The sequence below is a fragment of the Opisthocomus hoazin genome, chromosome 2 (genome assembly GCF_030867145.1).
Source record: "Opisthocomus hoazin isolate bOpiHoa1 chromosome 2, bOpiHoa1.hap1, whole genome shotgun sequence".
NCBI classification, from domain to species: domain Eukaryota; kingdom Metazoa; phylum Chordata; class Aves; order Opisthocomiformes; family Opisthocomidae; genus Opisthocomus; species Opisthocomus hoazin.
The window spans coordinates 6,276,692-6,335,767 of record NC_134415.1 but is presented as its reverse complement, the minus strand read 5'-3'; the positions used below and the strand labels follow the sequence as shown (position 1 = coordinate 6,335,767).

General features: G+C 46.7%; 1 protein-coding gene and 1 long non-coding RNA gene across 5 annotated transcripts; one reads left to right on the top strand and one right to left on the bottom strand.

Moving 5' to 3' along the window:
* Positions 1–19,245: 19,245 nt before the first annotated feature.
* On the bottom strand, positions 19,246–45,714 carry TSNAX (translin associated factor X). Of its 3 annotated transcripts, none has more exons than XM_075412174.1 (6): positions 45,675–45,714; positions 43,826–43,933; positions 39,912–40,026; positions 38,299–38,429; positions 22,955–23,082; positions 19,246–21,322 (listed from the first exon to the last, which is right to left on the bottom strand). In XM_075412174.1, exons 1-6 carry the CDS (start codon positions 45,688–45,690, stop codon positions 20,948–20,950), a joined length of 873 nt encoding a protein of 290 aa, XP_075268289.1. In that variant the 5' UTR covers positions 45,691–45,714; the 3' UTR covers positions 19,246–20,947. The 3 variants fall into 3 exon arrangements, with proteins under 3 accessions (XP_075268289.1, XP_075268290.1, XP_075268291.1); XM_075412175.1 differs by lacking the exon at positions 45,675–45,714 and adding an exon at positions 45,279–45,657; XM_075412176.1 differs by lacking the exon at positions 45,675–45,714 and adding an exon at positions 45,426–45,657.
* Positions 45,715–46,010: 296 nt separating this feature from the next.
* Positions 46,011–47,092, top strand: LOC142359752 (uncharacterized). Of its 2 annotated transcripts, none has more exons than XR_012762599.1 (2): positions 46,011–46,342; positions 46,570–47,092. It is a non-coding gene; the product is annotated as an uncharacterized LOC142359752 (long non-coding RNA). The 2 variants fall into 2 exon arrangements; XR_012762597.1 differs by having other exon boundaries at positions 46,011–46,431.
* Positions 47,093–59,076: the final 11,984 nt, after the last annotated feature.

Here is a 59,076-nt window from a genome sequence, read left to right as displayed (position 1 = left end):
CTCTGGACCAGGGATGACGATAACCTTGGCTGGCCAGGAAGGCTGGGAGATGGCAGCTCAGCTCCGTGGTTTGCTGCGGCCACCGGCTCCTGCTCCCCACATTGCTGCCCTCTGCACAAGCCAGAAGCTGCCTGATACTTTTCCATTGCCTGGTCCTGCTGAAGCCACAACCTCTGAGCTGCTTCCTTCTCCCCTGCATGCCCTCGTGGCCCAGCTCCCCACCTTTTCCTTCCTCTCAGTAACAACTTTTGCAGGAAAAACTTTTTTCCACTTTTACTTCATTTTCACTTTAAATGTCCAAAACCAGAAGAACTCATTTCACTTTCAGTGGCGAAGTTCATCCCCAAAGGACTGTTTTCCATTAGAAAACAGTAAAAGTAAGGGCATTTTGGATTAATCCACAAAAAGCTTTTAAGTATATGGATTTTTAGCTTATCCATTGAACTGAAGGAAATTCTTTTTGCACAGCTTTAATCAGTGCTTAATTTAGATACACGATCATGCCCTATCCAGAATGAGATGTTCTAAATTTTATTGTGCTTTAGTTAACTCCGTGGGTGCTTACAACAACTCTGGAACATGCTTTGTGATGTGATTAGCATAAAGGTGATCTTCGTAATAGTTAAGTAAAAAAAAGAAATCGGAGCGATTAATGCAAAAGGTAAAAGTGCCTGTCCCAGTTATTCAACCGCAGAATTCCTACAGACTTCAGCTAAGCCAGGATTTTTTTAAAAAATTTAAACAACTTTTTAAAACAAACTCATGTAAATCCGAGAGAAACTGATGAGACACTAATGGGATTGTTATGAAGTGAATACATTTCCCTTTCCAGGATCATGTTTGTCGTTGTTCATCCACAGCTGTAACGGAGCAGCTGGTTGACTTTACTGGCATCGTTTTCTGGTCTGGTTCCACAGACAGTGACTCAACAAGTGTCAGGGTAGACTTCAAAACAAGAGTAAAGCTGATAGCTCATTACCATTCTGTTCGAAATATTTATGGGATTAAGAATCATACATTACAGATAATTCAAAAATATTTGAAGTCCTAATCCAGTGGATATACAAATCGAAAGAGTTAAGCCTTTGGATGCTTATTTTGACTGAATGCCTTCCTATAAACTTAAATTAGTCCAAGAAAGGAATTCGTTTCCCTAGAGACACCTGATCACTAGCAAACAAGCTGAGGATCCATATTGCTGTTCTCCAGGCTTTAAAAAAGGATTTTAGGGACCTTTACTTATAGCAGTGTCGACCAGCCGTAGTTCTACATCAGTAGATCAACTAAGAACAAAACAGGGAGAAATGAAAGCAGGAGCAGTGGTGGTTTAAAAAGCAGAATAAGCATATTTTTCTCAGCAACTATCCTTTCTATCGTACGAAACCCTCCAAATCGCAAATTGCCCCAAATTTAGTTATCTCAGTCTTCAGTATCTAGTGCTTGTCAGAAACTGGGATTTCAACATTACAGTACAGCCACTAAGGAAGCCAGCACTCCTGCGTTCAGCTTTTTACATCTGGCTATGGAATGGTTTTCTGTTCAGCTGTCATCATGATGTTGTTTCTCACAGCGTGTGTGTGTTTGGATTTGAATTTATTGTTTGGCTGTAGCATTCACGTTAATAGACCTTACCCCTTCAGCTTGTCATCTTGCCCACAGGACGATCGTTGTGTACATCCACCGTACACATCCATTTTCCCGTGTGGATTGAGATGGGCAAGCCTGGGGTCTGGGCAGTCACGGCGCCTCTGGCATGGTGTCCCTCACGGATACCTCACACCTCACGGAGCTGCGGCAACAGCCTGTCCCATCCTGCAGCACTGGGACACAGCGGCTCTTGCTGGCTTTCTCACACATCAGCTTGTCCTTGGCGTTCACAACAGGAGCTGCAGGTTATCCCCTGATTGCACGTCATACAGAATCACAGAATCACAGAATCACAGAATGGTCGGGGTTGGAAGGGACCTCTGTGGGTCATCTAGTCCAACCCTCCTGCTGAAGCAGGGTCATCTACAGCAGGCTGCACAGCACCACGTCCAGGTGGGTCTTGGATATCTCCAGAGAAGGAGACTCCACAACCTCCCTGGGCAGCCTGTTCCAGGGCTCCGTCACCCTCAGAGGGAAGAAGTTCTTTCTCATTTTCAGATGGAACTTCCTCTGCTTCAGTTTGTGCCCGTTGCCCCTTGTCCTGTCACTGGGCACCACTGAAAAGAGATTGGCCCCATCCTCCTGACACCCATCCTTCAGATATTTGTAAGTATATATTAGGTCCCCTCTCAGCCTTCTCTTCTTCAGGCTGAACAAGCCCAGCTCCCTCAGCCTCTCCTCATAGGAGAGATGTTCCAGTCCCCTCATCATCCTTGTAGCCCTCCGCTGGACTCTCTCCAGTAGCTCCTCATCTTTCTTGAACTGGGGAGCCCAGAACTGGACAGAGTACTCCAGATGAGGCCTCTCTAGGGCAGAGTAGAGGGGAAGGAGAACCTCCCTCGACCTACCTGCCACGTGACTATCTTGTTTGCTAGTGAAGTCATTGCAGGGATTTTTGCTGCCCTGTTAAAACAACTCTTCTGTTACCTGCAGAGCTTGCAGAGCAGCGGGAGAACTCACTGACCTGGGAAAACCAAAGGGCTTAGCGCAGGGAGTGCACACCGTGCCCGACTGAGCTTGTGGCATGTCCAGCAGGCTCCGGACACAGGATTGAGCAGCGCCTTGGGAGTTTATCTCACCCTTCCCTCTGCCCAAAGGAGGAGTCACACGTCTGGCATCTAATGTGCTGTAGGTGACCGTGGTTAGGGGATTGAATCCCGCTCTTGGGTTTTACCCCAGTCTAAGTGTTTCTACCCTAGGTGATGAAGGCCGATATCTTCTTCCTTTGAATAAACTAAAGAAAGTAAACTCTACGGCAGCTGATGAAACACCTCTTTTTCCAGTTCTGGAATTATTTCTGTGACTCTGTGATGTGCCAGCAGAAAATTCTTCAGTGCTCTTTTTCAGTGGGAACGCTCCGGCGGGATACATATTCTAGCAACAGTTTCATGTGGGGCTTTTGATAGCTACCTACTTCTCACCAATTGTGTATCCAAAGACAGTCAACACCTCTTCTCCCATCACACTGGGAGCTCCTACTGAATTGCTTCTCTGTTCTGACCTCTCCAGAGTATTTCAGAGTCACTACTTACCCTCTGAAACTCACCTCCCGTATTACAGCCTCTGTTCCTGCTTTTTCGATATCTAGTTTAGCTAGATATCTTAGGGCTGTACTAAGACATCACTTGCCTGGATGGGCTCTCTACTGAGAAATCCTGGCCACTCTAGATGGCTCTTCGTTTCATCATTATTTGCCACCTGACCAGTGTTTGCACTATCCAATTTCTTAGCAGAAATGTTATGTTTTCTTTCAGATCTTGATAATGACGTTGAACAGCAGTAAGTCTTATACTGCTCCGTGCAGACTTCACTACAGTAACTCCCATTCCTCGACTGTTCTCCTTGGACAGCTGTACCTTTTCAACCCACCAGGTCTCATACCATTGAATATTTTGATCTTCCATAGTTCTACCTTTTCTTTTTTTAAAAAATCAGGCTGTTGTGTCATATTTGTTCAAATAACTGACAGACAACTCTTACATTTATGACGGTCCATACCCACCAACTTGTGCTCCCATCAGCACCGAACACAGGGCCTTAGGCCTGGTAAGGATTGTTTTCGTCAATGCCTTCTGCACTGACTACATCATCTTCTTCAGTTCACAACTGATTGGGTGCTTTACCAGTAACTAACTTATTTTTAGTGGCTTTTCCAAGGGCAGAGGTTAACCCAACCAGCCTACATTTCCCTGCGGCTGGTCTCCCTTACTGATCACAGCCTGACCTTCTGGGCTTGTGCCAGGACCCAATAGTCACCTCACCCAAACGCTGGCAGAGGCTTCCTTGGCCAAGACCCATGACTGAGGAGGGAGCAGGCAGCTCAGGTGAACCCATTTCTTAATATCCATGACATCCTCCCAAGTTACCAAAGGACTGGAAAGCACCAGAGATATCTTCGTAAGTCCTGAGTACAATCCTCCTGCTTTCTCATTCTGTGTTGTCACCGGCAGATGGAACAGCTGTGTTGAGTAGTGAGCCTCACCCATCACTAAGATTTGTCTCTGCTTAAGATTTCTAAAACAAACCCATATTAGTCTTCCTAACTGTTGACTTCACATCCTCACTGCTGTTGTGCTTGCCTGAGAATGTGCGGATGGGCAATGTAGCAGGCATCCAGGCATTTCTGAGGCAACAGGAAAAAACATACCCTCTTCTGTGACCTTCAGGCGCCTTGCTTGTTCGCAGGTATTTTTCTGACTGTGCTAAGCCAAGAGCCAGTCCTGCTAAGGTACTGTTGTTTCTGCCTGATTAGAATCATAGAGGAAATATTTCTCTGGTCGGTGATACAAACCACACGTAACAATTCTGGGAAACCTATTTGTTCAAAAACAGATTTACTTTTTAAGAAATAAACTATATGAATTAAAAATCCTTCTCATTTTATTCTCCAATTCAGGAAATGCCATGAGATGACACAAAGATTTTCATTTGTTAACGCCTGGAAAGAGGAAAGCTGGTTCCATTTCAGACACCATCAGATAATACCTTTGCCAGAGGATGTTATTACAGTTTTAGGCTAAATACATAATATAAATAACCTGTCTTCTGCTGTACAGAAAATGTCTACTGGCTGGAAGCAATTATTGTGAGATAATACATGGCAGTTTGCCAGCTGGGCTTGTTAGGTTTTCTAACTCTACATTTATAATTTACATTAGTACACAGCACTGTCTCCTAGCACAGCCAAGGCTCTATTGCTCTATTTATGAACCTACTTCACGTATCAGCCATACAATTATAGGGCTGAAGTAAACCATGCAGTGAAGTAATCAAAACCAAATCCTCAGAAGAGATTCATTTCCATTCAGGAAATAAGTGCCACCTTTAAATGGACCACATTCAATATGAGTGAATTATTATTCCAATTATTTGGCCAGCTTTACAACTTGCCAGTGGCTCAATGCCAGCATTTTACTTAACAGGCTAATAAAAATATGATTATCAAAGCCACCAGGTCAGCTGCAAACAGGATGGCGGTCAGGGGGCAGAGAACGAGCTGTAGCAGCCACCACCACAGCAACCACCATGGTCAGACAGCAGGCCAAGGAATTACATTTCTCTGTTATGTCATGTCCTGCCGTCAGTAATAAAAATTAACCAAAAATACTCCCAAGAGCTGTCTGGGCCAAAGAACATGTGGACAGGGACCCAGTTTTCCCTCCAAGAGGAAGGGTGAACTGTGGGAAAGAGCGTCCCGGTGAGCCTGCCCTGGGGACAAGGGACCTTCATGGGGAGAGTGGGCGTCCCTCCTGTGCCCACAAGTGTTTCAAAGGGAAGGGAGGGAGCAAGCGACTTCGACAAATTTTCTCATTCCTGAATCAGCAAGCAAGAAAAGCCGTGATCCAGGCTGGAGGTGAAATTCTAGGAAAGCCACTGGCAAAATCTCACAGGCGGATCTTACGACCAGATTTCTACATAGAAAATAGACCTTTACCACGTAACATCTTGCCAGCAACCTCAGCATATGCTCGAGCATGCCTACGGAGAAACTCTGGGAGGGTCGTTACAATGCCACCCGTATCTTCTTGGTCTGGTCACAGAGAACTGGAAAAATCTCTTTGGGAACAAATGTCTGGACGGAGGTAAGACTGCGTTTGCAGTTCATGCAGTCCTCTGTGATTTGCTGTTGAAAAGGCGAAATATGGCTGCATTCAAAATGTTGAAGTTAGCCCCGGGGAGACATTCTCCCGGCGACACAAAAGCCGTGGAAACTGTGTGGAGATCTGCTTTTAGATGGCTGGGTGAGAATGAAAGTTTTGTTTCCCTTTTCACTTTTATTTCCTTATTCCTTACATTACATTTATTTTTAGAACAAAAAAGGAACAGGAATGAAAATGCTCACTTGGCTTGTTGAAGTAGGACCAAACGCTTTGTCTGTGGCTTCTTTGAGGAAGAACTTCTTCACTCTGAGGTGTCGGAGCCCTGGAACAGGCTGCCCAGGAAGGCTGGGGAGTCTCCTTCTCTGGAGATATTCAAGACCCGCCTGGACAAGGTCCTGTGCAGCCTGCTCTGGGTGACCCTGCTTCGGCAGGAGGGTTGGACTAGATGACCCACAGAGGTCCCTTCCAACCCTGAACATTCTGTGATTCTGTGATTCTGTGGCAGGGAGATGGGACTTTGGGATGGGGGAAAGCTGTTGCAAGGCCCTGCCAGCAAGTCTGCTGCTGTGCTGCTGACGCGACTTGTGCTGACTGCCAGGGTGTGGGCAGAAGTCTAATGCTGGTCAGAGGGACGATGCTCTGATTTGTGGCCCCCCAGTTCAAAGCTCCTAAGTTAGGACATTCATCTGTCTTACGGACAGACCATGGCAGGAGATCAGTCTTCAGGAAGTCCTTCACCGAGTCACCTTCTGGAGGCTCCCGTTGCTCGCCGGTGACTACAGAGGGAGCAGATGAAGGTCACCTTCCTCAGCTGAGTCCGCAAGCCATGGGAGATGACTCCAGGCCGTACAAACGGCCACACAAACACAGCTGCTGGGACCCAGCCCATGGGAAAATGATCGGAAAGGGAGAAGGTGGTGTGCACGGTTCGGCAGCAAGCAAGAGGGAAAAGCAAGAGAAACAGAGAAGCTAAAAGAGGAAAAGGGGAAGAAAATGAAAGAAATGAAGATGAGTGGTAGGAGGGAAAGCAACCACCAAGGGGAACTAGCAGAGAGATTCAGGGGAAAAAAAAAGGATCTGGGAGAAGAGGTCGAGCAGAGGGAATTCAAAAGCAGGCAAGCGAGAAGCCTGAGCATCCCGTGGGGAAGCCCTCGCCCCCAAACCCCGATCGGAAGGAGCCCTGCGGGCCGGACACTGTGGCTGCCTCCGGCCGGGATGCTCCTGCGATCGCCCCTTCTGCGGAAATTCAGCGCTCAGGGGTCAGCAGCCAGGGAGTGGAATAGTCATTTCATCCTGACAAGCATACAGCGCTGCTTAATGGACACAGGGCAGGGTTTCCAGTGCGTGGTACCAGCAGGAGGAATTTTTCAGTTTTCTGTCTTCATTCTCTTTTAGATGTGAAAAAGCTGGCAAATTATTCAGGGCTTTTTTTCCTTGTTCTGCTGCTAAAATTATCACAGCATGACCAAGGCAAGGTAAGCACAGAGAAGCCTCCAAATGTATTCTGTGGGTGCTGGGAATCTCTGGAAACACTTTTGGTTTAATCATTAAATGTCTTCTGTACCAACCACATACCTGGAAAGTTACACAAATGTGTATGTGATGCAAATCCAGTGATTAAAAATCACTCACTAGTTCCTAACAGTAAATATACTGCTGACTGGCAAAGTTAAATATGGTTAATAGAAAAGAATGTGGGAGACATCAGCCAGCGTAATCGCTTTAATAGAGTCTATTATCTTTAATGGAGTCTTTACAAATACGCACACATATGTACACACACAGAAGAAGACACTAAATTAGAAACAAAACTCTAGCAGCGCCAAGCCACAACTTCACTATTAATACCAGCGATAAAAGGACTGCGCTTGCAGCTGGATTATGAACCACTGTAAAACGTAGTGAGATGCAGTTTCTCCTTGAGAAACCTCCCTGATCACAGTTTAATACTGTGAGGGAGCGTTGCCTGAGGGGCAAGGCAGCACATCTGGGATGCGAGCATCCAGACCGCGCTGCGGCGTATCGTGCCGCAGAGCTACAGCGGCAGGCTGCGGGAGGGAGAGAGGAAATTCTCACAATCGCCTCTTTCCCCGCACCGCGTTGAGCGACCGAGCGATCACAGGCCATGGCTGAATTACAGCAGTGAGTCACGGAGTTCAAAACAAGAGCATCCACTAATTGTTCCATGGAAGAGGCTTGGGGAAGTCTGAAGAAGGATTTTGTGGGATATTCTTTTACTCATTGTGAGCTTTGTAGCCCTTTGTAGCAAAGCCAGCTGTTCCGATTTGAGAGTTCATTTTACACCCATAGCCCAGGGAGGGCCGTGTTCAAGAGCATCCCTCTTGGGCAGCTTTCTGCTGTGAGCCTGGAATAGCTTTGAAGCTGTCCAGAAGGAGATCTCAGGCACCACCTGATGGCAAATGGGATGAGGGGATAAATGGCCTTGCTCCCAGTCCAGCTATCCCATCAGCTCTGTCTTTTGGTCAGCTTGGTTAAGATTCATTCACCCACATTTCAGGTGTTCAAGGCAAGCAGAACACAGAATCACAGAATCCCAGCACAGCAGGGGTCGGAAGGGAGCTCTGGGGATCACCCAGTCCAACCCCTCTGCCAAAGCAGGGTCACCCAGAGCAGGCTGCACAGGACCTTGTCCAGGTGGGTCTTGAATATCTCCAGAGAAGGAGACTCCACAGCCCCTCTGGGCAGCATGTTCCAGTGCTCCGTCACCCTCAGAGGGAAGAAGTTCTTCCTCCTGTTCAGCTGGAACTTCCTCTGCTTCAGTTTGTCCCCGTTGCCCCTTGTCCTGTCGCTGGGCACCACTGGAAAGAGTCTGGCCCCATCCTCCTGACACCCACCCTTCAGATATTTATCAGCATTTCTAAGGTCCCCTCGCAGCCTTCTCTTCTCCAGGCTGAACAAGCTCAGCTGCCTCAGCCTTTCCTCATAGGAGAGGTGCTCCAGTCCCCTCGTCATCTTTGTAGCAGATGATATTGTAATTATTATTTGACAAATATCTCTGCCCCCAAGCCCCTGGACTCTGTGGCCTGTGGACAAGAAGTCTCAACAAGATGGGGAAGATCTCCTGGCTTCTGTCAGAGTTTTACTTTATGGGTGCTGGGTGTTACATCCCGGGTCGTGAGTGGGAATGAGCAGAGGTCTGGGAGGCGCGTGGATCCACAGCCTTGCTTTGCCACGGTGTTCCTGTATCCTCATCCTAAGGGTGTAGTGGAGCACCAGGTCCCTCTCCCTTGGACAAGGACAACGTGCCAGTGGTGCTGTGATGCTGACACACCCTGGGCATGGACGCCGGGGATGCATGCGAAAGGGACAACTGCAGCTGCAGACCCAGGGGTTGCACGAGCAGCGGAGGACAGGCTCACAGAAGGGGCGAAGGGGCATTCGTCCACCGGCAACTCGCCCTGGCAAGGGGGTCAGTGAAGGTGGGGGTGGCTTCCACAGGGCTTATTGCCAAAGGGTTACAAACAGACTGCAAGTTTGTGGTCGTGGGACTGTGTTTCCCTACTCCTTACCAACCACTGCCCCAGGGAGCTGCTGCATTTGGGTCACATGCAACCCTCTCGCTTTTATGGTCCTGATTTCCTTGATCTCTTTGGCCTGTGTTTTGGTTTATGTTACTCCTTTATGAGTATGGTTATGAGTTTGTTACTCCTTCTGGGTAACCCGGCTCCTCCAGAAATGCTCTAACCCCTGATTTGCGTCTTGCCCCTCTGCCACAGCTTCACATCTACGTGTGCTCCAGGTTATTGGTATCCAATTTCCAGGATCCAGGAATGCAGAAAGCTGTCCAGCATCCAACACACACTAGTGGTATAGAAACCTCTTTGCCAAAAATTTGTCTTAGCGCACACTGAGTTACCATCTATTCATTTCTCTAGGTAATTCAGGTTCTTGGTCTCCAGTCGCTGTCCTGTTGACAGTCCTGAGCTTCTCCTTCCTCCTCTCTGTCCTCTGAGGCATGAAGTCTCCTCCAACTTTCTTCTTCTGGTTCCGTAAACCTGCCCAGGACAGGAACAGATCATGGCTTACCTGCTGGACTGCTGTTTCCTGAGCTAAGGCTTGTTCAGGATCTCAGGAGGCATCCTTGCAAATTGAAGATAACGGAGGATTAGTGACTCACTGATTTCTTCAAATTTCAGTCGCAACTTGGAGACAAAAACATCAACAGAGAAATCTGGTGAATCAAAATTGGATTTGCAGTTTGGTAGAGAAAAGGCCTGTGAAGGCAGATTCACTTGGAAGAAGATCAGTCAGCTGGTTCAGAGGCAGGCTTCATGAAGATACAGTGGTTTCTTCCCATCGAGATGATGAGGGCAAGAAAGATTTAATGACGAAGGCCTAATCTCACTCATCCTGGCACTTTCATGAATGAAGAAATTAAACAGTGGCTGCTTCTGGACCTGTCCTCCTCTCAGGTCTCACTTGTGAGGAAAGGTCCCTGCTGTTGGCAGGAGCTGGGCTCATTTGAGTGTTTTCTTCTATCTGAATTTTTACAAAAAATGAAGACAAACTGTTTTTCCATTGCCAAAAATGTGGAAAATTTAGCAGGCTGGGAAGGTGAACAAAAATTAGAAAATCTTCCCCCAAAATTGGAATTTTTCCATGTTTTACACTTGGGTTTAATCCAAAATTCATTTGGAGTAAAAGTATTTGCCAAATAATTATCAAAAAAGCAAGAGTTAGTGAAGAGATCTGCCAGGATTCAGAAGGAGCCCAGAAGGAGTGGAAAATTATCATGTTCGGGGACCATCTACTAGAATAGTAACGCTTATGGTCTTACATTTAAAACAACAGCTTGGTCTCAGCCGTCCGAAAAACCTCATTGCATTACTGCCAAGTCATTAGCTTACAAAGCTCCAGGCCCTGTCCACACACAGGCCTGCCACCCATTTAACTAAAATCACTATTTAATCCATTTAGAGCAATCAGCGCAACCTTTTTTTTTGATTAACCAAATTAACCTAAGTCAATACACGCCTGCTACACACAGAGACAAACAACTTAAGGACATCGACACCAAAACCTGCGTTAGCTCACGCCGTGAGAGTTTTGCGGTGAGGCGAGAGCTCGGGCCAAGCCTGGGGGATGCTGTGATGGCCCTGTCTGAAGCATGTCCAGTGGTAGCTTGGTGTGGAGGGGCTCCGGAGGTCTCTCCTGCTCGTTGCTACGTGCGTAGTCTGGATGCCCACCCCTTCTCGGGGCCGTGCCCTGCTCTGTTTGGGAGCTGTGGCTTCAGCTTCTGGCCCACGAAGGACCCACAGGCGAGGGGTCCCCAGGTCTTCCCTGCTGCTCGAGGCACCAGCTCCTGGTGCTTGCTCTGCACCTGGCTACAGCCAGCTGCAGTTGACGGCCTCTAATTCTTCTCTTGGCAGAGGCTGTGAACGGTTGCTCCATACCCACCTGCTTCATGGCACACATAACTCTGTAGACCTCTGTCATAACACCATTTTGTCCAGGCTGAAGGATTCCAGCCCACTGGACTTCCACAGTTTCCTTTCAGACAGAAACCCTTCCCCACCTTTGGCCATCCTTTCTGCCCTTCTCTGGACCTTTTCCAGTTCTGCTATATCCTTTTTGAGATGAGGGATGAGACTCAGACTGAAAAGCAGGTAACCCAGGGACCCACATAGTGACATTTGTACAGCATAACCTCATCTTTTTCTTCTAGTCCTTTCCTAACACTTCTAAACATTTAACTGGCTTTTTTTGCTTGCTGACAAGAGTTGATATTTTCATGGAAGAAACCCCAACATTCTGCTCTTGAAGAGGGGACACAGAGATTGTTTTTGCCTATGTGTATCCCTCCACATCCACCTACGCTCAGTCTGTTTCCCCGTCCTGTCACTCTGCAGTCTTGTAATGCTCCTCTGCATTTTTTCAGTCAGAAGTTGTCTTCACTACGTGGATATCTCATCGTCAGCAAACTCTCTCAGCTCACCTCCTCCACATCTTCACGGGTATGCTCCCTGTGTGTGCACAGTGTGCGCGGGAAATAAGGCAGAAATACAAGTATATACCCATGTACCAGTTACTCAGTTTTCAGGTGCTGCACCAGCAAACCCTCATGGTAACACCCTACGGCAGAATGCCATTCCCCAACGCAAAGGAGACCAGAACCAGAAGAGAAGCAGGGCCACAGACGGGCCAGGGAAAGGCTGCCGAGGTACAGAGATCCCTACGTAGCTGCCCCTCTCCGTTTTTATCTCCTGCCCAGGGGAGCACGGAGCTCAGCTCAGAGCTCCTGATGGCTTCGGGGAGAGCTTTGACCTGAGGCTGAGCTGCGGGATGCGGCTGCTGAGTTTTGGCAGGTGGGGGATGGCACTAACTGCCCCACCAGAGCTGGGGATTTCAAAGTGGTTTTACCGAACACATCACCTGGAACTTCCCCTGGGTTTATCCAAGAGACTGAGAGGACCCAACTCTCCCCTTCCTTTATACACAGTGCCGGTTGGGTCTACGCAGTGGAAGTTGGGTCCTATACACTCAGAGGTTCATATGAAATCTCAGTCTTTGTTAAGCTGTGGCTGAAAAAACATCCCTCCAAAACCTGGGATCTTCCCCAGGCAAAGGAACTGCTCTAAAACAAACCAGCATCTCCTTCCACCGGTGGCTCAAATCCAGAAAGCAGTTTAGACGAATGGGGCCACCCCCAGCGAAGCCAAAGATGCTCAGGTGTGACCGTGACAATTTAACGTAAAACAGGGTCGATTTGGTATTGCAGAGGCCCTGGGTAGCAACAGATGTCTGCAGCCGCGTGCCCAGACCCACCAGCCTTGCCCAGTAGTTTCCAGTGTGCCAGTCCACCACCCCGGAGATGGGTGTAGGACAAGCAGGAGCTGTGGGTGTAAGACCAGGAGATTTGTGTGCTCTTCAGTGGCTTTCAGCCGCAGGGCGGGTATCCTGGGGAAGGTACTCAATAATCATAGAATCACAGTCATTTAGGCTGGAAAAGACCTCTAAGATCATCAAGTCCAACTGTCACCCCAACACCACCATCGTAATGAATGGGTCCTGCAGGAAAAAAGCCCTTAAACAACCCTTGAATGACCTCTGGAAGAATAAACGAGTCTCCAGGGTGACAGTGCCGCCATTTCTGAGTCTATTGATGCAATTTTATAAGCGAATGCTAGCGGAGCCTTCCCGCTGGGGCAATCCAGGCTGCAGCTCAGGCTGTGTTATCCCCTTCAAAAGCCCGTTGCGGTGTTCCATCACCCCTCGGCTCTGGTGCACAGGATGAGGAGAGGGCCCCACTCACCTTTAGCATCAACCGGGCAATGTCCCAAGGCCCAAGCACCAACCCCAGCCCCATTCTGTGCACAGAGCGCAGCAGGGCTGCCGCTTTTCTGCCACAGACACAAAGTCTCGTGGGTCAGAAGCCACTTGGCCTTACTACCTGAGGGTTTTCTGTGGCAACCACAGTCACAGCAGGGAACCACAGAATCACAGAACGTTTGGGGTTGGAAGGGACCTCTGGGGATCACCCAGTCCAACCCCCCTGCCAAAGCAGGGTCATCTACAGCAGGCTGCACAGGACCTTGTCCAGGCGGGTCTTGAATATCTCCAGAGAAGGAGACTCCACAACCTCCCTGGGAAGCCTGGGCCAGGGCTCCGTCACCCTCAGAGGGAAGAAGTTCTTCCTCATGTTCAGCTGGAACTTCCTCTGCTTCAGTTTGTGCCCGTTGCCCCTTGTCCTGTCGCTGGGCACCACTGAAAAGAGTCTGGCCCCACCCTCCTGACACCCACCCTTAAGATATTTGTAGGTATTTATAAGGTCCCCTCTCAGCCTTCTCTTCTCCAGGCTGAACAAGCCCAGCTCCCTCAGCCTCTCCTCGTAGGAGAGATGCTCCAGTCGCCTCACCATCCTCGTAGCCCTCCGCTGGACTCTCTCCAGTAGCTCCTCATCTCTTGAACTGGGGAGCCCAGAACTGGACACAGTACTCCAGATGGGGCCTCACCACAGCAGGGCAGAGGGGGAGGAGAACCTCACACAGGTACATTCACACACCCAGAAGCATTTGATTTTACACCAGAAGTTCAACAGCTAAAAAAAGCCTTTCATCTTCTTGTATGGATAGCTTGATTGTAATATAAATTAAGGAATCTAGGACTCAAGTCTACAAATCCTTACTAGCATTAGTACTCCTTAAATGTATTAGCCCAGTAAGAGTATTCGTACAATTCCCTAGTCTGTAAGAACACATCTAGTCGAAGTTTCTCATGGCTTTTTATCTATTTCTCCTCAAAACACCATACACACATATGATGAGCTGTGAAATAAACTCAACGCTATTCCTTGCTATTCCCCAAAGTTCCCAAACAGTAGAAGGTGCTGAGCATAATTTACAACTACCAGAGGCCTACCTCGGTCTACAAATGAAGCTTACACCGCACCGCTAATTGTGTTTATACGAACTGAAAGAGAAAACGACAAATCGCTTTTAACTCAGAAACCTCAAAAAGCTTGTTTTGCGTATTTCTAGAGCTGGACACAAGGTGGCAGAACAAATACAGGTTCTCTAATAATTAAGGAATACGCATCCTTTTAGTGAGAAGGCAGGCCCAGAGAATCACAGAATCACAGAATCACAGAATGTTCGGGGTTGGAAGGGACCTCTGTGGGTCACCCAGTCCAACCCCCTGCCGAAGCAGGGTCACCTACAGCAGGCTGCACAGGACCTTGTCCAGGTGGGTCTTGAATATCTCCAGAGAAGGAGACTCCACAGCCTCCCTGGGCAGCCTGGGCCAGGGCTCCATCACCCTCAGAGGGAAGAAGTTCTTCCTCATGTTCAGCTGGAACTTCCTCTGCTTCAGTTTGTGCCCATTGCCCCTTGTCCTGTCACTGGGCACCACTGAAAAGAGCTTGGCCCCATCCTCCTGACACCCACCCTGCAGATATTTGTAAGTATATATTGGGTCCCCTCTCAGCCTTCTCTTCTCCAGGCTGAACAAGCCCAGCTCCCTCAGCCTCTCCTCGTAGGAGAGATGCTCCAGTCCCCCCGTGTATCTGTTTGTTGGGGTGACAGTTGGACTTGATGATCTTTGAGGTCTTTTCCAACCTTAGTGATTCTGCGATTCTGTGATTCTATAAAATAAATGGAAAGCTTGTAGCTGCCCTGCTGTTCCCGACCAGTTCCTGTGGAGCACGGGCCCTGCAAGGAGGTTTAGACTGGAGATAAGGAGGAAGTTTTACCGTGAGGGTGGTGAAACCCTGGCCCAGGCTGCCCAGAGAGGCGGTCCATGCCCCATCCCTGGAAACATTCCAGGCCAGGCTGGACGGGGCTCTGAGCAGCCTGACCCAGGTGAAGATGTCCCTGCTCACCGCAGGGGTTGGGCTGGGTGGCCTCTGAAGGTCCCTCCCAACCCGGCGCCCTCCACGTTCCTCTCAAGCGAACCCTCCCGCTCACCGCGGCCGCGCTGCCCTGAGGCGACGGCCGGCCCCGCCCCCTACCGCGCGCCAACGGCCGGCCCGCGGCAGCCGGGCGGAGCGCCGGGGGCGGCCAGCGGGAGGCGCCCTGCGCCGCGAGCCGGCGCGCCCCGCCCCCCCCGCCCACCTTCTCCGCGCGCGGCCGGCGGTGAAGGGAGCGCGCGCGCCGCGCCTGCGCGCTGCAGCCCCCGCGGAGGAGGGCTCGGAGCGGTGGCAGGGCCCGGCGGCGGGGCCCGGCGGAGGGACTGGCCCCGGGATCCCGGACCGGAGGAGCTGGGCCTAACCCCGGGCTGCCGGAGGAGCTGGGCCTAAAACCGGGCCTAACCCCCAAGCTGCCGGAGGAGCCGGGCCTGACCCCTAGTTCCCGGAGGAACCAGGCCTAAACCTTGGATCCCAGACCAGAGGAGCTGGGCCTAACCCCTGGCTCAGCCCCAGGCTCCCAGAGGAGCTGAGAGTATCCCCAGGTCTCCCAGAGGAGTGAACCTAGGCCTGGGCTGCTGGAGGAGCCGGCCCTAACCCCGGGCCTAACACCAGGCTCCTGGAGAAGCCAGGCCTAACCCCGGGATCTCAGAGGAGCTGGGCCTAACCACACGCTGCTGGAGGAGCTGAGCCTAAGCCCAGGCTCAACCCCCAAGCCTAACTCTGGGGCTCCCGGAGGAGCCAAGCCTAGCCCCGGGCTCCCCAAGCGCTTCACTGCATGACACTGCACCGCTTTGTCTTGCTCGTTTCCCCTCACCCATCACCTTCCCCTTCGGGCGTGAGGTACTCAAAGCAGAATGTACCTACCAACAGTCCTTGCTGCAAGGAGAGAAGCAACCCCTCTCCCTCCTAAAATGAGGCTGCCAGCACTGAGTGGTGTCCCTATGGCATTGAAATGCCCAGGACCGTCTATTCAAGCGCGTCCTTCACCTGTCTGGTTCCTGTCCCCAAGCGCGCAAAAGCTCACTTTAACAAAACCTGGGCAGTTTCCAGCTCCACTGATTCACAGTCAATTCTGTCAGCTGTTCTCGCTGGTGCCATCAGAGCAGAGGGCCTTGAGGAAGGGTTAAAGGAAACCCTTCTGGGCTGAAAGGGACCTGCAAGCCTGCAGGAAAGCACAGAGCGGTGGGAGAAGTGCCTGAAGATGGATGATGTCCCATGAAACGTGCACTGCACCAGTAGCTGCGAAACCCAAGAAGTCATCTGATCTTTTGAAGCAGTGAAGGAGCAGAGCCTACACAACAGCCTCTTTCTTTGGGAGGAGCAAACATCTGCATGGCCTGAAAACACCACCACCAGGGAAAAAAAAAAAAGAGGATGAACCCACATGTCACTGGTCAGCAAAATCCAATAGCAGAAGCTCAGAGTTGGGCCCACGGGTGGCCAGAGGGACACCAGAGCCAGCCTGCCCGGCCTGTGGGAGGAGCTGAGACAGGAGCCATCGCGTCGCTTCTGGGCAGTGTTCAGGGAGGCACCGACCGGCTCCAGAAGAAGTCATAGGCGAGTCTGTTCTGCTGCATTGGCCTTTCAAAGGGATAATGGGTCAGGTAAAGAGGTAGAGTTGGTGGAAAATAATTCTGCTCAAAGACAACCTTCCTCAGACCTGGAGAAGAAACTTCTTTCGTGCTTGTAGGCAACTCACCTTGGCTGGTGATGATTGCAAACCTCAGAATAAGGAAGGTTTGCTCACCTGCAAAAGCAACAGGAGATCTGCCCAGCCATCCACCCTGCCGCAGCACGCAGGCAGCAGGCCTTTGGAGTGCAGGAGCACCAGACCTCTCCCCTCGCAGCCAGAGCACTGCTTCTGAACGTGGAGCTGCACGTAGGCAAACCTGCCTAAGAAACCAAGTGATTCCTCTCCCTGCACGGAGATGTTTTGCCCCGGGATGCCAGCTAAACATGGAAAGGACTCAACCATGGGATGGACATGGGCAACGGCGCAGAAGAATGGTATAGCCTAAGAAAGGAGAAGCAAAGCAAGGGAAGAAACAGAGAGGGGGTTGAAGCAGCAATGACAGCAAAACGGACATGTAAACAGCACACAAGGGGAAAACAGTGCTCACCGTAAGCATTCCTTTACGTTAAAAACTGTCTCTAACCGTGTCTCTAACCGTTGCAAATGGTGGTGGTTCACGCCTCGGGGTTTGTGGCCACCAGGAACATGCATGGGAAGTCAGGTGGTGTGGGAACCGGCGACGGCGCGGCTGGCAGCCTGCAAACCCTGCTCAGGCCAGGACCTGCAGGTTCTCAGCTGCGCCGAAAATCAAGTTCCCCTTATTTACGACCCAAGGATAGACAGACGCAGGCTTCAGGGACCTTGTGGCCACCTTAAATGTGGTCGCTAGAGCCAACTCCAAGTCTCTTGCAGCCGACTCACCCGGCTGCGAAGTGCTGATTCCAGCGCCTTGCAGGGCCGTCTTCCTGTCCCGCGTCCCACCCCGCTCACGCGTGCACCCGCCGTCCTGCAGCCCAGCCTGCTCTTCCTCCATGCCGTCCCACTCCTCGCCACTCTTCCCCCCTTTGTCTCTACCTCGTTTCCTTCCATTTTGCCTCTCCGCTGCCTTTGCCCTTCCCAGCTAACCCTTTACTGTCACGCTCCAGACCTTCCAAAGTTTTGACAGGTTTCTTTTCCGAACTGGGAAGTGGTATCCCAGTCTACCACTGCACACAGTCTTCTGGTAAAAATCCCGTCCTCCCCTTGTCTCTGCATCTCCCCCCCTGCTTTCTACCATCTTCCTTTTGTTTGTCTTGGCTACTCTTTTGCCTGCTCTTAAACTGCAAACTCTTTGAGGGCAGTGCCAGAGTCCGGTCCACAGAATTCCATAAGGCACCTAATATGCTAAATATGATAAAAGGTCCTGGTTTAATTTTCTTTTGCTTTTGATTTTCAGTAAACTCACTTGAAAATCCAAGTAAGCAGGGCTCTCAGCAGACAGACGTACGTGTCCTGTCAACAGGAAGTTTCTCTTGCATAACTTCTCTGGCAGTGCTGGAAAGCTAAGTGCGGTTGGGTTTCTTTTTCCTCACAGCAAATTAATAGTCAGGACAAAAATGAAGCCATAAAGAAAAATCATTTCTGAGAAAGGCGATTCTAGAAAGGCAGATGATTTTTAGCACGCAGAGCTGCCCTCGTGAAACATCTGCTATGACGTAGCCCTGTGCTGGCCGCAGACCAAGCATATCAATAGCTCCACAGAGTACCGGGATAAGAAATGGGAAAATTGCCATTGCTTGTTTAGCAGCTTGTTTTGCTGATAAATGTCTGTCACTTTTCAAATAGCTACAGTGTAATTGTTTTTTGGGGAAAATATTTCCTTGAGCAGGAGGTTTGCAGGCCATTAGCTATTTCCCATCTGTGCTGGTGTTTTAATACACCACCTATACGCTTTGCTCCCTATTAGCAATTATTCACAGCTTTTGATTACGGGCAGGCAGCCTGAAGGTTTAGAAATCACGTCTCCCATTGAAAAGTTTTCTCTAGCCTCACAAAAAATTTAAATCTGAAAATCATTGGACCCACTATGTATGTTTTTGAAAGAACCTCTAAACACTGCTAGAAAAAAGTACACGTCTGTAATTTTAAAATAACGAATGACTGCACAAAGGCAGCAGCTGTTTGACCAAAGCGGTGGCCGCTGCGCGCTCCTTCCGTGGCCAGAGGCAGAGCATCACCGAGCCAAGCACTGCCACGTGCTGGAGTTCATCTCACCCCTCTTCAAATGGTGCCATGAAAAATTTTCAACTCCACCTGACAGCTGCTAGGACAGACAAGAGACAGACCCCTGGGTAATATCACACACCACCTCTAGTAACTATCCCCTTCGCTTCACACACGTACACTCAACGTGCAATTACTTGCAGTAAATTTAGCTGTGCCAAGACACAGAGGTATACTCTTACCTGCTTCAAGTGAAATATTAGATGTATACATTGCGGGGGAGAAACCAAGCCCAGTCCTTATTAATAAGTATCCTTCTCCTTTTTTTCCCCTCCTCCCATCAGAACAAAAAGCAGAGAAAGAAAACAGGAGAGGTGTAAAAATGTGGGTACTGTTGCAGATTTACTCCAGCGATAAACTTGTTTTGTCATCTGACTCCTTTGCGTTTCTTTAATTCAAGAGGATCACATGAAGTTTCCATCCTAACTGGTTTTTAGACTTCACAGAATATATCAGAGAGAAAAGAGGTTCAGGATTAGAAAGTGGCCCTCCAAGTCTGAATACAGGAATGGAGTGAAATTTCCAAGTCAGGTCCTGCACAGTGGGAAACTCACACCGTTATCTACCGCTGGGACCGACAGGCAAAAGGACCAACGTACAGGCAGTGACTGCTTTTCAGAATTTATTGTAAAAAATAGTATTAAACAATAGGAAAAAAGCCACTCCTTTTTCAACCCACCACATACTGCTTTATGTGGAAACAATGGAAAAATGTGACAGAAATGTATGTACCCATTCCTATCCATATATCAGATAATCCCAGCTACTCAGGACATGCTCATGGGAAAAATATTGGCAGTATCACAGCATATGGAAGTGGAAATAAAAAACATGCAGTATTTTCAATTGCAGTTGGGAGGCCTGTTTCCTGGAGTCTAAAGATCATGTTGTTTTATCTGTTTTCCTTTAGCATAATGTACATTATCAGACTCTCATAACTTCAGACACCAGCAGAAAGCCCTGATTTTTTGCCAATGGTGACATACCCACCTCAAAGATAAATGTGGAAGTCGGAATGTCTGCCTTATTTCTGTCTGCAATTTCCTTTCCATAGGAACATGCACATGATATAGTTCCTGCTAACAGATATTTAAAGCTTGGCTAGCCCTTTTTCACTTGTACCAGTTCAACCCCGCTGGAGGTCCTCAGGGCAGCACAAACAATGGAGAACAGACTTCCAACACCACACCACGTTTGTTTTGGCCAAAAACTGCTTATCCTAACGCCAGATTGTTTATGTTAAACATACTTGGTAGGTCTTCTGCTTTTGTCTACAAACAGAAACATGTCAGATTCTGCATTAAACTGTGTTACAGAAAATGTAAACCAATACATTTCACAATTTTTTTTTCACGGATTGTCTAGCTCATGACAAAACTGTGAAGCACCAGTGTTAACTTGAACAGAGCTCAACTTAAACAGAGCCCCAAAATAGTAAGTGCACATCTGGTGTAATTAACTTCAATACCAATTGGTGAAAAGTTGACTTAGCTTCAGTTTCATGCTCAAAAGCATTAATCAGAAAAAACGTAAATTACATGGCACCCTTGAGACCACCCCAGTTCCAAGTCAGGGGACGAACTTACACATACATAGGTGCATTGTTTCAGGTATGGCGTGAGTATAGAACCCAAATACTCAAAAAACAGGAGTCACCAGAAACCTACGGATAATGCTAAATAACAGTACCTAACCGCTTCTGTTTTTCCCCCACTGCTGTGCTTGCTGAAAACTGCTCACAGCAACCCCGCCAGTCTGAGGTGACTCACAACTGACAGTCGCTGTGTAGAGCGCAGTGGAAATTTTGGTCGTTCTGAAAGAAGATACAATGGAGCGATACAGGAATTTCCATACCAGGAGGACAAAGTCAAACATTTGTTCTCTTGCACATCATAAGAAGTATTTTTGGTTACAAATTACCACTGCAAACAATCTTTTCATGGATAAAACTAAAAATGTCTCTACCTAAAAACCTTTGAAAAGGGTCAAAACCCCACAAACCATAACTAAAAAGCTCTCCCTAAGACCTCTTTCCTTACGAGTTGCGACACTCTCCTCATTTTAAGAAAGACCCTCCTCTTGGTCAATCAATTCTGTTTTGGTCGAGAACACATCCGCCAGCATGTGCTTTGGGATTTCAGATCCCCGTACTTTTAACGTGTAGCAGGCATTCTCTACTTTTGCCAGACTCTGTTTCAAGGTATACAGCTTCTTAGATACTTCGTAAGGTCCAGTGTTGCCAATGAAAGTAAACCCGTCGTAAATCTGCCGTAAGAACTGGCTCAGTTCGAAAGGCGTGTCGATGTCGCCATTGCCAACGCTGCTGATGCACAGCCGCATCAGCTCGCCGGTCAGATCGGCCACTCCCAGCAGGTAATCTACAGGTGTTACCTTCAGGCTCCAAGTGTGTGGCAGTTTGTCGTGGGAATTGGAGGTCTGAGGACAGAACAGAACAAAGTCCAGTACAGAGAACGATGAAACACCAGTCTGTAATAGTTCAAATGCACACTAACTTATCTAACATAACTGGTAATGAAAAACATTCCAGAAAATCAAATTGCATGGCACTTCTACACAGTCTGATAATCTCCTCCCAGCATACCAGAAGGTATGAGAGCATCATTTCTGCTTGAGATGCGATTTCCATTCAAGCAAGCATGAGAAACGTACCCTGCTTGTAAACAGAATTATCACATCTTTGTACCAACATTTATTTGCAGTCGCTTTTTTCTTTTTTGCCGCAAGATCTCAGCCTAACAGATTTAAATTTTCCCTAAATGGTCTGCCCAAAGCTACCAAAGCAATCAAGAGTTTGCATTATGAAAACAAACCACATCATTTCGTAACAGTATCTTGAATTTCCAAATATATTTTCTACAAGAAGCTGACAGGTATAGTTCTCAGATCCATTTTATATCAACCAAACTCATTAAAATAGCTTAAAAAATACTTCATGAAGAAAACTTATCACAAAGCTACAGGTTTGCTCCTATATCTGTTTCCAATACTTTTTATTGCCAAAATATTGGTAACTTGTGAGACAATACAGTTTTCTTTCTGTTACCTTGTTCCCAGAACATGCTGTCCACCCAAATTCACAAACCTGGTCACAGGCGTGACTGCAGGGGTTAAGAGCTTCACAATGTGTTAAAACAAGCGTGCCACAATGGGCTTACCTCCGGTAGGAACAAATGAACTTAAGCTAAAAACTTGGCTTCTTTGCAAATATCTCACCAAGGGAATACAGAAAGAATAAAAAGTGCTTTACGGCAGAATGTCTTCACCAGCAGCAGACTGGGGAATTCATCTACAGCAGCAGTGCTGTGCGTTACTGGACACTGCAGGTGCACTTCTGGACACTACTACAAAAGTGCCTTTTGCCCCCTGTAAACAATCAGACTGTACCCAGGTTACGGTGGTCGGTGGCAGTAGTTTCTCCCTGTGCAAAAAGTTCTATTTAGAGCAAAGCAGGAGTATGGGCAAGTCAAAAACCAGCAGATACGGTGTATTAGGGCTAAGGTATGATGGGGCACGAGCTTGTCCTCTGACGGGAGGCGTCAAGATCAGCTCCAGGAAAGTCACAAATGACCCAGCTAAGACATACGCAGTGCATTTTTAGAGAAGCTGACGGCTGTCCCTCCTGTGACTAGTTCAGGAAGATGGCATTCACGGAGTTCATCCTGCCTTGGATTCACTTGCCTCTCCCACCTTTGGGGACATCACTGAACACCAGCAGGACTCACCGGCAACCCCAGCCATTAAAAATCCCTCCTCTGCATCTGCTTGTAGTATTTCGCTATCCTGGATCCTTCCCCCTACCAGAAGGGGTTCAGTTTGCTCTGAATAAAAAGGATGTGAAATTCATAAACTTGTATCCCACAGATTTAGTTTACTACTTGTCAGAATAAAAAGCATGTTTTGAACACGTGAGTCAAAGCCCACATGGCTATCTAATACCATTCCCCTAACTGGCCTTATTTAATCAGATGCCAAAAACGTGACTAAGCCTACTCACTGCATTTCCATCCCAGAAAGATCTTTGTCACATGAGAAAAGAAAAACTTTTACCGTGTTTGTTGTTTCTTCTCTGTCTTCTGCTGTAAATATTAGTTGTTTGTTGATCTCTTCGACACTAATCAAAGATCGTGTTTTGATAAAATATTGAAATGAGACTGCCTCAACATATTCTTGAAGTCCTGCAAAAATAGCAGAAGAATAAAGCTAATGATTCAAACCTTCCAGCAACGATCCATGCTCAAAATTATTTATTTTTTTTAGAAATCTTTGAAGTGAGACTATTTTAAGATTACTAGCAAAAAGTGAAAACTAAGATAATCCAGAAATAGCACTGAAACATAATTTAACATAGCATGCTTCTGAAGTACAAAAACCAGACCAAGAACACAGCAGATAAACATTTTCAAGTTTTTACTCCAACTGCATTTTTCATTCAGAATCTTTGGTAGCACCAGTACGAACCATCACGTTACTGTCAGAAACATTCTGAACAGCAGCTCCCCATAACGTCCCTCAGGGGTCCGTACGGGGACCAGCGCTGTTTAACGAGTGTTTCATCAACGACAGTGGGATCAAGAGCACCCTCTGCAAGATCTGCAGATGGCACCAAGCTGAGTGGTGCGGCTGACAGGCTGGAGGGAAGGGATGCCATCCAGAGGGGCCTGGCCAAGCTTGAGAAGTGGGTACATGGGAACCTCATGAGGTTCAACAAGGCCAAGTGCAGGGTTCTGCACATGGGTCGGGGTAACCCCCACTATCAACACAGGCTGGGGGATGAAGGGATGGAGAGCAGCCCTCCAGAGAAGGACTTGGGGGTGCTGGGGGATGAGAAGCTGGCCATGACCCAGCAGAGTGTGCTGGCAGCCCAGCAGGCCAACCGTGCCCTAGGCTGCATCCCCAGCAGCATGGGCACAGGGCGAGGGAGGGGATTCTGCCCCTCTGCCCCGCTCTGCTGAGACCCCCCTGGGAGTCCTGCATCCAGCTCTGGAGCCCTCAGCACAGGACAGAGCTGGAGCTGTGGGAGCAGGGCCAGAGGAGGCCCCAGCAATGATCCGAGGGCTGGAACCCCTCTGCTGGGAGGAAAGGCTGGGAGAGCTGGGGCTGTTCAGCCTGGGGAAGGGAAGGCTGCGGGGAGGCCTTACTGTGACCCTTCAGTACTTAAAGGGGGCCTATAGGAAAGATGGTAATGGCTTTAAACTAAAAAAGGGTAGATTTAGACCAGCTATAAGGAAGAAATATTTTACAATGAGGGTGGTGAAACCCTGGCCCAGGTTGCCCAGAGGTGGTCGATGCCCCATCCCTGGAAACATTCCAGGCCAGGTTGGACGGAGCTCTGAGCAACCTGACCCAGGTGAAGATGTCCCTGCTCACTGCACGGGTGTTGGGCTGGATGGCCTCTGAAGGTCCCTTCCAACCCAAAGCATTCTATGATTCTATGATAATGGAGCTTTTAAAATACGCGTTTGTATGCTGAAGAGCAGAGATTACTATTTCACAGTTCACAAAGACACAGGACACAATCAGAGAAAAAGTCTGCAGATAAACCAAAAGCAAGAAAGGCAGCTCACCTACCAAAAAAAACACATATACAGAAGTTTCCTTTGTTTCATCTTATTAGCAACAGTTGATACTTGTTTAAAACTGAATCTCCCACTTCTCTGTTTTGCGGGAATTAGTGAACAGGCTCCTTAAAACACGCAGGTTAGGTGAAATTTATCTTCAGGAGAAAGCATCTGTTGTTACAATCTCTGCAGCCCAAAAAACCAAACCCCCAAAAATCAAGCAGACAGGGCTGTGATGTCCAACGAGAGGAGTGTACTGAACAGCAGCTCTGTCCGAAAGAACTCACCCTCTAAAAAAAAGGCATGCAGGGGGACAAAAGGAGTCGGCGTTCTGGCAAGGAAACAAAAGATGGGCTAACAAATGTAGCTTCTACCAGATCGCTATGCCATCTGCAGCCACCTGCGACAATCACCTCTCGCTACCTACTTAGCAGATGGTGAGTCTCTGTATGCATTATAGCAAAGGTGAGATCTGAGAAGGAGCTTGAATGCTCAGGCAGTGATTTCACAGGTTCTGTCAGTTTTTCCTTACGTGCAGAGAGAAGATCTGGGGAAATCCGGTGGGAAAAGTTCATGAGCAAAGAGCTGAAGCTGGCACGGGTGGTAGAAGAAAAGCAGAAACAAACCTGGAACAAACAGCCATGGCAGAATTAAGCTACAAAAAGTTTTGAAGACAAAATCGATGCACGTGTGTATCTGACCTACGGATGGAGGAAGCACCAAAGGCAGACGTTAAAGGAAGATGACAGAGAGGGCTCTCGCAGAGCCACTCTGAGCCATTGTGGAGGGATGGTTTCACTTCAAGGGAAGCAAAGAGGTGACACTGCCGTATCACACGGCAAGAGGACCAGGATTAGATGATAGTTTTACCAGTGAGTAAAGTGAAAAAATGTGGAGGTACTCACAGGTACCAGAAGTAGAATCCTGGTTCCACTGGAATAATCTTAAAACCCTCAACTGGCCTCTACAGGGCCAGAACCTCAGCCTATGCAGATACGCAGGAAGAAGCAAATTTAGACTTCATCTGGAACAAAGAAAAAGTCTAAATCAAAAAGAAGAGAGCAGAGATTTGAAAAATAGATGAGGGTGGAAATACCCCCGAAAAACTAGAGGTAAGGTCAAGAGAAAATTAAATTGTAGAAGGCTTTCCACGCTACAGTCACAACAGTGTGATGAGTAACCCGCATTTATTCCTTTTAAATATGTATTTGCAAGGTGAGTGGAGGCAGTTCCGCCTGCACCCTTCATGCTTCGGCACAGCAGCAGTGGGAAAGGCAGAGTAAACATCCAGCAACCGCAGCCACACGGAGCGTTGCTGTTCACAAATTAGAACACACAATCAGGGAGCTGCAAGGCCAATTAAATACAGTAAATTAATCAGCTGAATTCAGGTAAAGCATTCTGGGCACAAGCAATAGAAGAATACTAGATAAAAGCTACTCAGCATCTTCTAAGATAAATAACTTCAGAAGCTGCAGAGGGGTAGATTTCACCACCCATTCTTTTCCTGACTTACCCTCTGACGCAACACGGTCAGGAATTCATTACAAAATTTTGGCTTTTTCTGTGGATAAGCTGTAAACTACCAGATACAGCACTACTCAACACGACAACATCTGTGAGAATCTCTCTCTGCTATCTGCGGAGAAGGCTATCACCTATGAAGAATCCACTTGCCATCTTCCCAAGTTCTCAGGGAGATCAAATCAGCTCTCAAACTTTTCAGTAGTGTTTTCTCCATCAACCATAACTTCCAGTTTCAGCTCACTCCACTTTACTGCTGCTCCACACACGTTTTGTTCTTTTCCAGGATAAGTGTTTGGCTCCTCCATTCATTTATTTTTCCGTATTTTTTATATAGGCATTGTTATATGCACACATACACACACACTTCTGCTTCCTCCCACCCCAGCTGACGTGTTCCACTCTTCTCCTCGCTCCTTCTGTTGAATGCCACCACGTGAATGTTGCACGCACAGTCTCATTTGCCATTTACTGTCACCTTTTCACAGCTAGGGAATCTATCTCTCCCTATTGACAAACAAGCCTTACAAAACCTCATTAAAGCTGTTACCATTACAAACAGACTGGTAACAAATCCTGGTTACAACTACTTTGCAAAAAAAAAAAACCCAACATATTTAACTTTTTTTTTTTTTTTTCCCTTTTTAAAATCCTTCCTCCAGAAGTAGCTACAGCATGACACTTCAGTGACCCAAGACCTTGAGAGAAGGTGTTTCCATGTGCAGGTAGAAGGATGTTTAAACATGTTATGTTTTAGCCTAATGGTAGGACATCCGCTTTTTTCAGCAAATAATCCCCAAGGTGAAAAACACCATCCCATTTCACTACACCATCCAACAATATCTTTCCCTTTATGCTCTTGTTTTGGATTTATTCCAACATTGGCTTATTTCTGGATTGGGCTGCCAGCAATGGAATAGTTTGTAAGACTGCCTTTTATGTAATTTTTTTTTCTAGTACACAGACTGAAAATCCCAATTAAAAGTACTGTATTATTTCTACTAGCACCTCTTAAAATTACAGATGTGAGGTAACAAAATGCTTAAGTATTTTGATATTTTATTACGTTTACTCTATACAAATGGCTTGTACTAGTGACAAGTTACAGTAACGCAGTATAACAGCATCTTTCTACATTTTGAAAGTTTATTTTCTGTGTAAGCACTAGAAAGTTACACTGAGGTATCTTCTGAGCACCTACGATCTACAATTTTGTGCCTGAAAGTCTGTGCATTTTTTTATCAGCTATATCAGCTAATATTCAAGACATCTATCCTTATCTACATATGCAAGCTCTGAGAAGGAACTGTTAAGCAGCTTCTCTAATAAGAAACTCAGCAAGGTATCAGATTTCTTCAAAAAAACAAGTCATTCGAGCACTTAATCCAAGAGTCAAATGAATGTGTAAGAGGTAGGAAAAGACAGTTCGACTTAAAAGAATGAGTAAAGAATACAAGTTCCTTAATTGCAAGAGTCAGGCTAGGGCAAATCTAATTCCACCCAAAACGTACAAGCATGCATGCATGGAAGTTTTAACCCAGAATGACAGATTAAGCAAGAGCTGAAAGTATCCTCCTAAAATTTTGTTTACTTCATTTCCTCCTTTAAATACCCGTTCACCAGTTAAAAAATGGGTTAAAATGGATTTCATGCCTCAGTTCTTAAGGTCAGCAATGCCAATGCTACGCGCCCTCTTTCCAAATAAGCTGCTTCTCTCCCTGTTTCTTCTCAAACTCATTTTCCTTCTATCCCTTCGGCCTCTTCCCTTCCTCTGTATCTTTTTGCTCTCGGAGCAGCCTGTGCTGATGGTTTGGATGCAAGCAGGCGACAGCCTGTGTTCTCTCACCCAGCTCCTCCCCTGACCTCTGCAGCAGGAATCACACGCCAAGAGCAGCCACTAGAAAGATGGTAGGAAAATAAACACAGCAAGTTTCTTCCAGGATCGCTGTATGAAGGGTGGGGCACATTATTTACAGGGCGAGTCATCTGAAACTACCCACTTGCAAATTCATCACAAAATGAAAACAGCACAGCCACAGATCTATCTTATCAACATGTTTAGGCTGGCAAGTAACACTCTTGTTAAAAAAAAATAAATTCAAAAAAACCCACAAACCTGAAAAACCCCACACAACCCATAAAAAAACGGAGTGATATTATTGTGGAAATCCCAAACAGAGAAAAGCCAAAGTTAAACTGGAGAGCCATTATTACTAAGCTCTGCAGAACATGGGGAGGATGGTAAAGAACCCGCTTCTGCAAGCATATGGATCAGTGAAGGGGAGTACTGGTGAAATAAGCAAATAATTAACGAGGTACATCAACTGAAACAAGTACAAGCAACAAATTCAATACTATTAATACACAAATTAAATCATTCTGCTTCAAAATCAGCATCCTATTAAGATGAAACCGACAATTCACACCTCAGTCTTTTCCATTTCAGTTCGCTGCAGACCTGGCAATGACTCCTTAGATTCACAGGTCTCTTTCCACTTGCAAGTGTTAAAAACTTCAGTAATTAAACTAAAACTGAGGCTGTGAAACAATCCAGCTGCTTTGCTGATTGTGAGCGTGAAGTCAAAGGTCAATTTTACAACAGTACACCGAAAGAGCATAAAGCCAGGGATCCTGAGAGCCGTGCGTGCTCTGGACATCCTGCTCTGAGAACGGCTTTAAAGAGCAACTCCACTCAGGGATGGATTTCATAAAATGGGACTAACTAACAAATACAAATAAAAGCGCTAGAACAAATGTCCATAAAAGCTTGCAAATTTGGGGGAAAAAGTTTCTATTCCCTGAATAATACTTCGAAAGCTGAGTCATTATGGCAGGTATGGCTATGAGCAGTCTTTGAATTTTTAAAGGAACTGGGGAACGCAAAATCACAGCTAAGTCCACATCCACATAAACAAACTGCTCCATTTTATCAATCCTGTTTCAAAATTACTTTAGTAATCAGTGCAAACCCAGATGTGAATATTTGTCAGAAAAACTTACTTGAAATAACCTTGGACCATTACTAATGGAATATAAACGAAGAATGTACATCACATCTAGTAGTGATTTGTCTAAACTGGTTTACTATTATAGCAACAATTAAATTTATGCAAATTTATTGTATGGAGCCCTGAATGCTTTGTTGATGAGTCAACTGCTACTTGACACATCTATGACTACCAAGAAGTTCTGTTCCCTTCACATTGCATGCCTTCAAGTGTTTTATTTCAGATACTAAAGTGTTAATATTGTTTGCACTTCGTTTAAAGTTGACTACACATCAGCTATAGGGAAAAGCTAATCCCAAAATGAGTCTGTTTGCTCAGTAACTACAGAAACGAATATAGGTTCCCTATTTAATAGGCACAGGTGCCTGTGAGAGTTGAATTGTTTCCCCAAACAGGCACAAAAACCCCGTGGAGAACTGCAAAGAGTATTTTAGTCTCTCATTGCAGAGACCAGTTAAATCGAGCCTTTTTGTTGTTGTTATTAGCAAAATATCTACCTATGACAAATGGCAGGTGTTTTGCAGATGACTCATGGTGGATCAGAAATTCACAAGCTGTCATTTTGCTCCTATTTGAAGACCTGAGGGATGTACCATGGCTACTTCTGTAACCAAGGTTTTTGTTCTGAAGGGTGGGGGGTTTTCTGTAGCAGCCAATATTCTACAGGAGTTCTTAATAAAAAAAACAAAAAAAAACCAAAAAAAAACCCCAAACTATTCCTGTGACAAGTAGTTTCCTGATCTCTCTGGCTCCCCAGTTCAAGAAAGATGAGGAGCTACTGGAGAGAGTCCAGCGGAGGGCTACGAGGATGATGAGGGGACTGGAGCATCTCTCCTACGAGGAGAGGCTGAGGGAGCTGGGCTTGTTCAGCCTGAAGAAGAGAAGGCTGAGAGGGGACCTTCTAAATGCCTATAAATATCTCAAGGGTGGGTGTCAGGAGGATGGGGCCAGACTCTTTTCAGTGGTGCCCAGTGACAGGACAAGGGGCAACGGGCACAAACTGAAGCAGAGGAAGTTCCAGCTGAACACGAGGAAGAACTTCTTCACTCTGAGGGTGACGGAGCCCTGGCCCAGGCTGCCCAGGGAGGTTGTGGAGTCTCCTTCTCTGGAGATACTCAAGACCCGCCTGGACACGGTCCTGTGCAGCCTGCTGTAGGTGACCCTGCTTTGGCAGGAGGGTTGGACTAGATGACCCACAGAGGTCCCTTCCAACCTCTACCATTCTGTGATTCTGTGACTACCTCCAATTGTCTTGATAATTGATACAGAGTTTTAAAAGTCATTCAGTTAGATGGTAAATTTTACACTAGCAAGGGCAAGCGTTCAAGATGCCAACAAAAGGAAGCTCTGACTCCGCCAGGAAGTTCAGTGATCAGAGAGGGAAGAGCACCTAACACAACACAGCTTCTGCAGTTCAAACCCCAGTGAAAGTTCTCCTCAAGACAATGTTGCTTCCATACAACAGCCCCAACTCACTAGCACGTCAGAAGTACCAACGGTGGCCATTTATCCTCCTAAATACAGATCTAGTGAGATGGTAACAAATCACCACGCACCAACCCCTATTCTCACCTCGTGTCTGCAAAACAAAAGCCTAATCACAATGTGCTGTGCTAGTTGTTCCCTGGAATGGAGTTCCTCTATGACACATTCTCCTGTGTGATTTCAAACAAACAAACAAAAAAGGTTCATAGATTTTTCTTGGTCTTCTCTCGTGTTCCACCTGCACCTGGTTCCTGTAAAGGCTTCAGAGCTCTGGTCTCTGAACGTCTGATGTTAACAGCTGCAGGGTCAAAAAAAAAATTCCCGAGCCAGAGCACAAGGGCTCTGCCATTTGCTAGCTATGAAACTGAATTAGAAGATAATAAACGTCACTGGATTCAGATTGTCACGTAAATAAGTGCAGTGGCTGCCGTAACAGTACTGCAGGACCTTAGGACCGTTAGGTTCAAGTTAGAAGTAGGAAAGGACGATCTTTGTTTGGCCCGATCCACCGCACACATCTTTAAAAGACTGCATATAGCTTCTCTTACGGACTTTGCTTCTCTTAGGCTGCCCTCAATGGCTCCGGCTGAATTTACAGCTTACGCCAAACAAAATGGCTCATTCAGGGACCAGCTGATAATCAACGCCCGCATCGGGCATGCCCTGTTTGGTCAGGTCCAAATTCACATTCATTTTCCCAGTTTCGTTTTAAGTTTTTGCCCAAGAACATACAAACCCTGCAGCAGAAAGTAAAAAGTGAGAGGCTCTGCAGCTGCTGATTTGTTACTTTCCCTGGAAGAACCCAGAAAAAAGGCATGAACCAGAAATAATCAAAGGGCAGTAAAATGCAACAACCTGAAGGTATCAAGGTTCAAATAAGCAGCTTGCAGACTGAGGAAAATCAGTTTGACAAAGTTTGTTGGCACACTTGGAATTGTGAGAACATCAGAGAAAGACAGAAAGTAACAAAACAGAGAAACAAAGAAATTGACAAATTTAGATTGGATAAATATTAGCTTATTCCCTGCAAATTCCATTAATTTTCCAGTACAATCAGGAAACTTTGTTTCCATTTCTGGCATTTTACCTCTCACCCACAACAGCAAAGAGATGAACTTGAATTCTTCAGTTACATCCTGTTCCTGTGTTATTATGATTTCCCACCATCTTGCAGAAACCTGATTGCTTCCTTCATGGACAGCTTTCCTTTCAAGTTTTAGGTGTATTCACGTTTTTTGTCCTGGGTGAGACATTTACAATTAATGATACCTTCCTCACGCAGTAAAAAGCTCTTCCTTTGTTTCGCCAGCCTATGACTAAATATGCCACCTATTTTTATTACAATTGTTCAACTTTCTTAAGAAGAAAAAAATGTCCTACTTCTATACTGTTCCTGATGTGCAGAATAGTTCTTTACCTTAGTATTATTTCAGAAATACATAGGTGTTTACAAATACAAAGATAGCTAGCACAGCTCGAGTATGAGATGTTCTTTCCATACTAGGAGTAAAAAAGTTAAGACAAAAAAAACAAGTAACACAGAAATCTACTTGGATAGGTCCTTTAGTTTGTGCTCTAATCTGAATCCTTCATACAATATGAAAAAAAACCAGTATTATTTAAATAATCAGTAATCTAAATCTGGCCTGCTTGGAGGGATCCCACTCATCTCCATAGCATTTCTTACAGCATCATGTCTGGTGGTCCTACGTACTGCAGTTGAAAAAAATGGTATTCTAGCACAAGTACAGTATTTTCTTTTTATCCACTTCACTGATTTTGTCCCATCCAGCAGCGCAGTTGGCTGCAGTACGACTCACGCCTAACGTGACTCTAAACGGCGTACGGCAGGAGACAGAAATAAGCTCCCTTATACCATTCTCTCGAACAAAAATAGCGCCTGCACAAGATAAATTATGTGTTAGACTGCGTCAATGCTGAACTTTTACACAGAATTTCCCACATCAGCAGCAGCAGAAGCAGTTGCAGAGCAATAGTTTTGACAAGGTGCTGACATTTTACAGCCTCGTCATCTAATCCTGTCGAGAGCAAGTGCAGACATGATAAAGAGCTAATGAGCTGCTCCGTGCACGCCACGCCACTCACCGCTGCTCGCAGCACAGGCGCACGGCGAACGGAAAGGTCAGCCAGCAACAGAATCACAGAATGGTAGGGGTTGGCAGGGACCTCTGCGGGTCATCTAGTCCTGCCGAAGCAGGGTTACCTACAGTAGGCTGTAGAGGACCTTGTCCAGGCGACAATCTGCTCACATCTGCCATCATCGCTCCGTGCCGCGCTACCGAAGAAGCCCCAGAAGAATTACGGGCTCCTCTTCCGTATTTTGTCTTAGGCACAGGCTGCCAGCTGTGAAGATAACACCACACCTATACTTGCTCCTCGCAGAATTTAACGACTTCACTGTAAAAACATCAATGTGTAGTTAAAACTATCAGTCCGAGAGGTTCTTCAGTCAAGCTGCCCTATGGCAAATAGTTAAACTCCTCAAAAGCCTCACAATTCTCTCACACGCCCTTACTGTTAAGGGACACAAAACCTGAGTAACTCTTTCAACAGCTAGAGATTTCATTTAACAAAATGATGTTAAACAGGTACTCCACTCAGTCCCCCACAACGCCATGCTACCAAGCAACTCTTCGCTTCCCTCTGCATTACACAAGTTTTGCATTTATGCAGAGCAGATTTTGAACACATTTAGAAAAATTCCATAAATCCTAACACTGTGCAGAGCACCCTCTTCTCTTGTCTTTAAGGCTCGTACAGGTCTTCCCTGTACACTACTGGTATTTTCCTTAGTACTCTAGAGTTAGTATACATAGAAACATCCAAACACACATATATACATATATAAAATCTTAAAAAATGTCTTCCTCCCCTTTATAAATTCCTACAACCTTTTTCAGTCCTTTTCTTGCACGGTGTCTCACAGCAATTTTAAAGAAACAGTACACGTTTCCTCACAGGATATATAAGGTACACACTGCAAAGTGGGGCAAAGGAGCAGGAATTCTATATTACAAATAGTAAAGCTTTAAAAATATCAACAAAGCAGAACATTCTAACATAACAAATGTAGAGCTCTACATTAAAAAAAGACTTCATTATTTCAGTATCTCTTTGTTTGCTTGTTTAATCATCCCCTGGGACGGTCTGTACTGTTAAGAAACGTGTAGAAAACAGTCATCAGTTTTTGTTGTTGTTCAATTAGTGCTATACTCAGTGTTTGAGCTCATGCGAGTGTCCTTTGGGGAAACGTCCTGCGTGCCATTAGCACTATTCTTAATGAGGGAAAGCACGAAACTCCTTTAGTGCTCTGCCAGAATTGTTTTATCTTCGAGTCAAAAGAACAACTGCTTGGAGTAACCCCAAAAAAAGCATTTAACAATTACAAGTGGCAAACAATATTCCCAAGCGTTATACTCCTAGCACTCTTCTATTTATAGGCTAACGGTTATTATACTGAATAAAATATGTATTAGGCGGCTTTATTATGCAGACAGTCATGAATCCCCAGTTCAGGCTGCTACGATGGTTTCCATTACAAGCCCAGTTTTGATCCGTTTTACTCTTTCTGCGAGAGGTAGGGTGGGGAACAGGAGGATGTTTCATGTTTGGTTTCAAGACAAAGGAGAATATTTTTAGGAAGTTTGAGGTTAATTGGACATGCTGCTATTGAGATATGGGACATAGGCGTTTCTTTATTCTTTTCTGAAGCAAAAAAGCAGTTTAATGGCAATGTTTTTGTTCATAAAAGGCTTTTTAACTAGTTGTCCAGAAATTCTTTAAAATACAAAATCAGGACTGAAAACCAGGTGAAAGGAAGGTCAAGACTTGCAGCTCTAGGAAATACACCCACACAAAAGATCTAGCACTTCTCCTAGCTACATTTATTTTCAAAAAGGCACGCAAGCTTTTTCCACTGCGAAAATAGCAAAGCAGCAATTAAAGAACACTAGACTTCAAAACAAAACTAAAAGCAACATTCTTAACTCTGATCGCTGTTTCCCTCCCAATTACAGCTCCTCATAAACAGTGGGGGGGGGGGGGGAATACAGCACTCCCCCTCACAGTCGCTCTTCATCTAACTGCCCCCTCACTCTTCGCATCTCTAGGTTTTGTATCGGAGCTTCATAATGCTGACACCAAGCATCCTCCCATCTCTGACACCTCCTTGATCCTAGCCTCAGCACGATCAACGTCTCCAAGTCTTGAAGCCTGCACATTCCTTTTTTTGCCATCCCAACGACTGACTGGAAAGCGCAGGATTTAACGAACAAGGTAAGAGTAAAGCTCTGGCTAAAAGTTTGCATTTCATACTTGTTATACACAGCAGCTCATTTAAGCAATGCCTAAAAGCACTCCCTGTCCTCTCGGTGACGCGTCGATCCTACCACGCGCCCTTACAAACCATGCGCAGTGGACACCAGCTGGCACAAACTCCCCGCACAGAGCAGCATCACGTAGAAGAGCTAGGACTCAAGCAGACGCTGTGGATGACCTACAGAAATGGCATGAAGGCAACTTATTTCGGTTGGATTTTATATACAGTCTTCTTAATGAGGCAAGAACTACCTAATTACAGAAACCACGGGGAGATCTCAGGGCCAGGCAGTACCAGACAACTGATGAGATTCCACAGACTTGCCATTTGCTCATGTCACCTGAAGAGAGGAAAAACGTAAAAGCAGAGCCATTTTCAGTTTTCAATCCAGAAATGCAATGGGGGACTGTGTATTTCTATCTTTTAGTTTTCTTTAGCATTTGTTTGAGGCTGCACACCTGATCGCTGGAAAGATGGGCAGCAGAGTCCGCTTCCCCTCCCCCTTATTAGTTAATGTCCTAACACCTCTTTGCCGTCCTTTCTTTTTATCTAGAGAGGTCAGTAAGATTCATTCTCTTGTTACCTTAAGACTGTAGTAAGAATATTCTTTAATTCTATGACAATCTCACTCCAAGACCCCTGCAAATGTTAGGGATGTGCTGTTGTATACAGAACTGTGTACGGGTGTGGGCCCGACAATTTAAGAAGGATGTGAAGGTCCCTGAATGCATCCAAGGAGGGCAACACAGCTGGTGGAAGGGCTGGAAGGCACGTCCTGGGAGGAGCAGCTGAGGGCTCTGGGCTTGTCTAGCTTGGAGGAGGCCGAGGGGCGACCTCATTGCTCTGCCCAGAATCCTGAGGAGGGGGCGTGGGGAGGGAGGTGCTGAGCTCTCCTCCCTGGTACCCAGGGACAGGATGCGTGGGAATGGCTCAAAGCTGCGTCCATCAGGGAGGTTTGGACTTGACATGAGGAAACACTTCCTTACTGAGAGGGTGGTCGGACACTGGATCAGGCTTCCTAGAGAGGTGGTCGATGCCCCAAGCCTGTCCCTGTTTAAGAGACATTTGGGCAATGCCCTTAACAACCCGCTTTGACTTGGTCAGTCCCAAACTGGTCAGGCAGTTGGACTAGATGATCGTTGTAGGTGCCTTCCAACTGAAACAGCCTAGTCTACTCTAAGAGATTTGCAGCTGTGGTGGCACTGAGTTACCACAGCCATGCAGCAGGCCTCTAACTTCCTCTGCTAAAGGTCTACAGTAATTTGGGCTGCTCTACAATGGACAAATGCATCCTACTCACTTTGAGAGGCTGAGATTTAAAATGCTGGGGAAGAGGTTTAGAAATGCTGAACTGTTTCTGATAACATATTTCCAGTTGTTTTCTAAAGAGTTTATTCACATCCATTTTGATATTAACAGATACTTTTATGCAAGTCAGAAATCAATTACGCAGGAGAATCAGCGTAGCTGCCTCTGTAGGAGTATTTACTGAATACACAAAGCAAACCTGAACAGAATTTTTTTCATTAATTTCTTTATTTTCAGGTTGCTATGGCTAGCTTAAGTTTACATATCTTTCATATGAAAAAAAACTTTAACTTTTCAGGTTGGAAAAGATGTATTCTTTAAACACCCAAACTGGTAATTTATTTTATTCAGAGGGGAGAAGCTGGAAGTAGGAACCTAGTGCCAGGTTTGCTCACTCGCTTTATAAGGCATTGGTACACAGAGGAGTTATTGCGTGATAAGTTTCCATATGTCTGCTATGTAGGCATACTCTGTCACGTCTGAGATGAACGCAAGCTAATTCCAGGCAAGCTGCCCCTCAGTAAAAGCAGAGGTAGGTAGGCCTTTTTGAATTTACAGGCACAAAGCCACGTACTAAGAAAACGGAGACAATTCAGGTGAAGCAGCTGATGCTGGGTAACTGGTTACACCATCACAATTTTGCTCACAGGGCAAGGCTGATAGTTCGTATCACGAGGTCTCACAAAAATTCACGAGGTAGCAGACCTCAGATGCTGTTGTTTTAGAGACAGCATTATAGGACTCACACGGGACCACAAACTTCAGGGGATTATTCAGACAAGGTTTACAAGCCTCAATGAAGCTTTCAAAAATTTTTGTTCACAAAACTGAATGCAAGGATTTTCAGCTTTATCAGCAGTTCTTAAAATGAAAATCCAAACACATTTTCAGCATTTCGAAATACTCGTAATATACCTGGGCTAATATTGTTCACAGTTTGAGGTCATCTGTAGTATCGGAGTTTTGAATTATCTCTTTCTTTTCATTGCCTCCGTACAGTACTAAGCTATAAACAGCAGCAAGACGCACACAGATTCTAAGTAGCTTTTCTGAGAATAATTACTTACATTTAGTTTGAACAACCCAATGCACCACAGGTAATAAGGCTGTGGAACTGAAGTAGAGCCACTGACGACTAGCATGGCAAGCTCCTTCTGGTTCAAAAGTGCCAAACTGAGCTTTCATGTAAGAGCTGTCTCACTCTGAACAAACTTAAGTTTGTGTAAGACATCAGCACAAGTCAACCTGCGCACCGTTTGTCTTGTAAATTACAGAGATGTATTTGCTGCTAGTTTATCAAATCAATCCTATGGACATTTTTAAACAATTAAATCATTCAAGGCAAATCTTCAGCTCTCCTCAGCTGAAGAAGTCTTGCCTGAACAAGGAAAGATATGCAGGATTCCAGTGTGTTTAAAACAAGATTGATAAACACAAGACACTTTTATACCATGACTAAGACGTCAAAGAAGCAGTTACATATTTTACAGATACGTTGCCACAAACAAGGCATAACAATTTTAGGTAAGATTCAGACTGTCAGCAAAGAAATATGATGTGACAGCGAGAGTCATGAAAGCACTAGGACTCAGTACCTCACGGATGGTAGTAAAGACTGCTATCTACAGCGACGAGCAGAAAAAAATGCGATTGAAACAGATATGAATGGATTTAATGCTTGTAGCAGAGAGAGAAACACATTCCGAGTCTTTAGAAGAAAGAAAACGCTAATCTAAGGATTTTAATTAATGAACTTTATCAACTCAAAATGGGATAATTTCGTATTCGTTGCTCCCATTCTCCTCCAAACATTATAACTCTTCAGGTGGGGTAAATGCGTGTGTCACACACAGTCCTCTCAGCCAGAGAAGACCAGCCGGCACATTCATGAAAACTACTCCCAGCTCATAGGTCAGGGTCCAAATTTTTCCAGTTGCTGTCTCCCATTTACATCTCTATTTCACTGCAATGATAAGAAGACTGTAGGGCAACAGCCTCTCCAGTACGAGAGCTAACTTTGCTAACAGCAAAGGTTAATCTGAGTCCTAATTTATAACCATAGAGATGTGCCAAATTCAGACCCGTGGCATGAAGAGGAACCACTGGTACACAAAGACAAACGAAGCTTTGTGCAAAATCGCGTACTTTCCCCATTTTAAAATAATTTACCTGGCGATATAGCCCTATGGAACTGATACATGTCTTCTCCAATCAGCTCTTGTGCAACCTGCTTAATCTTCCGTCTGACAGCATCCAGCTTGACTTCAGATTCATTGATTATTTCTTCCCCATTGGGAGCACTGCAATCATAAAACAGAAACTGAAAGAGCAGCTTTCAGAACATGAGCAAACAGTTAAAAAAATTACACATTTTCCTTTATTAACCAATACATTTTCAATGGCTTCAGGAAAAAGCAAAGCTGGTATCGGAATAAGAAACAGTTTGACTTTCAGATTCTGAAATTCTGTAGATTCTTACCATGAAAATAATCAACCAGCCAAACAGCTTTGGTAGCATGATGTTTATTCCAGACTGGAATTTTAATTATTGCTCAAGAACAATGAGAAACACGTGCAAAGGCTTCAAAAAAGCATTCCAGAAAACTAGCAGTATTTACAGAAGTCCTTCAGCCTCGGGGGGAAGGGAACAATGAACGAATATTTTGCAATACATTACAAAATACAAATACATGATCTACTTCTACATGTGATTTTTTTTTTTAGAAAGTAATTATGGACTATGCTGTTCAGGAACAGCTGAAATATCTGATTCACAACCACAATACATGCTTAGCATTTTAAGTTTAGTTTATCTAATTTCCTTTAACCTTCCCCCTCCCTCAAATAAGCTATATGGTATATTAGTTTACAATCTATTTGAGGAACTACTGGTAGACTGCTCTCAAGAAAACATTTAAAAGCAAACAGATTTCTGAAAGAAAAGCCACAATAATAGCACAAAGCAAAGGAGAAGGAAATAAAAATACAGCATGGAAAGCTTCCACTCTCACAAAAACAGGAATATCTTACAAAACAGGAATCTAAAATTTGGAGTAAAGAGGAGGTTTTTTGTTGTTGTTCTTTCCTCTGCCAGTTCCCAGCATATCTAGCCCCTGCAGTGGGAGTAGCTATTTACAGTCAAGGCTGTAGCAGTTACTAGAATTGTCACAACGCCACACTGCAGAAGAAGACCAGGTTAAAAAGATAATTCCTATTTATAACTGTTACTACTATGGTAACTATAAATAGTTACTACCACAGCAGAAATGCATCGATAGGTGACAAAAAATAAATATGGGAAGGGGAACGCTGTTCTAACTGTAACACGCAGGACGCGTGTCTGACACATACAGTAAACAGCTTCCACAACACGCTACGCAAAGCTTCAGATTTTCCTGTTGTTATTCTAGTTTGTCTGTGGCTTCCAAAGGTTGCTTGGAGTAGCAGCAGTGGGGAAGTAGCAGCAGCGGCAGGAGGCTTCCTCCTAGCCTGGAGGAAGGGTGCACTCTCTTCTCGACGGAAAGCTCCCACCTGTTGTTACACCCTGCTACTCTGATCCTATTTAATGCGCCATTAAAACCAGCTGAGGAACCTGAACGGGCATCTTTCAGTTCTCTGACTGGAGCGTGCATTCATTAGCTACATCCACCCTCAAGGATGTTTATGGGAAGTTAATTAAATTCCTCTCATCAGAACATTGCAGCTATTTATCACAAATACAGAGAAGACTGCACGGCAGCTTCTAGGTTTCTGCGAACACTTTCACACTCTGTGTGACTCACCTGGTAAACCTGTGGAGCAGAAATATCGTTCTTTTGCTTTCGATAGTGATATCACGACTGAGCTTCACAAGCCGTTCATATTTATCGTGCCTGGTGTCAAGCTCCAGCTGAAATGCTGTGGAGTCAATCATTACAGCAAGAAGCATGGTTACTACACGTATACAGCGTCGGGGAAGAGCAGAGAGCCCGTGCTGCCGTAACTGCTGGGAGGGCTGGGGCCCACCAGCGTTCGCCCCGGGGTGGGGCACGGCTGCGGAGACCCCCATGGCCTGTCAGGGCTGTTGTGCAGCACTGCAGCCGGTGCTTGGCACGCAGCTCGCCACTCAGCAAAGGCACAAAATCGTTTCTGAAATGACACATGGCAACTCCTGCGGGGCAGGTATGGGCTGAGCAGTGCACCCAGTGCACACCTAAGTGTGATTCTGGCACTTCAAATGCAGCTTGCTCTGAAAACCTCTTTGAGGCACCAACCTGTATCTTTATAGAATCATAGCAGCACAGAATGGTTTGGGTTGGAAGGGACCTTAAAGATCATCTGGTTCCAACCCCCCTGCCATCAGCAGGGACATCTTCCACCAGACCAGGTTGCTCAGAGCTCCATCCAACCTGGCCTTGAACCCTGCCAGGGAGGGGGCAGCCACAGCTTCTCTGGACAACCTGGGCCAGGGCCTCACCACCCTCATGGGGAAGAATTTCTTCCGAATATCTCATCTAAATCTGCCCTCTTTTAGTTTACAGCCGTTCCCCATTGTCCTATCACTACACACCCTTGTGAAAAGCCCCTCTCCATCCTTCCTGTAGGCCCCTTCAAGTACTGGCAGCTGCTCTAAGGTCACCCCGGAGCCTTCTCTTCTCCAGGCTGAACAGTAACGTTTAGGCAACAACGTGTCTATTAAACTTCAGTCTGGAGCAGCAAAAATCCATCGTTAATACTACTTTTGTTTAGTAAGTCAGGTTTAAATATATGTCAACTCTGATGATGCTTTAAGGCAGCCCAAACAATTTTAAGGTAAAATACTTGTTTGAAGTAGTAAAATCTATTCTGCAATACCGCTGTTCAGGAAACTGACTTAAAATTTCACCCAAATTCAGCAAGACTAATTAAAAAAATAAAACCCTAGAATCATTAGTAAGAATCACCAGTCTCTAAAACAAAACAAACAAACAAACAAAAAAAGTGGCATTTGACTAAGGCACAGACACTGTTAAAAATGCACCAGTTAGTAAAAAGAAAGGTTCCATTTCACATCCCAACTAGACTTGGCGAAAAGTCAAGTAGTTTAATATCCCTAAGAACTAGAATTATTAAAGCAAAGTGAGATCAATTACTTAAAAAAAGATTTCTGACTTACTGATGTAAATTCTCTCTAACTACAAGGAACACAGCAAAGAAAGGATGTGTATCTGGTTATCACAGTCAAACATTATGAATGTTTCACAGATACCATTAACATTTTATAGACCATTATTCCACTAAATAAACCATTAATAGAACTGTAACGCATTTCCTGCGTGACTGACTGAGGTGTTAAAGCGTCCATGCAAGACGATGGTGAAAATGAGCTACGGGGTTACATTTTCAAAGGGTCTGGCAAACGAATATCCTTTGGAAAAGTGTGGCAGTTTGCTGGCAAGCAAAGTTTAGATGAAGCTACAAAAGTAACCGTATTTCTCATCGCCTTGATAAAAACTTGGTTCCTCTTATTTTGCTCTGCTCTCCCTAATCTTCTTCTGAAATTCTAAAATAAGTCACAAACGCTCCTACTGATCTTTTAAATCTTTCACAAGTCTGACTGGCGTGCCTTTTCCAAATTCTGAGAGTCAAGTCCACCACTGAATTATCGTCACGAAGAAATTTCCCCTCACATCAGAGTGACGGGGACTTGCAGGAGGGTGGCTGGTACTTTCCTTCGTAGGATGCCATATATGACATTTCCAATGACCATTTACCAGTTTCATCTACCAGGAAGGAAATTCACTATTCTGAAGATCTACAATATCAGCAATGCCGCTGATCTCTTCTGGACAGTTGTAGCTTTTAGACTTTTACGTTAGATTTTAAACCTGTTAGGGACTACTAGGAAGTGTTTTGTGACCTGAAGTAAAGCACAGACAAATACAGTAATCTTTAGGCTAACAGGATGCACGAAAACCTGCTGTACTGTTGCGTAAAACTGCAAAGGATTAGAACTTAGGGGATTCTCCAGGCTCACACATCGAGACCACAAAGCCCTTTCCTCCACACATTCCACTTTAATGTCTAATCTATCACTGAAAGCAGAGACTCAGACTCTATTGATTTTGGTGGTGCAGAATCAGACCACTAAAAATAACACTCCATAAATCTGAACTTTACAAACCACAATACTATCCACTCTCTGTATCACTGAGCTGTCACGTCTAAAATGTATTAAGCAAGAAAAGATGTAACTGAATACTTCTTGGGTTTTGATTAATTATTATTATAGAAGACAGTTTCTCATTAATTTTTTAGAAGTCTTTGGTGCCAACAGGTAACTACATCAATTCAATCACAACATTTTTCCAAAGAGATGAAAAAGAGCAAAAGGTGTATAACCATTTAATTTCACACATTAAGTTGTTTAGTTTCAGGCAACACACACAGAAATGGCGCAGAACTCCAGTTCACCTCCTACAGCTTGCTCAACTGCAAGCCACCTGGAGCACACCTTTTCTCAACGCTTGTGCCTGACACGGACACAAAGACCACCAGCGTCTCCACCTAGGGCTTATAAGCTCTAGTGCAATACAAAGAGTGGATCTTTGAAAAGCTGAATAAACCACGTTCCTTACGGCCTTTCTGAAATTAACCAAACACTGCTTACTGGAGCTTACAGGAAAAGAGGGAAACACAGGTTCTTTTGAATTTGAATTAATGGCAGCCTTATGATAAACTGACATGCTTAAGAGTAAAAAATTAAAGTTGACTATAGTTGCACTACTCAATTCAAGCGCAAGTGTAGGTATATTATTCAATATAAAAGTTCAGGGGTCAAAGTTAATCATCTGCCAAGCTGACTTACACAGAAAAAAACCCAAATATCTGTTTTAAAGAAAGCAAGGAAATTACAACGTTGAAGGGACCATCTATAACAGCCATCCAGCTCTTACTTCTTCACCCTCCTTAGCTTCATAAAAAATAGGGGGGGTGGTGACAATTTTACACCAAGCATTTATCTGTTCCCTGCATCACATCTCCTTCCTTCTTCTGTCAAGGCTTCTCATTTCTGAAGCTCAACTTTGCCTTGTTAGGGCTTGTCTAATGAGAAAGTTCAACTAAATTTACTGGAGTTTAAATCAGGTTTTGTGCAAAGCCCTATAGAAACAATTTGGTTGGAGAGAAGTTTACACTTGCTTATTTAAAGAAACTGAAACATAAGCTAATTTTAAAAAGGCACTCAAACTGAAACAAGTGTCTACATACGAGCCTCTATTAGTTAAGCTAAACTCTCATTTTTAAAAAGTGCATGCATAAACACCTTGCAAATCAATGCATCCAGTTTTACGTTAAAATAGCTCATGCACTGGAGCTAAGGCCACCAGCTAAGAGCCTTCTCAGTCTCCCCAAAGGCAGCCATCTCCTCCTCCTGTCCCCATGGCTCAGATTTTGCGTCACACCTCTGCCAGATCTTGCAGTTCTCTGCCTCCAAAGGGCCCGTTCGCGGGTCAGATGAAAAAGGGAGAGTCGGGGGGGGAGCTACGTGAAATCCCACCGCCGGGACTCTACTGCGCACAACGCAAAACACCAGGCTCTAGATGTCTGCAGCAGGAGTCCAACTAGTTTCAAGTTTCTCCCCCCAAGAAAATGGTTTATTCCATCACTAAATACTAGCGATTTCCTAGCAATTTCTACACCAGGCTTTTATCATCGGGCTTTCCAGATGCTTACTTACATTTAAAAGATGTCATCAAAGCTGACGATGGATTGACATTCTCTTTTTCCTCTCTTCTTTGACCATGTGGAAAATTGTCATGCTTTCGTTTTCTGAACCCACCCGATCCTATTAATAGAAGATACACACAAAAAAATATATTTAAAAATAAAGCAGTTTTGCCAGAGCATAAGAGTGCTCTCTTCAGAGCATTCCAAACTATATCCATATTTTACGGGATAGAAGAAGGTAATGGGATGAACCTTATTACCGACTGACATCATCTTCACGTTAGCTTGCTACTTCTGCCACCACATTCCTAGTGAAAATTAGAAAAAATCCTACCAATTTCAATGGATGAGCGTGGTAGGATCTTAAGTCTGTCTTTTTTTTTTTTTGCATAATGTCTTCACACCCTTTTACGTTTTTTTTTTTCTGGAAGTGAATGGCTGCACTGAAATCCCTGTGTGAGCAATGGCCTGCACGATTAGACCTTTAGACATTTTTTCTTCCCTCTCACTTTTTTTTTAAAAAAATATTTTGAATATTTAACTTGACAGGAGTCATTAAAACCGCAAGTTTTTCATTACTCTTCATTATTTATGTCATGGGTCTTCAGTAATCAGAAAGGCACAGTTTCAGTAGACTGCCATTATCCAGGTAAGCAGGTTTATCCCACACAGCATCTTCCGTCCGTACACTCTGCCCATTAACCCGTTTCTTCTCTTTTCACCCCGATACAGCTGTTCCCTTCAACTGGCCTTCCTCAGCCTCCCTTTTCCAACTCTCACCCAGAACTCATCTCTTTCGGATTGTGTTTTTGCTACTGATTTACACTTTGTACTGTTTCTTCCTTTCGTCCTTCCTTCACCCAGGACCGACCATCATGTCATTCGTGTTTTAACCACTCCTCCCTCTCGCCGCCTCCTTGTTGTGACAGCTGAACACTTTGTGTTCCTGAGAGAGGCCAAGAATTTGGCAAACTCTTACATATGAGCACACCTTTTTGAATCCATGGAGTTTCCTTACAAGAACAAAAGGAAGCTACTTAAAAGTTACAGACGAACACTGGATTTTAAAATGTTTCCGTTCAATTGTTTATCATCCCAAACCAAAACCAGAAGTGGGCGCAGCTACTTTCTAAAAAGGGAAACCAAAAACCGTATTTTTCCTTCTTTTCTGTTAGGACACGAGTTCAGGGTTTTGTTTTTCCTGCACCAGCTGAGAATGCTACCAACACAACCCCTGAAACAGCGCAGAGAATTCAACGCTCCACAGCATCCCGAAAAGTTGGGAACACCGTAATGACCCACAGGAACAAACAGGCCCTCCTTGAAGGGACGGGGGGAGAGGAACGGGGAGAGGAGAAGGGGAACGGGCAGAGGAGGAGGGGAACGGGCAGAGGAGAGGTTCTGCTGGATAACCAGCAAGTAGAAAACCAGCAAACCACAGGCCGCAATAACAGTAACCTCGCCTTAGTTTACGCAGAATCAGCAGTAAAGCCAGAAGGCAGCTCCCTCTCTGCAGAGGCTGCTTTCTGGCCGAAGGGAGCTCTGCCCGGCTGCCTCGGCTACGCCACCGCGGGCCCGAGGCGAGCGCGGCGTTACTCGCAGTTAGTTACCGCTACGAGCGCTTTACACAGCCGGCACCCGGCCGCAGCGACCGCTTTTCCACCACAGAAGGGCGAAGGCTCCCGGACGGAGCAGGGCCGGGCTCTCCCGGTGCCGGGCCAGAGCTCACGGACGCGGCCCAAGGGAACCGGAGCCTCACGACGGAGCCTCCCGCCTCACCCCCCGCCTCCTGCCGCCTCAGGGAGCTGAACCGGGCGCCGGGGGAGGAGGAGAGGTACCCGCCCCGCCGCCGCCATCACCTTCCCTGCCGCTCATCCCGCCACCGAGCCAGGCCGCGTCCCCCCGGCAACCCGCTTCCGCCCCCGCGGCCCCGGCAGGGCGGGACGCCCGCACGGCCGCCTGACGCCGAGACGCCGTGCAGGCGGGGTGAACCGGGCCGCGACCCGCGGCGGGGGAGGTGCGGCGAGGAGCTGCGGGCAGCGGAGCGTGATACCGGGCCTTGCTCCTCCCGAAACCTCGGCAGTGCCGGGGGCCGTGCCGTGCTTTTGAGCAGGCGGCTCCGCGGGCAGCTATGCCGGAGGGCCTCCCGCGCCCGCGGGGCACGACGGGACCTGTAGGCGCTGTGGGAGGCCCCCCCCTCCCCGGGGCCCGCCGCCTCTCCTCAGCGCTAGGCCCGCGGCCGCCCTGCCGCCCGCCCTCCACCCCGCTCCCCGGCGCGACCGGGCCGCGGGCCCCCCAGCAGCCCGGGACGAGGCGTGCCAGGCCGGCAACGGAGAGGCCGGCTGTACCCCGAGAAGATCTGACAGATCCGGGAGAGAAAGGCGAAGGGATTCTCTCCCAGGGGAAAATGGCGGCCCCCGGCCTGCAGGCAGGGAGACAGGGCCCTGAGGGAGCTGGGGATTGCTGACCTGGCCCTGGGGCCGCCAGCTCCACCGGTTATTCTGCACCTTAGGCTTTGTCAGGCCTGGTGAGGCCCGGTGTCTCCTCCGCTGGGGAGTTGGCGCGAGTGGGCTCCTCCGACGTGTTTAAGAAAGCGACACAATGATAGAGGGGATTGTAAGAAACGTGAAACTATAACAAAAAAGCCTTAATATTTTCTAGTTTTTAGTAGTCTTTAGTACTGTAACTTGTATTTCTGCATGCATAGTGATCTAATGATGTAACTGTTACACTAATCCCTGTTTTCTCATTAAGGAATGCAGTGGAAGGACATGGGCACAAGCTATCCCTTAGTCGTCAGACAAAATAATTAAGTGAAACAAAAGTGGTCTTGGTTCTCAGCAAATAATTGGGATAATTTGGGATAAAAGAGACTCCTAAATAATTCTACTCCAGACAGCTCGGCCTTCGGAGGGCAAATGTGCCAAGCTACAGAGATAAGGAGGCACCAAGACAGCAACAAGACCGGAGCAAAACACCCTGAAGGACGTGATGGACGTGATCCTGGAACTGAGTCTGTGCAGAAACAGATGTCAATCAGTGAACAGCATGATGAAGAGGATGGGCCTTCAGCTTGGGACCCCCGAAGACCACCCAAAGATGCTAACAGACATGCGTGAAAGATATTTACATATGCTAATTAGTTCCGAGAAATATAATGAATATTTACATGTGTGATTCTATTTAACCTGAAGCAACAGGGCGTCTGGTGCGCACGTTTGGAGGAGAAATCCCCCATGTGCCCAGCGCCGCAATAAAGAATCCCTGCTTAACAGTATACATTGTACTGTTAGGTTTACAGCCTGCTGTAGGTGACCCTGCTTCGGCAGGGGGGTTGGACTAGATGACCCCCAGAGGTCCGTTCCAACCCCTACCATTCTGTGATTCTGTTTTTCCTACCGGATCTTCAAACCACGTGTGCAAATCGCCAGAGCAAGGGGCTCGCAAATCGCCAGTCCTGTGGCTCTGCTGCCAGATTTCATTTCTTGTCACAGCTGCTGCGTGGTTTAGTAGCCGGATTCCCAAGAAAACAAAACCCATAGGAGCACAAAGGCGGAGCGCTCACAGCCTTTGTCTGTGGGTGTGCATGTGTGTCTGTCCTTCCTCCCCACCCTTAATAATTTTTTAATCTGTTGGTCAATTGGTCGATCCTATGTGACAGGGGGAAAGAGTCTCCAGGAGTGATTATAAACATCCTGACTAGGGAAAAAAAAAATTTGGGTGGAACTTGCACCTTTACTAGAAACCAGATAAGCCCAGCTGTGAGATGCAAACGCTGCAGAGCCCAGCCTTAGCAGAGCCCAGCCCAGCCCTGGCTCAGGCCTTTGTGTTTAACAAATCAACAAATACAGCTATTAGCAAAGTTGAATACCAGGTGAATCTGTCAACAGATTCAGGAGGACAATAAATCACCCCAGTCCGATAGCAGTGGAGTAAAGCTTTGACCATGAGCTCTAAAGGCTCTCTAAGCAGCCAAGCAGGAGTTGCTAGAACCTGGTATTTCCATACACCTAGAACACATGGCTTTGTCGTGCAGTGTTCAAAATTATTCAGAAGCGTAACATAAAACCTCTCTCCAATTTCCTAATCTAAGAAAACAGATGTTAATCACATTTGAAAAACAAAGAGGATCTGGCAGAGCTCCCTCAGGTCCGATCTGCACGTTGGGCTGTGCAACAGCTTGGTTGCTGCCCTGCCAGCCGCACGGGAGCTTTCTGCTTTCTCCGTAGCAAAATCAGAACATGGAGTGATTTGTGTCAGTGTTATCGCTGCACACATTTAAGCACAGCCTGTTGTTTTAGAAGGTGTACAAAACTGCTTTTGGAAACATCCTTTTTTATTTTTACCTGCGCTATTTCCCCGTTCTTGGCAGCTATTTGGATAAAAAGCGGAGTGGTTTTGGTCGTGTCAGCGTCGCAGGGTAGTGGAAAGAGCGCTGGCATTCGAATGTTTCCCAGCAGTGGAGAATTTGTCTGCCAGCTCTGGGGAGTGGAGGTTTGGTCTTCCACTGATTTCTGTTAGATTCGGTGACACTCTGCACGTGCCCAGAGGCGCTCAACAGCTTGCTTGACATCCCTGAGACGCTGTCCTGAATAAGAACTGGTTTTTCTTTCTGAGACAATCAATTTAAATGTGGCAGTGTTAAACTTTGGCAACAGGTTATTTGCAAGATCTTTCCCTTGCTTCTAGCTGGTAATCACAGAATCACAGAATGGTAGGGGTTGGAAGGGACCTCTGTGGGTGATAATCGTATCTTTCCCCCTCCTCTTCCAGTCATGTTTTCTTTATGCCTGAAGAGAATGCCACCTGCACAAGTGTGAAGGAGGAATAGCAACATTTGGAGGGAGTAAATGGCAACAGAAAAGAGGTGCAATGATTTTGGGTAGGGCAAAAAACCCAAACAAACCAACAACAAACCGACAAGTTTTTCTCAGAAATCTAAGGTCATACGGAGATGTTGCATAAGGCTGTGCTCCAGATCCTAAGACAAAGTCGGTAACTCAGCTTTCATATGGAATAAAAGTGGTTTTTAAGACTTGTGGTTGTGAGGACAGAGCATGAGTATGTGGACCAGATATGATCTGTGCCCTTCTGAGCGGGCAGATCAGCTGAAAACAACCACTGCGGGAGGGAGGAACTTCTTCATTCATTTTACCCCTGAAGTCTGCCGCTTTGGGCAATGACCTACTTTAATAACACTCCTACACAATATTCTTCAGTGAGGCTTTTGCTGTGCTGCAGAGACCGCCTTGATGCTCAGGGGAGTGGAGAATGAACCTTTCCTTCTCTGGAAAAGCCCGAGTCTACGATCGACTGTGAAGGGCAGACATAGGAGCGGTGGCCGGGCCGACTCGGGGACCACCACACCAGCGAAGCTGCTTCAACACCTGCAGCTTCAAGTCACGGAGCTGTGCAGAGGCACGGCCCAAGTGGCGTGGCGTCACCGTATCTCCGTGGCGTCACCGTATCTTCATGCCCTCAATCATTTCAATGTCGCTCTTCGGGAACTGTGTAAGATCCCTGGGTTTACTGGCAGAGCTCACAGCGTGCTCCTCACGGATCCATAGGGCTTGTGTAGCTCTAGAGACAAACGCTGTCTTTGCGATGCCCTAACCAGCCTGGGAATGACTCTCTGCTAAAGCAACAGCACTGTGGGTAGATAGAGCTGGAATCCTCTCCGCGTATCCTTTTGGTTTCCGTTTTATCTCATGACACGACGCACCCTTAGAGCAAGGCTGCGAGGTTGCCGTGGAGATGAAGGGCTTAACCATAGGGCTGTCTGTCACACCGCAGCGTTCGCATCAGCCCGTGTAACTGTGAATGCTTTCAACAAACAACTGAGTGAACTGAAGTGACAAAAAAGCTTACGAAACGGCCACAGGGGAGTTGCATAAACCGGGGTCAGATGTTCAGTTGGAGACTGTTAGCGAGCGAGGAGTTTTGCAGCTGGCTGGCGAAAGGAAGCGGGAGGTCAGCTGGTCGCTAGTTGTTATAACAACAACCTGTTATGTTTCTCAGGCAACGGAGATGCCCACAGTCTTTTGGCCGGATGGATCGGGAGGATGATTTCCTCTTTTCCTGGAATAACGTTTGGAAGCGGCGCATGTTTTTCAGTTGAATTTGGGATTTCTCTTGGAAGTGGCAGGATCCTCCCAAGCGCTAACCCCCGACGGTCCAGCCTTTGAGGGGGTCGGCGGGAAGACTTTGGGAACGTGCCATCGATTTAGCCAACCTGTAAATGAGCGAATGGAAAAGAGGAGAGAGAGAACCTACAGGCTTGCTGCAACATCCAGCTGGGGGAGGGGGGAAGAGACCCATGTGCGTTGCCTTTATTCCTAATGTTTAGTTTATACCTTGCAAGGGAAAGCTGGCAAGTGACCGGCTATGAATAATGTACCCATGGGGAAAGTTTGTTTCTAAACATGAACAGTTGGTGCCAGGCTTATGTCTGGGTGGGTGTGCTGGCTATTTCATAAAGATCTCGTTCTGCCGAGACAACCACATGAAAGGATTGCTTTGGAGGAATTCAAGGTGAGAATATCTTTATTCTGCATCTACACCAACACCAACACCCTTAATGCAGTAGAAGCAAAGCGTGGAGACTGATGTTTCTCCCTCATCTCTCCCGTGCCCCTCTCTGTGCCTGAGCCCCTTGCAAATCATAATAAGATCCTTCATATCTCTGGCTGCTTCAGTCTGGCCCACTCGACGAACTGCTGGGCTTTTCTGCCATAGTGGCAGGACAAAGAAAAGGTACAGGCTAAAGTTACAGTTGTAGTTTAGGAGAAGATGCTGGTGGAGTAAGGGCTGCAAACAAAGCAAGCCCAAAACATTTCCTTCAGCTATGGGAGTCGCAAAAGTGAGGGAGCCTGAAGGAGCAGTTCTCATCAGAAATGGTAAACCCGGTTGCGTAACAGCAGAATTTACATTTTTTTTGTACATATGCCTAAGTCTCTCGTCTGAACCCCACCGATCCTGAAGAGTCTCAGATCCTTTTGGTACCTGCGGCCCTCAGTACCCCCTGGATAAGCAGTGCCAAACAGGTATTCTCCTCCACCCTCTTGGTCCTCTTCAGTGCTGCAGTTTGGAGGTGATGGCTCTTAGCAAAAGAGTTCATATCTGATTCATCTGCAGTTAATCCACTGTAAGAAGGAGTCTGAGAACGATGTTTACGTCTACATGAGAGGCAAAATATTACATTATATATGGAAAGCCCTCACTCATGCCAATGTAAATCGGGAATAACTCTGTTTAAATTGGGTGCCATTGAGATGACTATCAGGTCTTGAGAATTCCCAATGTACAGAATATTTTATGCTGCGGTATAGGTAGGGCCAAAAAAACACAGCAAGGCTCAGGTAGTTAGAGAAATGCTTTCCTAACAATTCCCACCAAAAATGTTCTGTTAAAAAGCAGTTAAGGTTGCTCCAGGGCAAAACACACCCACACAAGAAATGACGGGTTACGGGAACCTTCTTCCCATAAGCTATCGTGCACGCCTCGTATTAACCACTCCCAGTGACAGGCTCCAAACCCCAACAAGAAGCTTCCCTTGTTCTGCGGGATAAAGAAACAAACTAAATACCCATCCCTCCTACACGCTTCGGTGCAAAACCCTCCGGCTTCTGCAACGCTGGCATTAGAGGCTGTGGTGATTAAGGGGAAAAAATAATGGAGATTAACAAGTACCCCCCCTGAGCAGGAGCTCTGCTGGTACTGCTGGCCTCAGAGACCTTCTCTGGCTTTGTCAGACTCTCTTTTCTCCATGGTTGACCACTTCTCTTGGTAGACCCTTTCCACAATGCACAGCGGAAGAGCCATCTGTTGCTTTTTATTAGGTCGGAGAATGAGCTATTTGATATCTTTATACCGGAGTAAATCTGGTTCCCCGGCTCCAAAAATAACTGCACCTCCACCAGATATTTGCATGGGACTTCTTCTAGGTGATTTGTTCCCAGCTGGGCCAGGAGAGGTTTTACGTGAAAGGAGTTTTGTCACCCAACACTACAGAGATACTCAGCAGAATGATAACGGCACTAAGTTGTAGATATAATTAAAGCCTTGGGTTTTTAACAGAATGTTATGATCAGCATAGCATACAATTTTATAGAATCATAGAGTCATAGGTTGGAAAAGACCTCTACGATCATCGAGTCCAACCATCCACCCAGCACCACTATTCCTACTAAACCATGTCCTGAAGTGCCACATCTACACGGTTTTTGAACCCCTCCAGGGATGGGGACTCCACCACTGCCCTGGGCAGCCTGGTCCAATGCCTGACCACTCTTGCAGTGAAGAAATTTTTCCTAATACCCAAACTGAACCTCCCCTGATGCAACCTGAGGCCATCGCCTCTCATCCTATCGCTGGTTACTTGGCAGAAGAGACCAACCCCTGCCTCACCACAACCTCCTTTCAGGTAGGTGATGGGGCCAAGCTCTTTTCAGTGGTGCCCAGCGACAGGACGAGGGGCAGTGGGCACAAACTGAAGCACAGGGAGTTCCTTGTGCACATGAGGAAGAACTTCTTCACTCTGAGGATGACGGAGCACTGGACCAGGCTGCCCAGGGAGGCTGTGGAGTCTCCTTCTCTGGAGATATTCAAGACCCACCTGGACAAGGTCCTCTACAGCCTACTGTAGGTGACCCTGCTTCGGCAGGGGGATGGACTAGATGACCCACAGAGGTCCCTTCCAGCCCCTACCGTTCTGTGGTTCTGTGATTCTGTAGTTGTAGAGAGCAATAAGGTCCCCCCTCAGCCTCCAGGATTTTTATAACCAGAATCAGTGTAGCACAGTTTTACAAGTAGCATAGCACAAAATTTGTAGCACAGGTTAGCTTGCGGTTCCTAATCACCTGGACCCTCTGCCGATCAGGTCAAGTCTTAATACCTGGCTTGCAGTATCAGTACCAGGCTGGTAAGGAGGGCAGCGTCAGCCTGGCACCCGGGAACCATGAGGCTGATAGGGAGAGAAGAAATCTGCCCGGTGCGCAAAACCTTCCAGGCCTGATGAGGAGGGGAAAGGGGACTGAGACGTGACCAGCTTGGTCACGGAGAACGGCCGTTTGCCATAATGGCATTAGTTATGCTAATCATATTACGAGGGGTCAGGAGCAGGGGGTACCAGTTACAGGTTTGTGTTGAAGAAGCCTTTGCTTCAAAGTCTGTTGGTGGTCTTCCATCGACCTTCCCACAGAGCTTTATACCTTCCCGCACCTAGCTGCTGCTTTCATCCAGGTTTCTTCTGCTCCACAGGGTCATGGTGACCAGTACTGATCAGGTTTCACCTTGTCGTTTCAATGCTGATACAGAGCTGGTTCTGCCTTTTTGTACCCGGGTGCTCTAGGAGCAATGTCTTGGCATCACACTAACAGACTTTGTCTGCTACCTGGTGCCACAGGAGGCTCGTGAGCCTTCTCATACTCTGCAGAAAGATAAAGAGATGTTGGTCCAGGCATGGAAACCAGGAGGTTTATGTTGGGACTTGGGGAGGGGGGGTTTGAGGCAGGTCCTATACAGAGCTGCATCAAAAGAAAGAATTAAAGAGAAGTAGGTGTGAAGTACAGTAGTGCTACAGACCTTTGTCCATTGAAAATGAGCTGGACAAGACTTTGTCAAGAGGTATTAGTCTAAGAATGTAATTTTATGTCATGGGTGATGACCTTGAAGATGCTGAGGACAGTAAGACCGAAAACCACCTTGCTAAAGCTCCCATACACCTGCCAACGCTGTGATCGGGTCATAGCCTCTTACTTGACCAGGTGTCTCCAGAATTCTGGCCCTGCTCTCCCTGACTGCTCTGCTGTGTGCTCAGCTCTGACCGCAAAACTGAAATCATGATAAAACTGCGCTCGATACAGACTGAACATTTTATAGCTCTGTCACAGTGCAACGGCCCCAGAGAGCAAACTAATAAAGGTTTGACATGCATTTATAACTCCACCTTTAGAAAGTCAGCATGAAGTTTTTATTTGCCTGTCCTCCAGGAATATCTATTTATATCAACAAATCCCAGAGAATCAGTACTCATTTAGAAAACTGTAATAACTGAAACATTAATCCCAATGCCTTTTTAATGCTACATGCCTTTATTAATGGTTTCTAACTTTACCATGGGCTACATAAGGGTAATAATACACAACACAGAGTAAGCTTGGAGCAGGGGGCTTTTGAGGATACAAATACACGGCATGCACGTCTCTACTCACCGGTCTAAGAATAGGATATCAAAACAAGTGGAATCTTTTCTTTGTTACCATGACAAGAACACATCCCACATGGAAGTCATCAGCATCAACGCTAAGCTTCCCTGTAAGCTCTGTTGAGCCACCGCTATTAAAAACACATTACACATACACCTGTACAAGTTGAAGTCTTGGAAGAACATGTCTGTTCCCCAGAAATCAAAGTGCTTTCAGTGCAGATGCCTGCGGGGGACAGTGATCATAAAGCAGCCAGAGAGCAAAAGGAATGCTGAGATTTCAGAGCCTGCATGATTACCCACAGCTGTACAAACAGTACAGTGGAAAAAACAGATTGACCTTGGCCGTGTTTGGAGAGTGCCAGATAACCAGGTCCTTCAACAAGCCCTGGTTCAACATGAAAGAAGAGACGGTGACCCTGAGGAACGCGAGGAAACGCAAGAATGACTAAAGCAGCAAAATCGCAAGTCAGCAGCTTGAATATCTTCAAGGGACTGGTCTGGGATAGGACTGGTGGATGATGAGAGACATCTGCCTTACGTACCTGGCAGCGTGAGAAGTGGATTAGACTGGACACGTGCCAGCAACATCTCAAGGACAAGTAGGCAGCGCCCTTCAAAACATGAATTACTGTGCCTCAGCCATCCCATAAATACCCACGGCAGTGAAATTTTAGCCTGTTTGCAGGGAATTTGAAATAGAATTTAAAAGGCAGGCAGTGTTTTGATGTATTTCTGAATCCACAGGGCCATAGCTATCTTTTCCCGGCTTATTAATGCCTGTATCCTCCTGTATAGAGAGAACATTGTGGGGCCCCACACTCGCAAATCATTGCCACGCTCATCTCGCTGACCTCCCCTTCGCCCTTGCAAACAGATATTTTCTTGGCTGTTTGCTCACATGACTGGGGAACACACCCTCCAGCACCAGGATCACTTGTGTATGTGCAAACGCTATCGCTAGGCTGGCCGTCAGCATCCCCTCTCACTCTTGTCTTGGGCTGTGCCCCACGAGGGTCGTTGAGTTAGACGCCCAACCTCAGGGAATCTCTCCCCTGCCATGGGGAATGAAATACAGAGGTTCAGCTCACTGGTGGAGAGCCCACTAGATCACATAATCACAGAATCACAGAATGGTAGGGGTTGGAAGGGACCTCTGTGGGTCATCTAGTCCAACCCCTTGCCAAAGCAGAGTCACCTACAGCAGGCTGCACAGGACCTTGTCCAGGTGGATCTTGAATATCTCCAGAGAAGGAGAATCCACAACCTCCCTGGGCAGCCTGGGCCAGGGCTCCGTCACCCTCAGAGTGAGGAAGTTCTTCCTCATGTTCAGATGGAACTTCCTCTGCTTCAGTTTGTGCCCGTTGCCCCTTGTCCTGTCACTGGGCACCACTGAAAAGAGCTTGGCCCCATCCTCCTGACACCCACCCTGCAGATATTTATAAGCATTTATTAGGTCCCCTCCCAGCCTTCTCTTCTTCAGGCTGAACAAGCCCAGCTCCCTCAGCCTCTCCTCGTAGGAGAGATGTTCCAGTCCCCTCATCATCCTCATAGCCCTTCTCTGGACTCTCTCCAGTAGCTCCTCATCTTTCTTGAACTGGGTATCCCAGCACTGGACACAGTACTCCAGATGGGGCCTCACTAGGGCAGAGTAGAGGGGAAGGAGAACCTCCCTCGACCTACTGGCCACACTCCTCCTAATGCACCCCAGGGGACCATTGGCCTTCTTGGCAGCCAGGGCACACTGCTGGCTCAGATGTTAGACCCCTGAACCATGGAGGCTTGATGCAGGATTCCTCCAGAATCTCCCAGAACTCAGAGCAGGCTGTGGAGGCGATCCTCAGAATGGCTGCGGGAAACACCTCGAGGACTGAAGGAAACCTTATCTTTGCCACGCTGGGAAACGGAGTGTTACACAATACTTGTTTTTTTCACCTTGTGAATTCTGCCCTTGCAATGCGCAGATCCTCGGGGGTACATGCGTTCCCTGCCATCCAGCGTCTCGGGAACTAAGAAAAAGAGAAGAGATGTTTGGAGGGCTTGCGAAGATCACCGTGAAGAATATTACTGGAGTTCAGAAATGACAAGAGTTCCCTAAACAAGAAAAAAAAAAAAAAGATGGCAGAAAGGTGATGGAAGGAGATCAGAAGGTGAAGGTCACTTGTTCTGTCACTCGTTCACTGGTGGAGGGCTCCCCTCCCAGCACAGGCACTATGAAAGTGCTTCCCTGTTAAGGCTTCGCCTACAGCTGCTGCCAGCTTGGCAGGGAAAGCGCCCGTCCGACGAAAACAAACTCCTGTGTTCCCCTGACATTGAGTTGCTCCTGCAACGCTGCAGCTCTCAAAGAACCTGAGTGACTCCAAGGAGAAACACTGCATTTACCCTGGCTGTTTTGCCCTCCCCTTTCAAACACTAATTTTATATTCTACAGTCAGCCAAGCAGCTCTTTGCAAATTTTACAACCCGTTCTCCCCAGAGCCTGGAGGCATAAAGCGCTCACACAACGCACAACCTGAGAACTAAAGTATAAAATAGATGAAAACACATAAAGCTCGTACAGAAGGTCCGGAACAAGGTCAGTGAATCTGCCTACACCTTCAGGAGCAAGCACTCACCTGACTGATAAATGAAGAATTAAAAATAGACCGTGTTAAAAGCTGATGAAAACACAAGCAGGCATAGCGTATTATTTAGATCGGTCACACAAAAACCCCGTATCTGATTTACGAGAAAGTGTACAGAACACGTCCTCACCAGGTATCTGCCAACTGCATATTAAGACCTTTAGAACAAATTTAGAGGAATGAATAATTACAAATTGCATGTAATGAGCAGCTGGGAAACAGGATAAAATGCAAGATGGGTCTTTCAAAACCAGATCGTGCCAAACTAAGCAATTATCTTTCTTAGATGCGATAACCCAATCTCTTTGGCAGAGGAAGCATGGCAGGTCTCACCTATTGGACTTCAGCAAAGCGTTTGATTCAGTGTCACTACTTAGGTAATTAAAAGGCATACTGGAGAAGATGGAGATTAGTAGGCAAATTCTGAAGGGCTGAGGAACTGCCTGAAGGGAAGAAGATAAGTAATGTTGGAAAGCTATCATGCTGGAATGAGGGGGTTCCACAAAGACCAGTCTTAGGGCTTTCAATATTCTTACTGACGGTTTGGATATAAAAAACCCAGGAGCGTTGTGAAACATGACTGATGTGTGATGAAATCTGTCAGCAGCAGAAAGCTGGAGGGTGTTGCCAGTGCTGCAGAAGTTAAGGACATCACGCACAGAGATCCCTGAGAGAAGAAGTTATGCAAACAGAGTGAAACACTCTTGTAAAAATTGGACAGAAAAGAGGTGGAAATGATGCTAATAGCACTGTAAAAAAGGCACCAGAGGAACTTCATCTGGAATACTGTATACAGTTCCAGTTAGCTCTATTTTCAGAAAGCCCTCAAACTGGAACAGGTGCTGTGAAGAGGTGTCCAGGAAAATTACGGGGAACGGACAGCCTGTCCTGTGAGACACGAGAAGAATTTCAGCAAAGCAAAGGATGAGAGAGCTTACGATTTCTCTCCATAAGCACCGTGGGGGGGACAGGAGGGGAAAAGACAGACTCTTCAACTTGAAGGATGGTCTGGCTCAAAAATATTTGAGTGCAAACTGGCCACCAACACACCGAGTCCTGAAATTAGAGGAAAGTTCCTAGCTGCCAGAGGCATGACCAAGCAGGCTTCCCGCAGAGGAAGACAGCAACAAACGCCGATTTTTGGTGTGAGGTGCATTTCATTTCCAAAGAGCCTGCACCACATGGCTGCCTGCGGCGACCCAGGCCAGGCTCGGTGCTTGAAGGGATCTGTTCCCATCTCCGTCCCCGCTCCTGTCCTCGGAGCAGCTGCCGGTGGTGTCCCAGGAAGGCGTTCCTGGAGTCTGGTCTTACACAAGCGGGCGTCTCACCGGCTGCACAGACTGGGAGGTGAATCTTTGAACCTCTGTCTCCCAGCCCTCGAGGAAGGTTGCTCCCTTTTTCTCACAGCGCTGCGCAGAACACAAAATCCTCTTCTCTTTCTCCAGCTGCCCCGGGCATTGCTTAATACTTGCCAGTTTTCCACAGATCCTCTTCATTTTGATCTTAGGCGGTAGGTAAGCGGCTCATTTCTCCAGCCCGGGTGCCTCCTCCAGCAAGGCAACGGGGAACAAGGAGGCTCTGTGGCAGGCGGGATGCCGAGCCCACCTGCGGCATTTCTGCCCCTGCCCCAGGGCTGGTGCTCTCGGCTGTGGTGGCACAAGTGTCCGTGGGGACCTGTCAGAGCAAGCACCGGGCCTGGCCGAAACACAGGTGCTGGTGCAGGTGCCAGGAAGGCTCACGGGGAGAGGAGGAGGAAGAGGAGATAGCACCTACCGGTGATTATCCATGGTGTGGCTACACATCCATCGTGGGCCAGACGCCTTTCTCACTGGGTGAAAGAAATGTGTATTTCGAGAAGTTTAACATGATCTTTTCCGGACCCTACTGCTTTCAAAACAATGTGTTGGCCGTGATGGATGGCCAGGTGCGAAAGCACATCACGGAAGCGCTCTTTCAGATTCACGAACTGCAAAGGCTGGCGGTTGGAAGAAGGGTCAGAGGAGACTGTGGGTCGGGCAATAGGACTGTGAGCTCTGTCAGTCAATCACATCTGGAGCACCTCAGACCTCCGAAGCCACCGATCATCTCCCGGGGACTGGCCTTCTACACGTGTTGGTAGCGATGCACGCTTTCACCTCCACTGCTTTGACGTGCAGCTGCCTCCCTCCCCTCCTCATCCCCTACAAGCTCGGGGCTGACCACCAGGAAAAAGCCCTCTGCCACCTCGGCACTGCTGGCCACGCCAGGTTTGCTGAACCACCCGCCTTTTTTAATTCAGCGTGGTACCAGCCTTGCAATAACTGGAGCTTTTCCAAACCCTCCCTGAAGCTGCCCCATCCCGCTCTCCCTCCTCCTTGCTGGCAGCGGCTTTCTGTGGTCAGAGGAAGGAGCGGGTACCCCCCGGGGAAAGCAGCGTTCTGATGGGAAAGTAAA

Excerpts from the sequence above, each read along its gene's own strand:
- TSNAX (XM_075412174.1), bottom strand. Across the intron at positions 40,027-43,825 it reads TTTGATGACATCTTTTAAAT|CATTTCAGCTGGAGCTTGAC; the intron begins GTAAGTAAGCAT and ends TTGACTCCACAG. Across the intron at positions 38,430-39,911 it reads CTGCTCCACAGGTTTACCAG|TGCTCCCAATGGGGAAGAAA; the intron begins GTGAGTCACACA and ends TTATGATTGCAG.